A 72,089-nucleotide genomic window follows, 5' to 3' on the forward strand; every position below is an offset into this window, starting at 1 on the left:
ACTGTGTGGCTCTGCATTCCTGGGTGGGTTTCATTTTCATCCTGTCCTTGTCTTTAAGGTGGTAACAGAGCTGCTACCAATTCTAGGCTTTTAACCTACAGTTTGGAAGCCCGCAAAATGATGCTATTCTTCCCAGCAGCTGGAGCTAAAATCCTGTGCCTCACTCTTTTGGGTTGAAAGCAGGTCCTGTCCACCTCCTCTAAAATGATGAAATGGACTTCTGTTTAACCAAGCTGGACTCACTGAGGACCTCCACAGCTAGACGAGAACTATGAAAAACAGAACTGCAGGGGCTAGCAATGAGAAGATTTTTTTTTTTCCCCTCCAGCAACACTGTCTAATGGAAACATAATGCGGGCTGCATATGTGATTTAAAAGGTTTTAGTGGTCACCTTTAAAAAAAAAAAAAAAAGTAAAAAGAAATGGGTGGAATTGATATATGAGTTGTAATTTTTATTTATGTAACTGAGTATATCTAATATTTTCATTTCAGTATCTTGATATAAATACTTGCTAGAGATATTTTACATTTTAGTTAAATTTGGAGTGAATGTTCAAAGTTGGAGATCATATGTTACTCTTTTGGTACATGGAAATTTCAAACTGAGTCTCTCAACGGGCTCTGGCCTCACGTGAACTGTGGAAGTCATTGGTGGCTTCTGGCCTCCATACTGGGTGGTACAGCTCTGGTCTGGAGGGCACTGAAGTGTAGGGTTATCAGAGGACAAGTAAATGCTATTGGTTGGCAAAACAACAGATACACATCGAGCCTTCCTGATTGGTTTCCCTCTTTTCTGTATCTCAGCATTCTGTAAGCAGATCAACAGGATGACCAAGAAGTTAAACAGTCGGTAAACAAGTTCCTGATCCATTGGTCTCCGTTTATTTTTCTAAAACTAAATCATCACAATATTTCTGATCAAAATTCTGACCCAAACTAAAAGCAGTCACAGCTGTACTGTCAGATATGGTGTAGGAATCCCGGTCAGAGTGGGGGTCATTTGTAAATCTCTTTCTAGGAGCATTTGAATATTGTGGGGCCCCTTCTACTGGATTCAGTAAATAGGGTTTGCTGTTGGTCTTCACTGGGGCTGCTCTCAGAGGTGCCAGAAATCTTACATGAGTAGGAAAACTGCACAGGAAGAGTTTTCCTTAAAAGTGCCAATAATGTTTCCAGGTAAGAAAAACCCACTGATATTCTAGGAACAAGCCTCCAAAAGAAGACAATGCCCAGATTTGCAGAGTTTTTCAATTTCCATGGTGCAGATAATACCATTACAGCTAAGCTCCAGCCAACAACCAATATTTTAAAAATTGTGTATAGGTATAAAAATCACCAGGTAGATAAAACTCTCAATGACTAGAAATTTTTTAAAAACCTACATCCTAGCCATCTTTACCTGAATCATTAAAAATTCAGAATGTACAACAAATTCATAATGATGATTTTCTTTATCCAAAAAAGGGATTGGAATTAAAAAAGTAAAGTAAAAACTGACTTTAAGCTATTATTTAATATTCTAATTTTCATAAATTAAGGCAATAAATAATGTCATTCTTGTGTGTGTGTGTGTGTGTGTGTGTGTGTACACTCAATAAACTTGGAGTATTGACAACCATTACATCATTTTAGATGGAGACAGAAATCATGGTTTTAGGCTACAGTTGCCTTATCCTCAGTTTTCTTATATCTGCATGAAGATATATGAAAGAGATGTTCTGCCTTGTAAAATATTCTTTTTCCATGCAAACGTTCCTTTTTTTAACTTAAATATTTCTTTAATCTACCCAAATTTACTTTCATCCTATAATTTGACAATTTAATGTCATATAAACCTTAAAAATATACCATACATTTAAACGAACTATACTTTCAAAAAATCAAACAACCATGAAAATATTTTTTATTTCAAACAATGCACCATAATTGTCTCAAGATTTCACACTTTCATAAGGCTGAGCGTATAATTTTATGATTTTTAATCTTAAATAAGAGTAACAAGAAAATTACATTCATATTAATATATAATGAAAAAATTATTTTAAAAAATACCTGGAAATGGAGAAACAACCTCGGTTTAATGAAGACACAAGCCAAGTTATGTTTTGAAACTATTATGTCCCGATTATCTATAAATTTATTTGGATTTTTATCAAATTAGGAATATGTACATAAAGTGAAATAGTCATAAAATTATTTCTCTCTTAAAAAACTAAATCCCTAAAGGATACATAATAAGCATGATGTTTATTGGCAATGCTGTCAAAATAAAACAAATATCCTTTAGAAATTATAGAAGTTATTTTTTTTTTCAAAAAGAAAAACCAAGGGTTTTTTCCTATGAAATAAAACACTAACCTACAGAGAAAACCAAAACATGACATCGTAACGCCCCCTATTGTTTACAGTGGGGTATGCATCAGAGATCGTTTCAAACCGAATGAAAATAAAGGCACATTTTATAAATCGTGATAACTTTCAGAACAGACACAAAATTTTAAAAAAGAAGAAAGAAAGAAAAAAACCTAGACTCTTGAAAAAAAAAAACACTCTCAAAAAGTTTAAAGATTTGTAACGTGGACTCACATGAAATAGAAAATTCTAAGAATGCCCAAGATAACAGATTAAAATCCAGTTGCGAAAATAACAGTAGACTTATTTAAAGTCAATTTTAAATTGATATGCTTAAATATTTGTTATTGTATTAAAATAATTTCCCTTCTGGGCACCATACCTCCCGCAAACCCTGAAGCTTATTATAAAATGAGCCCCAAGCGCAGTCTCTCCCTAAGGGGATGTTGCAATGAGCAAAGTTGCCACACGATGGCAGTATTTCACCGCACAAATGCAAATCAGCCACCCTGTGAGGGTGGAAATCGCCTTGTGTTAAAGACTGTGCTTAAAACACGAAATAAATAATGAACGTTTTCTATAGTAAAGTAAACAAATAAAATCCTTCCAGGTATTCTCATTTTCCACGTAACTCTGTAGCTAAGAAAGTTGATTCCACACATAATATAGTTTAAATGCAGTACCTACTATATTGTCGCTTCTTAAATAGTCTTAAATTTTCAGCAGGTGAAGGATTTGTGGACTCTTGGAAGAAGGAAAGTTTACTGCACACTGGGTTGTAGAACTGTGTCTCAGGGATGGATTCCAGATCGAGGCCCTCACCCAGTCCCTCCTGAAACCCCTTCCTGGTGGGAGAATCCTCTGAATGAGCCTTCTGGATACCACAGCTGTTTCTGGCATCAACATTTCAAACAGCCCCAGGGTTGGAGGGACTTGATTGTGCATCAGTGGAAAGACCCCCCGAGTGGGGAAATAAGACATTCCAGTTCTCCTGACAGCTGGGCCCAAAGTGTTTTCCCAACAAAATCTTTAATTGTTTTGGATATTGTGGACGATTAAAGAATCAAGTCCACAGAATTCAAAAGAACCAAGAGGTAATGTTTGATTATTGACTGTGATAAAGATAAAAGTAAGTGATGTCGTTTTCCGCAGAGTAGTTAACTACATTTAGTGGAAGTTTTAAAAAACCCACTTTGAAGTCTCCTAGTATAGGTATCAATCATTCATTCATCCATTAATTTATAAAGTGATATTGGTATTAAACTCTCTATTCATTAGCATGTAGTCCAGATCAAAGATGCTGTCTTCCTGTAATCTAAGAATAGCTGCTCCTTGCTCCTCAATGGTGGTACCCTGTGACAAATCATGAAAGAAAAATAGTCTTTTTTTTTTTACAAACACAATGCTATTGGAGGAGCAGTCTCAATGCCACATTCCAAAAATTCACCAGTTGCAACAGACTGGCTTAAAAAACATTTAAGTCCTATCACTCAAAAATGAGTTGAGGGCTGAGGTTGTGGATCAGTGGGAAGAGTGCTCACCTAGCATGAATGAGGCACTGGGTTCTATCCCTAGTACCACATAAAAATAAAATGAAGATATTGTGTCCACATAAAAATTAAAAATAAAAAAAAAAGAGTTGAAAAGCAGTAGGTGTAAAAATCATGTATATAATTAGAATTAAATTACAATTTACAGGACAAGCTTATAATGGCTCAAGAGAATGGTAGTAATATACCTTCCAAGGAAATTAATTTTATATGAAATACTTATGATAAGACATATAACAACTAACTTAGCTCCCTGTCAGTATTAGAGTCAAATCTGTGTTTATCTATATTTGCATGTATGCATGTGCATATACATATTTGAAATTACAAAACAAAGATGAAAGGAAGCATACTGAATTATTCATATTTTTTTTCTATCTTTATCCTGCTTTTTATATTCAAGATCCCAAAATGTAACCTCCCCCCAAAATCAGATGAAGCAACTATAATACAGCAATTTGAACATAATAAAAGACCACTGTGTATACTTGTGAAACAGAGATACATTTTCTTGTTCTATTTTTACCCTAGAATAATTCTTAAAATCAATTTATTTCCATAAGGAAAATATGTGTTAATAATTTTATTTATTAATTTTTGGTACTGAGGATTGAACTCAGGTTCATTTTACCACTGAGCTATATCCCCAACCCTTTTTATTTTTATTTAGGTTTCCTAAATTGCTTAGGGATTCACTAAATTGTTGAGGCTGACCTTGAACTTGAAATACTTCTGCTTCAGCCTCCCAAGCTTCTGGAATTACAGGCATCAACCACCGTGCTGGCAATAATTTCCTTTTATTTAGAGTTAATGAGGAATTTTGAGATACTTAACAATGTTGTTGCACAGATCAGGGATCTATGGAAACATCAGTAAACCTAATTTACAGGTGGGACAACTGAGATGTAAGAAAGCTAATGACAAAGTTTGGCACTGCTGACCTGTTTTAGAGAGAAGAAGGGAAAAGGATCATAAAAATTTTGTACAGGGAAATTTTGTTTTGGGGTAGTTAGAAGCACTTACATTATAAACATTGGAATTCACATCATTTCCTAACATTATATTTATTCAAATATACTGTCATTTTTCACTTATCATTTATTTATAAGGAGAGGTGAAAAAATGAGAAGATACTAGTAAAATTGTACTTTATATTTTCTATTACTTATATATTATAAAAATAGTTATCACTTGCATCTTAAATATTATTTCATGAAACTGAAATATTCCAAACCCTAAATAATTTTTGTATCCACAGCACATTCTCTTCCCCATTAGGTGGCTCTGCTATGAAAATATCTCCCCTTAATTTGAAAATTATGAATGTTTATAGTTTTGAATTATATAGACAGTATTTACAAAATATACATTGATAGTGCACTAGGTGCTAGGCTAAGAAATTTAATTTTTAGTGCTTCTTTTCAGTGTAACATTAAAAAGTAAAAATGAATAAATCAATAAACAACTCAAGTATTTGTTTTAATGTAATGAATATTACTTAACTGTTCTTGGCAACTGTTTCATGTTAGGGAAACAAAGTATTACCCCAATTTATTTCACTATAATAACCACTTTATTATCTATGTCTCCAGTATTAGTGTGTTGTAAATCTCAAATATGCACAATAAAATTTATCAAAAATGGTAACTTTGGCTGCATTTTACATAAAAGCAAATTCAAATTTGACTAAATAAAATGGGAATTTGGGGGGTCTACATAGCAGACAGTCCAAAGTAGAATGAACTGTCTGTTCTTCTCGGTCATTAGCATTGATGTTTTGTTCTGTCCATTCTTCCAGGAACATTTTTAATCTAAAGTGGCTTCCAACCTCATGGTTTTAAGATAATTACAAGTATTGATCAAAACTACTTGTCTTCTTGTTTGTATCCTGCACAAGGATCCACCTCTGCCCAGTGAAATTCCATGGTGTTGGACTAGGCTATGTAGGTTATATGCCCCAAAACTGTCACCAGGGGGGTACGCTGCATTGTGTGGCTGACACCTGAGTTCCCCAACACCAAGGAGAGAAGTAGGATTTTCCTGATTGCTTTGGACCTTTTCTCTCCTACGTGGATTCAGGTACAACTTGGATGAGCCGCATGACTGCTTCATATCCATGGGAAATGCAGGGTTGCGGGTCAGTCAACACAAGTGCCATCCCGCACAGAACAAATATGCCATCTCATCTCAACTACTGAACACTCGTACCCGACACTCATCATCCCAACGCTAAGCCAGTATCTTTTAATGTGTTTATAGTTGACTTCCTTTTGAAATCATCTAAAGGATTTTTAGCACCACAAAAATAAATAAATAAATAAATAATTAGTCCCAACTCTGGAGCCTATCCCTTTTAATGCAGAAGGTACACCTCCCAGTTGACAAAAGGATGTGAAGAAAGCATTTCACTTTCAACATAGTGGCTATGTTTAGTTCTACTCTACATTTGCATTAAAATTAATTTGTATGGAAGTGTTTTTAGATGCAAAATCATTTCTCTATTTGTCCATTCTAGTTGCATTTTCTTCAGTGTCACCTACACTGTGATTTTAGTAGTGTCTATTTGAAGACAGTCTGAACCTGTTTGAGGTAACTGGTTTTTGCTTTGTTTTGTTTGGGTTTTTTTGGTTGTTGTTGTTGTTTTGGGGTTTTGTTTTGTTTTGTTTTGTTTTGTTGGTATCAAGGATTGAATTCAGGGGCCACTGAACCACATCCCCAGCCCTATTTGTACTTTATTTAGAGACAGGGTCTCACTGAGTTGCTTAGCACCTTGCCTTTGCTGAGGCTGGCTTTGAACTTGCAATTCTCCTGTCTCAACCTCCCAAACTGCTAGGATTCTAGGTGGGCACCACCATGCCCAGCTGGTAAACTGGATTTTGAGGAGCGTAATGCACAGGGCTTGAGGCCCAGCTAGTTCAGACATATGCATGCAATGATCTCCGGTCACTGTTTTAAGAACTTTTTTTTTTCATTCCTCTCTTGGATCTAATATTCCTTGGCATTATATGTGCTCAAAAATAGTTAACTGAAAATGTCAAACCTGATAATTACTCCCCACCTGCTTATGAGTGCACTTAGATTATACAGTGATTTTGTTTTATCAATTGTTTTAGGTTTATTTCATTAAGCAAAATTACAATGCTTCACCATTGGGAGAAAAATCATACAAAACGATTTAAAAGAAAGGAGGAAACCTATTCTACCAATTAAAAATTCTACTTTCTTCATTATATTATATCAAAAATCACCCATTTTCAAATCCCCAGTGAAAATCATCTTCAACTTTTTACCTTTTTTTTTTTTTTTTTGTAACTTGTTTTGTATCTTCATGTACTTTCATATCTACTTCTTGGCTTTTTACAAAGTCATTGATACCATCTTATGTGGGATTCAAAAGCGATAAGGAAATTCTCCATGCCATTCAGCTCCTGTCTACACCCACCTTTCATTTTTGCTTCACTGAGATCACACATGACTTTACCACTGCTCAGCAGGAAGCCCTCTGTTGGACAGGTATTCTTAAAGGTGGCTGAGTAGCCCAGTGCCAGGAACTCGGAAGCTTGCCCCAGGTATGTGGTCTAGGCTGCTCTGACCATTGTAGAAATTTGTTCAGGGTCATTTAATCTTTATGCAGGTTAGGTCCTGGACATTTTCTTTCAGTCAAAGCTCCAAAACTGGGGGAAAAAAATAATAGTTTCTATATTATTATTGAAAGAGAAATCAGAGAAGATGTAATAAGAGATGATTCAAAAATAGGCAGAACCATAGCCATCACCCACCTCAGGATATATAAGAAGCAGAGAGGAGGGTGATTCAAGGGCGATTCTGAAAGAAGAGATTTTTGGAAAGAGTAGTCAGAGGGTCTTGGCTCCAGTCCTATCAGCCAGGGGAAAGCATCTTCCTACTCACCTCAAACTGAGCTTCAACCCAACAACCTAGAGAACTTGACATGGGATTTCTGGATTTCTCAGGGTCCCAGAGCCTGTGTCCAATTCTTGGTTGACGATGAGTGAAGGTTAAAAATCCATCAGGAGTCACCTTGAGGTATGAACAATGCATGTGGGCTTGCACGTGGGTGCTATCTGTGGCCACGTGGACCCAGGGAGGCCCCCACATGGCGGGCATGACTTGTTTGCGAAAAGGACCTATCGAGAAAAAACTGGAACTGTTCTAGTATATAAAAGCTAAAGGGGAGTCTACGTGATGAGGAACAGAATAGCCTTCCTTCTCTGTATGGGTAGGCCACCAACAAATACATGATTCCTGTATTACATTTTGTCTTTGACTATTAGGTATTGATTTTTTTTTCTCAAAATTTAAACTAGCTTTCCAGTTATTGAAATTCATAGGTGGTTGGAAAGCCAGGTCTACCTAACAAAGCATACGGCGTGAGGTATAGCTGCCACCTACCCCTCTGCTATTTTCTTCACTCTGCTCCCTCTTCTCCAAGAAGTAACTATTATTTTTTTTGTTTTTGCTTTCTTGAGTGTGTGTGTGTGTGTGTGTGTGTGATGTATGTGTACACACACAACTCTGAAGTGTTCTTGCAGTATTCGATTTAACATAGATATGTCATAGTTTATACAACTAATTCCTTTTTGATCAATAGATACTTGGTGATTTCCAGTTTGGGGTTATTGCAAATAGTGATGAGACTTTAGTTAGAGACTCTGGGAGGAGAAGGAGATGAGTCTGGGAGGTGGGCAGGGAACAAGGCTTGTAAGGCTTTGAAGATCATAAGTTTAGATATTTTTCTCAGGGCTTCCATAGTATTGAAGAGTTTCAAACAGAAGATTGACATGATGTAATTTTGATTTTTTTTTCTAGATGGTGTGAATTTAATGTGAAGTCCAGAAAGGTGTCTGCTGCATGAATTATAAAAGTTGTTCTTTGCTAGAAAGATGATTTCTATATTTGAAGTACATGTTTTGCTTACCCTGAAACCCATGATTTGAAATACTTTTCCAGGACAGCAGACTGATACAGCCCTATAGGGCTATGTAAGTACAAGATACTTCAACAGAGTTCTCTAAGAATAAATGTTCAAAATTTAGATTTTAATACTATTCACACTTAGAATAATGCAAAGATCCCCATAAATGACAATCTATTTAAGAAACAAATTCTGTGGTTACAAAAGCAGAATTGTAAACAGTATTATCATCAAAGGGAATCCTGACTGTCCTTTGGCCTTTCAGAATCTACCAAGTGTTTTTAAAAATGTCATCAGCTCACCAAATGTGTAATCATACTGTACATTAGAGCTAGTAATACAGATTTGTGGCCCGCGTAGCTCCACAGTGACCTTGTGTCCCCAGAGTGACCTCCTCTTATACACACATTCAGTCAACTCCATTGTGCACATGTAGGTGTTCACATTGAAGCATCTGAAATAAAATGATCAATGAGTAGAAGTCTTCTGTTTTAGGAAATGCCAGATTTATTATCAAATAACCAAACTCTGAATTTCGTGGAAGATCTAAGTTCTTTTAAAAGAAAATGTGTGGTCTTCACTGAAAGACGCGTGTTCTTTTATTACTCCACTTATTAGTCAAGAGGATTTTTAAATTTGTTCTTCTCTTGTTTGACATGCCTTTTATTGCCTTTAGAAAATGGGTTAATTCTCTTTCTCTAAATACTGGGGAGGGGGAGTTGTCCTTTATTCATCTAACTATAAATAATTAATCTTACTGGGAACCCTGATACCTGAAGTAAAAAAATTGATGCTAGGGACAACTACTACCAAATATCCATTCAGAGTCTGCCACATGCCAGGAACTGGTCTGTCACTGTACTAAGGGCTAAAACAATGCTGTGGAGGATCTGTTGTTATTATGATTGCAATGGTGTGCAAGCATATTTTGCCAAGTTAAATAACTTTCCCAAGAATCACACAGATGTTCACAAACCAAGATGGGAAGCCAGGTTTGGCCGACAAAGAAGTTCCAAGCTAGCAGTCTATAGTTGTATGTAATACTACCAAAGAACTCTAAGTTCTTTGTTGCTTAACGTGTACATTGAATTAATTTCTAATATTTAAAAGATGGGATGATTGTTTTACAATTGTTTTACAATTGTTTTACAACCTTTCTCTGAAAGGTCAGAAGATTGACCACATTGGGACATGCTCCCCAATGTCTACAAATCTGGGTGACATCCCCTAAGACACAGGATGTGCTCCTGGGTGCTTGCTCCTGCAGCTCTGTGCAGGGCTGAAGCTGGGGCTCGTTGTTCACTCTATCTGTTGCTTTCCTTCGCTCAGCCCCAGCCACTCGGGTATTTTCCCTGTGTGCATTGCCAGGAGAGGCTTTGGCTCTGCTAATGCTTTCATCCACACTCCCTTATTGGAAGGTGACAGACACAGGAATGCCAATGTCCAAAACTGTACCTGGAGCCAAAAACAACGACGTAAGGCAAGCAGTTCTCTGGTTGCACCACCTCCTATACCAGTAAGAAAATAGGCTAGGCCCAATGATGACTTCTCCTCTTTAGCTCCATTCCTTTGAGTTACTATCACATTTTCCTTTGGCAGTTTGCCAGAGTTCAATTCTAAAAGTACATCAAGGTCAAAGCCTTGGCAGTTTTGTATGGGTTCCATTCTGAAGAAGACACACTATGTTGTAAAGCATGTGGGATGACCAGCTCGAGATCATTCAAGTCCCGTCCTGCCTGCAAAATGCCCCTGTTACCTTCTTATCCGCTAAGACCCAGCTGAGGCCTTTTCTTTCTAGGGCTCTCCGGCAGCCATTGGGCATAGTTTTGTTGTCTGTGCATCTGTATGTATCTCCTTAAGTGTAAGAGGGTTCACATGACCAGCTGAATAAGGATGAAAACCAGAAATCCGGTTTATTTTTAGTAGTTCAGTACATCACTATAAACAGAAAACAGAGAATGAGTACATTGTAGGCACATTCATAAGTGGCCTTAAAAGACACTGCAGGAGGAAACTCTTCCCACAAGGAAATATCTTCTTTGGGCTGAGCAACAAGCATGCACATATTCATCTACTTCGTCTGGAACAAATGTACAAAGGTAAGAATATGCTGATTTCTCAGCAGCAGTCAATATCTAGCCTTCTGGTCAGCAGACTAGTAAGAATGGGTTGAAAGATTAGAGACAAAAATAACCACATAGAAGAGTCATGTATCTAGACATATGGAGTGGAGAGATACTGAGATTTTTTAAATCAATATTAATATCCACCAGAAAGCATGCATGGAAAAGGAACTGGACAACCAAGCAGACAAAATTACTTGACCAATTGACATTAGCAAATATCAGCAGCAGCAGCTCCAGACACAGGAGAGGAAGCACATTGGAGGAATGGTCACAGTGGCAGAGTTAAAAGCTCCATGTGGCTATGAGCAGGGACTCCCGCTCCCAGTTCTATGTTATTCTTGCTTCTGAATGGGTAACATGCTCAACAACAGAGCAACTGTGCACTGACAGTTGGAAACAATTATCCACGTGTCTCACACATGTGTGAATGTTTTATTAGCAGAGACACTGGTTGCTTTTGTTCAGGACTTTCAGTTTAAAGGCTTTTTAAAATAGCGAATATGTTTGATAGTTAGATTGTATATTCCATAGAAACAAAGCACAGGTTTGTTTATTATACATGGTAAAAAATAATAACACCTCTCCCAGTCAACAGATGTAAGCTTACTTCCCATTATGAAATAGCTGAATTTGCTAAGCTTGTCCTATAATTCAACTCATTAAATATATTGTTTTCACAAACTTCTTTGGGAAAGATGGCTAGGGAAACCAGAGCAAAATGATGATACATTTGGAAGAATAGAGTGAAATGGAAGAATAGAGTGAAATGATAGTGACCAGAGGCTGTGGGTGGGATGGGAAGATGGAGGGAGCAATAGAATAGGGAGATGCTGTTCAAAGGGTGCAAATTTTCAGTTAGGTAGGAAGAATAAGTTTTGAGATTGATTGGTCATCAGCTTGACTATAGTCAATAAAAAGGCATTGCATTTTTCTAAGAGTAAATTTCAAATGCATCATCACAAAAAAATGCTAAGTGAGATGATAGATATGCTCATTAGTTTGGTTTAAGTATTCCACATTGTATACATAAATCAAAACTTCTCATTGTGTAGCATAAATGCAATACAATTAGGATTTGTCAATTAAAACAATATTAATGGCAAAAATGGTGATATTCTGACTATTGCAATTTCAAGAAGTAATAACTGCTCATTGTCTATGATCCAGGAATCTTATATCTTCTGTCAAAATATTTGAAACTATGGCAGCAAATTTATTAACTTGCACATAGGACAGACTTTCAGATCCTTCACAATTCTTGACATCAGTATGGCAATATTACTTGAGGAAACAAACTGACCACCTGGAGGCAGGAGAATACATAGACTCTTGTCATATTAGAAAGCCCATCAGGATAGTTTTTTGTTTTTGTTTTTTTAAAGGGACAGATGTGTATTCTTGATGTGGTTTTGCCGTTCTTACCTGCGCAGATTCAATCAGCAGGACTTTTAAGGGTTTGTATTACGGAATCCAAAGGCAAGGATTTCATGTAACACAGCATCTGAACAGTGGAAAAAGGTATGAGAGTGAGTTCATGATCATAAAATCCACTGGTTAAATTATAGACCAACTGCACAAAATTAGTTGATTTCATGGAATGCTGGGATAGGTCTGTAGAGCTTCTCAGCCCATTGTCAATTTTATTAAAGAATGAAAGGATGGGATGTCTTTTTTTTTTTTTTTTGGTATGAGTTACAGGCATTGAATCAGAAACCTCAATATGATGTTGTATTCCCCAACAGTAAAAATACATAATTTGAGAACCAGGGGTAGAAGCAAGAATGACTTATTTTCCTTCACTCCAAATGACACCCTGGGTAAATTTGCACAACTCTGGGCTGTGGAGGAATGAATGTTCTGAAATCCAAAAAAGCATGCTCTTACCAAGTGAAACCGCAACGATTCCATTCAATTATAAATTGTAGCTGCCACCAAGGTTTCTAATCCTCCAGGGCTCCCCTTGTCCAAAATCCCAGACAAATGTAAGAATTCCCATACTAGCAGGGATAATTGATCTCAGGAAGCAGAAAAAGGTAGGGATGCTTTCACACAACAGGGGCACGAAACAGAACTTGTGGAACTCAAATTATCCACCTGAACACCTCCTGACTCTTGCCTCATTGGACATTTACATGCAGCGACACAGAAATAAGATGGTAATGATCACCCAGCAGAGAGACTCCCAGGAATAAAGAGTAAGATCAGGACAGCAACCAAGGTTTTCTGAGATGATAGTTGAGCACACAGGTATTTAGGAAGAATTGTGTGAGAGAAAAATGCTGAGTACCACCAGTTGTGGCCTGGTATCAACTGCAATGACTGAAGCTCTACTTCATCCCACATGTTTCTCCTTTCCAAGTTTTCCTCTCAAGAAAAGGGACCCATAAGAGCCACGGAGGTGCTCTTCCCAAACCACTGAGGAACAAGTGGTAGACAGTATCCACCAGGAAATGCAGGACTCCGATCTCTGGCTTTGGCATGGGACTCTACCAACAAAACTGAGCTGAGGCCAAATGAGCACAGCAGGGACTTCTCTGATGGATCACTTTGGCTCCAGATGGGTTTGTCTGAAACTTTCTTCAAACTCTATTAAGCATCATATTGTATCCCACAAATCTGTACGATTTTTGGTGTGTTGGTTAAAAATCGTCATAATAAAAAATTTTATAAATTTATTATGGCAAGACCCTTCTTTTCTTGCCTTACTTCTTTGTATAGATCAGAACTTCATTACAGCCTGAGACTTCTCCCCACCTCCTTCAGCTCCTTCTCACTCATTGCATTAATACCATTCCCCTAATTGATTTTTTATACACCTAAGTCCACCACGGTGTCTGCCTTCTATATTAACTTAGTGTATTAATATCAATACGCACAACAAGAAAAAGACTTTATATTAGGTAAGGCACTACTGATGGTCTCAACCCTTGTCTTTCACGAATAAAATCATCAATTCTATGAATGTACATCACAAATAGAAGCTTAATACCCTGATGTAGCAATTCTGAAGTTCAGTTTTGACAACATTTCATTGTTTTTTGTTTGTTTGTTTGTTTGTTTGTTTTTTGCATCAGGGCAAAGAGTGAAATTTTGTATTGAAGAATTGCCTTGAACTACTATTTTGAACACTGAATTCCTCTGAAAATTACCTTTCCCTGTAAGATTGATAATGTTCTTTATTAATCTGGCCTAAGATTGGAAGGTAAATCAGCACTAATACACAAAATGTATATTACAGGAAAACCTTGGGATGACAGTTCACATTGAAGACCAAGTAACATCAAGCCGCATCATACACTTCCTGGACTATCAGAATTTAAGATCAGAAGGAATACTGCCATTCCCACACAATATTTCAAAAGGTATACTTTTCAAATTTGTTAGAGTCTGTAAACAAGTCTGGATGGCGCCTGGCAAAATGGCAGAGGGAGTGGTTTGTGAAGTAAGGCCAGCGAGTCATTAAATGTGGAGATTCCTTATTGGTTGACTGCTGTATCTAGTTTATGCTAATTAAGATAAGCTGTGTAAAATGTATAAATACCTCTGTTGTCCTACAATAAACGGCTCCTACTCCTGCTGTATCAATCTATATAAGTTGTTCGTCACCCCCCGGTTATTTTGCCCAGCCAGTCAGGCTGCGGCACAAATTTAAACCATAGTTTTATAGTTTCGACTTCAAAGGAAATTTCCATATTTCAAAATTCATTTGTGTGTATAAGTGAGGTACTTCGACCCAAACTTTGATGGGAAGTGAGCAATCGAAAATTCAATGACATGCTAAAAAAGGCATGTGTATAAAGAATCTGACAGGTTCTGCAAGCCCCTCCCATATGCCTGTGAGTTCATATCATGTTTAGCATGTCTATCTGTGGAAGAGCATTTTCAAAGACCAACTACGTAAAATCTTGTTACAGATCAGCATAGACAGGCAAACACTGGAAATCAATTTTGATGAAAGGAGACAAACTCTGAAATTCATTTAAGTGAAATATTCCTTCTAAAACAGATTCCATTCATTAGTAGACCAATTTACCAAGGTTATCTTCAATCACTGTTCCTTTTGAATTACGTCAATAAGTTTTGTTAAAACCTGATGACTTGCATAATGCTCTCCATTTTACCTTTTAGGTCATAATTCTAAAATATCCACTACCTGACCTTTTATCTGTGATGGCATAGAGTATGACAGATTCAAAAACAGAAATCATATGCCATGTCGATTGTTTTTAATTTTGATGTTGACTATCAGTTCTATTGAGAACAATTCTGGGACATCTTTGAATACAACATGGTAGTGACATAACAGTTGTAAGAGGAAAGATTCTATGAGGACTTTCAGAATCATGACATTGTGCTGTCATAATCCAGCTTCTCTAATCTTAAATCACCTGAAGACATCCTTTGTGGCTGGATGGAAGAGGAGTATCTGAAATTGCAAAACATTTTCCACCATATTAGTGCTTTCAATGCCTCTGATGTATAGTTAAGCTTTTAATTATATTGTTGCCTAAATATTTTAGCTGCATTGAAGATAAGCTTAAAATGCAAGAATAACAGCAATCTAGGGGGAAAAAAATGACCATGCAGAAATGACAGGTTTGGGCAGAAAGAGGAATTATTTACAGGTTGTACCCACATTATTGCCTAGTTATACCAAGTGGTAGATCAGGAAAAAAAAAATGTAAATGGGGGATGAAATAGATATAAGATTTATGCTCAACAGAAAGTTTAATAATATAACATAAAATGAACTCATGCTAACATTAATAATCTTTAAAAGATACAATATTAGAATTACAGTGCACTAATAGCGAAGCTTGTAAAATATGCACACTAAAAATAAAGCTTTAAATTAAAAGTAATTAATATTATTTATATTACTCTTCTAGATGGAATTTCAAGACTTATTAAACGTGTAAAACAAATTAGATCAAGATTGTTAACACTCTTTTTGTTATTGTAGAAGATAAATGCTTTGTTGGAATTAAATTAATCTCTAACTTCTTCCTTCCGCATGCTAATTAATAGAACAGGATCATGGATTTGTTAATTAAAATAAGATACCTCAGGGAATTGAAATTAATTTTGATATCCTAATAGATACTTTTATATCAATAAATCTCCCAGATGTTTTGTCAGCATTATATAAATGCGGACAAAGGCATTTTTTTTTTTTTTGCTTGACTTTGGCAAAAGTGAGAGGGAATTATCCATTTTAGACTAATCACAATGCATGAGGTAGATTAATGTAGTTTTTCATTAAGACTAATCTCCATGGATATGTTAGAAATTTCACAATAAGCTTTCAAACACTATATATCTAAGTCATTTGTTCAAATGTGATCCAGTCTAATAGTTACTGAGAGCTATAACCATCTGGCAGATGTTTTCTGGCCTATGTGAAATGAGTTGAGGGGCTCATTTCTGTTTCTATTGAACACATGTCCAGGTCACCAGAAATACCACCACAATTTGCACCCTAATTAGCAATATCAAGCACGTTGTGGGCTGCATGGTAATGGAACATGGGCTACCCTCCAAATTTGGAAATGAGTCTATTCAAACACAAATGGAAATGCGCTTCTGGGGTCAGCATCCAGAAAGCTTGCATTTCTGTGTAGTGTAAATTTCAAAACCAAAAGAGAATTTTTTATTTTTGCTCAAGGTATTCACGTGCCACTTTCTTTGAAAATATGTTTTTGGTCGTATTGTAAAATATAACATGGATCAAAGAGTGTTGTCAGCATGGTACTGGACATTTTGAGAAAAACAGACCCCTCCGATCATTTGAAAAAAAAACCACAGTGCTTCTCCAATAAAATTATTTGTATACATACATATCTGTATGCAATGTCAGAGACTTCACAGAATGTCCTTACCCTGGCACATGTAAAACTGATGTGAAATATAATCCATTTTTTTCACTGTGATTCTTCAGGTAGTATCAGTTGACTTTTTTTTTTCATTGTAATATCAGGTCCAATAAAATTACATTGTAAGAATTTTTAAATGAAAAGACTTAAAAACTCTATGTCACTTCTTCTATATTCTAGCTGGAATGGTATACACACACACACTGCACACGTGCGCGCACACACACACACACACACACACACACCAAGAATTCCAGATGCTTTAATTAGCCAGTGTTTTGTTTGTTTGTTTGTTTGTTTTGTTTTTTCTTATATCAGGCTGTATGTGTGAGTCTTTGGTCACATAAGCCAATCCTTTAACAGAAATCACAAGGATTTTTTTTTTTTTTTTTAGGAATCCTTTTTGTTTGTTTACAAATACCAAAAAGCTACATATAATGTACTCTAGAAAAAAAATAATAATTGCAGAAGTATGAAAATGAAACTCAGGAGAGAATAAGATTTTCTTTGAATAGCAAATTTACATAATATTTAAATATTAAATGTGAATATTTAATATTTGTGCTATGGTCTGAGTATGAAAATTCATATGGCAAAGCCCTAGTCTTTAAGGTGATAGCATTTAACCAGTGGAGATTTGGGGGTCATTAAATCAGGAGAAGGAGCCCCCATGAATGAGATTTGTCCCTTTTAAAAGAAGACTGACACCTCACCCCTTTCACCACGTAAAGAACAAAGAGAAGGTGCCATTTGTAAACCAGAAGTAAGAACCCATCATACATCAAATCTTCCATGCCCTGATCTTGTATTTCTTGGTCTCCAAATGGGTGAGACTAAATTTCTATTATTGTATGCTACTGAGTTTATAGTGTTTTTTTTTTATTTATTTTATTTTTTTTATAGAAACCCAATCAGACTAAGACAGTGGATATGTCACGCTTGGGTAAAAATCCAATCACGGAAACTAACTAACATACATTTGGAACGAAACGTAAACAGAATTCCTGTTCTTTCAATGCTCTGTAAGAGAAATACAGAAGGAAATAGGCAAATACAGTATAGTGTAATACAAGCCATGATCGGGAAGAACGAGTTGGATTGGTAACCTCTAAGAGGGAGCTGAGAGTCTCGGGACCCAGAGCTGCTGGACAGCCATGGGTGTATTTAATTTGATTCTAAGTCCTGTGTCCAGCACCATAACTGGCCCATAGAAAGGAACATAGTAGAGTTTTAGGATTGATGAAAATACAAATTATCATAAAATTATCATTGTGGATGTTGACGGTGAGGGCAATGTGGATGTGGGTAGTTGTGCACATGTATGCATAAAATTTATACACTGTTGGAAATTGTGTGTGTGTGTGTGTGTGTGTGTGTGTGTGTTACAAAAGATAGAACCCAGGCACTCTATCACTGAGCTACACCCTCAGCCCTTTTCTTTTCTTTTTTAATTTATTTACTTATTTATTTATTTATTTTTGATACCAGAGATTGAACTAAGGGACATTCAAAATCTGAGTCACATCCCCAGCTCTATTTTGTATTTTATTTAGAGACAGAGTCTCACTGAGTCGCTTAGCACCTCGCTTTTGCTAATGCTGGCTTTGAACTCGCAATCCTCCTGTCTCAGCCTTCCCAACAGCTGGGATTACAGGTGTGCACCACTGTGCCCAGCTCCTTTTCATTTTATTTTGAGTCAAGGTCTCCTAAGTTTCCCAGGCTGGCCTCAATCTTGAAATCCCCCTGCCTCAGCCTCCCAAATAGCTGGGATTGCCAGTATGTACCACCTCACCCCGTCTATCAGAATTTGGGGGGAAAATCAGCTTGGGTAATTATGTCAACCGATCAATAAAAGATTTTATATATATAAAAAAAAAAAAAAAACAGATCACATGTATTCTGTAATATTTTGAATTCTAGAGTTGAGCAAGATCAGAGCCAGGGCATTGATAAGATCGTTCAGGGCTAGAGTACACATGATAAAATTCAAAAGAGCAAGGAGGCCTCCTAGATAACACCAGAATGAAAAGCAAAGAAAGCCATCGGAGTCATTAAAGCAAAACCAGGAGGAAATAACGTTAAATAAGCCAAAGAAGGAAAGTTTTGAAGCAAAGGAGGTCAGCAGTTAAGCGCCCAGAGAGGTCAAGTGAATAAGGATTTCAAAGCATATTTAGTGCTGGCAACCCAGCGCCATACGTTGCCTTGGAAACAGCAGTTTCCAAGACGTGACAGCTTTAGAACTGGGGAGTGGAGGCAGATTGCTCCTGTCTAGGTGGTGAATGGAGGGTGCGGGGGGCGGAAGCAAAGAAGGCAAATATTGACGTATATTTGAGGAAGCTTCTGTTCAGTGAAGAGACAAAGGGCCTGGCATTGAAACTGACAGCCGAATAATGGAGAGAAATATTCCTTCACGTTTTCTTTCATGTGATAGTGAAGTTCCTACACAGAGTGTTTCCCATAGATTTTCACCAAACAGTACCATGAATTACTAGGAATAGTTTGTGGAATCACTGTCTTCCCAGGTTCATCGGCCCAAATGACTTGTTTAACATGCTTGAAGGTAAAGAGATGGGGCAGGGAGCCCTGAGAGTCCCCAACAACTCTGCAAAGCTATCATTTGCTTTTTATATTTATTTTTTAGTTCTAGGTGGACACAATATCTTTATTTTGTTTTTACGTGGTGCTGGGAATCGAACCCAGTGCCTCACGCATGCTAGGTGAGCACGCTACCACTTGAGCCACATCCCCAGCCCCTGCTTTTTCTATTTTAATAAGCCTTCTGGGGAGCAACTGGGAAGGACCAGTGTGACATTTCACAAATTCTTCCTGATCACAAAGAAGATAAAATGTGAGGGGGAAAATTAAACATATAATATATAAGCCCTGACTCCATTTCCTTATGGATAAATGCTTGCAGCCGAATTCTATACTACCACATTTTCATTTTTTCCCTTGCTGCTGTTTTATTTATTTATTTTTTATTGTTTCTACTTTCCTTAACTAATTGGCTTCCTTCTTTGAATTCTCTTGTTCACTAATATATATAATTATAAGTAAACTAAAGCAGTAAAAAAATGAATTAAAGTCTTTTTTGCCATATAGAGTGATTTTTAAAACTGCAACTCTGAAGTATAGTTTTATTGTTGTGTTTACATAAACTAGTAGACAATCTGATCTTTTTTCTTTCTCTAGCAGGATAACAGAAGGGAAGGGTGTGGTGGGTTTCTGTGAGATCTCCTAGGGTCTCCTACTTTGTTAATCACAGTTTAAGTAAACAAAAGAAATCAACTGTTATAAGTGATTTTTCTCCTCAACTCTCTCCTCAGCATCCTGGTAGCAGAGTCACCAGGCTTTCTGTGTAAACACAGCTTTACCTGATACAGAGGGCTCCTAGACTCAGTCATACAAATGGGGAGATTGCGATTGCTTATTAACTCCGTTCATCCCTCAACACTCTGTTCTTGATAAATATAAGAGGGCCATCAACAGGAGAGGTCTAACAGAGTGGACAAGTGTCAGGTCCCAAGAAGCAACATGAATCCTCTTGGCATTTCAGATCACATGGTTAGTCATAAGCCGCCTGGCGCTAAGCTTTTTTTTCACATTTTGTTCCTCTCCTAACTTGTGGTATTTTATGACTCATAATTACCTTCAGCAGAATCCCAGTCAACAGACATGATTGGAATCAAATTTTATAGACAACATACACAGCATTTATAAAATGGAGAAAAAAAATGACTCAACTTGTGAGTTTGCTGTAATTCACTAATTAAATGAAGCATCCACCTATCTGATCCCCTAATACAACATCTAACGCACAGGAATTTTCTTCTTTCCTCTTTTCATCCTTCAAACACTTCTTTTCTCAAGTGGAACAAGGACTCCAGAGGTGCCTGCAAGTGTTTTTTGAAGCAAAAGGTCTTTATTTAAAGTCATTGCTCCAGGGGCTGTGGTTGTAGCTCAGTGGTACAGCACTTGCCTAGCATGTGTGAGGCACTGGGTTCGATTCTCAGAACCGCATATAAATAAATAAAAATAAAGTTCTAAATATAAACAAGTAAGGTTGAAAGGAAAATTTTGTTGTGTTCTTTAATCAGGGAGATAGAGGATGGATGGATGGATGGATGGAGAGGTAGGTAGGTAGATAGATAGATAGATAGATAGATACATAGATACATAGATAGATAGATAGATAGATATCCATCCTAAGTAAGGGCTGGAGAAAAAGCAATTCAAAGAAATTCTACGTTAGACTTTTATGGGGTTACTTCTCCACCTTTTGAGTTCTATCAGGATGTCCCTTTGATGTAATGAAATTTAAATTCAAAGTAGTATCACTTTCCTGGCCAGTATGGCATTGTAACTAAAAGATGTCCTGCACAGGGCCAGGCCAGATTCTTCACTCTGAACATTTGCTCAGACCCAGGACATCACTTAGCTGGGTACACCATATACAGTGTTCCCTATCTCAGAGGAGGTCGCTCACATTTTACACATGGCAGGTTTGTATAGTGATTACTATTTTTCTGAAAGGTGAACAATTCTAGTTCTAACAAAATCAGAAAAGGGTTCCCTTTTGCATAAAGATCGATTCCTTCCCTTCTCCACCTATCCTTACCGTGCTTTCTTCCTAGAGAGGCTGACTTCTTTCCTTTGTGAAAGAGAACCTCACGTTCTCCAGCTTCCCAATGGACTTTAGCCAATGGGGAGGTGAGAGACCGGAAGATGGAAGGAGAATGCGGTGGTCAGAGTAGCTCTCCTCATCCTACCCTCTCCAGGAAACCAAAGTCTGTGACTCTCTCTCTCTCTCTCTCTCTCTGGGTCACTTCTGTCATCCACCTGCTTGTTTCTGTGAGACTGAGTAGTGGACTCAGGCGATTCATCTTAGATCTCATGTCCATGTATCTATAAATAATCCCTTTGTAGTTAAAACTTCCTGTTCTGTCTTGAAGTGTCTCTTGGTTTCTCTTGGTTCCTCTCAGTCCCCTAATTCCTGGAGGTCCCTCCGTGTGTCACACCCAGGCACTGTAGGTCTCGCCCATCCCTGTGCTCATGCACCCCATCCAGGCCCTAGATTCCACTCCTGCACACCTCCTATTAGGAAAAAAAAAAAAAAAAAGGAAATAAAGAGACAACCTGGAAAATGTGTGGGGAGTCAGACCCTTCTACAAAATCTATCACGTGCGATTGTGCTCTTCTTCAATCAGGGCAGACAAAAACTCTTGCACATTCCCTTATCTGTGAAAAACACCACTCCACGTTGCAAAAGAACAAAGACACTCATTTGAAGTTTGTTTCGAGCAATGAATATTCAAACCATAAATGCCAAATTATATAAAAGTTTTAAAGTAAGAGTGTCATATCTCCAACTCTCACCTCTGAGTCCATTGTCTTTTTAACAGTTGGTGTTTTGGGTTTGTTTGCCTTTGGGTGGGTATCAGAAGATATTTTTAAAACATTCTAAAAGTCTTCAAATATTGAAATATTATAAATATCTGAAAATATAAGATTCTTCTAAGATATACTTCAGATTCCTGATTTGTTAAATAGTGTTGACTCTCAACAATATTAGATGAGCTATTTAATGAAATCACATTTCCTTTTGCCACGATTTACATATTTACACACAATTGCTTTTGTGTTTTCAGGGCTTCTACGATGTACCTTCCATTGTTTGTCTAAAGCCAGGTCCTCTGGGCTCCACCCATAGGTTGATTACAAAAACAGAAGACCAACAGACACATTTATAATATTATGGTATACAGTTCTGCAGAATGAAATCATGTGTAGGAAAAAAAAAAAAAGTAACCTTTAGCTACCAAATCTGTGCTAAAGGGAAACTATTCCCAGCCTCAATGTCTAATTAATTCTCTTGCCAGACAATCAATTGCTCAAAATATTATCACAATAGTGTGCTTGTCTTTCCATCTTGACCTATATGTGCAGCTATGTATAATTTTAAAGGGGAGAGAATTAAAAATAGCCTTATACCAGTCCATAAATTATACACAAATATAGCATCATTTATGTCAAAATTTCAAAGAATTTATTAATCCTAGGAAAAGCTGATAATGAGAATGAAATAATGGTTTCGGGAGGTAACCTTGGTAACAGTTTGGCTTGGTTTCCATGGTAACAAAGAGTACAGCTGAGAGGCTCAAAGAATCACAATTTCCTTTGATTGGTAGATTCTCAAAAATGATGATTTGGAAAGTGACAGGGGATTTGAAAAAAGAAAAAGATTTCCCTTATGAGGAATGAGACATTAAGTGTAATAATAGCACATTGATGGTTGGACACAGACAGGCCTTTGAAATTTAATGAAACCCCCCTTTGCTCCTTCATAAAAAATTGGATAGAATATCTCAATTTATAACAGCATGAATCTGTAGACTAAATTTCCTTCTCCTGATTAACTAGCCACTGTATACTAGATGACTTATAATGTCCTCATAAAATTAGCTTAAAATTCTATTCAATGACATAAATTGTGAATAAATCCACAATAAAATATTTTTGCTGTCTCTGTATTGTTGTGTGGAGCTTAATAGGAAAAAAAGGTAAAATAAAAAATATAGTGAGAAGGGAATTAAGAAATCTAGAAAATCAGGACATATCTCTGTAGCTAGTAGTTGCATGAGTTCATATCATTTTACTTGCTCCGGGCTTTTCTTTTCACAAAGTAACTCTCAGTACTTACTATCAAAAACAAAACAATCTGAATAATTACCTAAGCTGCTTAGCTGCTCATTGGAAAATACCAGATAGATTTTTCTTGCTTTACCCACTATAAGTAGAAATTGTAAGTTGAAAATGCATCTAACCTACAGAACCTCGTAGCTTAGCAACATGACAAACAGTAGAGTATCAGTTCTTGAGCCTCGTGATTGCATGGCAACGGGGAGCAGCTTCTTGCTGCTACTACTAGCCAGTATCAAGAGAGCATGATACCACCACGTCACCAGCCTGGAAAAAAATCATGTTGGATCATAGCTAGAAAATTTATTGATAATGCCTATTATGTTTGCACCATAATAAAATAAAACTAAAAAATTGAACCCCTATAAGTCAGGAAAATCTATAACACATTATTTTAAATTGTTTGAATTGTAGGATTTTAAAACATTTTTTTATCAATGTGAAACACAAATTTGGAGAGATGCACAGACAGGCTATGAAAACCCTGGATGAAACTGTAGATATTGAGCTCCTGTCTACAATGTCAGAATCTCATAAAAAGAATAACAACAACAACAAACTTTATTTAGATCTCCCTATGAGGAAGGTATGTAAAGGAAAGAAAGATTGAACAATCTTTTGCAGAGTCAATGCTTTACATCTAGAAGGCAAAGCACTGAGTGACAAACAATTGTAAAATCCACACAAACTCTCTGAGAGGAGGATATGGATTGATGGACTAAAGGCCATGGGTCCAGGCATCTTAAAATAGTCTCCTGCACACAACTAATGGAATAAAAAAAGGGGGGGGGGGAGGTTAGTGAAAGAATAAATGTATGCATGGATCAAAAGTTTATGTGCTTCAAAAAGAAGTGCTATGGAAGAATTCACCGTTTGTCATATGCTAGTCAATTTCTTGAAATCCAGGGATAAGGAAAGATTTCTGCAGTCATATAAGCAAAAGACTCATGAGACAGAAGGCCTACTGTATTCAGATATATACACAAATACTGAAGGTAATAGGAGAATCTACAGCAAGGTACAGGAAACTGAAATTGTAACCCTGGAATGTTATACCCAGTCAATGTGTCCAGCAAGTGCAATGGTAGCAATGTTTGTAGGTATGACTGCCTAAATTAAGAAAATAAGAATTGATGAAAACTTCTAGAAAACACAATATCATGGCAACCCATGACATGGCAAAACTATGATTAAAGGTTGAATGTTAATTATTAAGATTTTATATACAGAACTAGAACAAATGTTGTTAATATACATGGTTATAGAAAAATGAATTTAGAGTTTATTATATAAACATGATGAGGGCTAGATAACTATAGCTCACTGGCAAAACACTAACCTAGAATGTGCAAGGCCATGAGTTCCACCCACAATGCTGAATTTAAAAATAAATAAATAAATAAATAAATAAATTCAATATATAAGTAATTCTGTACGAATAGATATAAGATCTATAATTTATATTTCAAGAGAGGATAAGAAATAAGAAGGAAGAATAATAAAATCTCTATTTATCCAATAGGATAAAACATTTTAAAAGTAAAAAAATCACAAATAATATATGAAATGAGATTATAGAAATAAACCCATATAAGTCAAAAATTGAAATGAATATAGAATAGCTTAGTGAAATATTAATTTTATCAGATTAGATGATGTGTTAGTACAGTTTTTGTTACTATAATAAAAATACCCGTGGCTGAAACCATAGAAAGAGAAAAGGTTTGTTTGGCTCACAGTATTGACCTCAGTTCAGTCAGGAGAGGACCTGGTAGCAGAGTAATCTGCTATCACTATGACATCTGAAAGAAAGACATCCTGTTGCAAAACAAATCCAAAGAAGCTTGGGATTCAAGGAAGGTTTTTCATCAACAATCTTGTTATAAGAACTAACTCAGGGTCCCCTTGAAACTTAATATTCGTTCCAATGCCAGCACCCCCCTCCCCCAGTGACCTAAACTCCTCCTACTAGGCCTCACCTCTTGGATCTCATTCCTTTATTAACTTTGACACATTGAGGACCAACTTTCAGTGAGTAACTCTTTACTGAGTGCTAGCTCTAGGGCAGACACTGCTTGGATGGCTAGGATGTGTCAAGGAGTAATAAAGAAAGACTAAGACCCCGACTGCAAAGAACTTGTGTCTTGCCAGGAGAAACCGACAATATGTAATAAACACAATTAAAAAAAATAGACAAATGGTGTTTTGGAAATGGCAGTGCCTAATAAATGAAAGAAAAATTAGGAAGGATTAGAAGGACCAGGGGAACCCCAGAAAGAGAATAGTGTGGGAGTGATAAGTAGGGTGCTTGGGCCAGACCTCATTTAAATGGTGGTATGAAGACATTAATCTGCTCCTATCTCACACAGCAGCATTCCAAAAAGAGATAACAGAGCAAAGGTCCAGTGTAGAAGAATCCCAGGAATGTTCCAGAAATAGAAAGGAGGCTGATATGACTGTTGTGGAGGAAAGAGAGGGAGCAGTGTGGGACATGATCCAGTAACCAGATATTAGGAAACACAGGAGAGTGAAGTGATCTGACTTACATTTGCAAATGGCAATTTTTGCCGTTCCCCATGAGAATCTAGTGTAAAGGGCAGGGATAGGATCAGGAGCGGCATCTATGAGCTAGGGCAATAATCAGGCATGAGATTATCATGGCTGCATTAGGAGGGCAGCAATGAAGGTGGTGTAGTCTCCTTGGATTCCTGATCTAATTTTGAAGCAAGAGCCAAAGGCTGTCATGTGTGATCAACAGTGCGTGAGAGGAAGAAACCTGAGAAAAATGACTAAGGAATTTTCAAGAGAAGAAAATGAAAAACTCTACAAAGCATAAAAATGCATCATGTCATGCAAAATAGAACTTGAACATGGTTTTTACAGAAACTAGAGACTTAAGAATTGTTTTGTAAATCAAGTAATCCACAGTGACGTTTGAGAAATTAACATATTTTAAATGTGTTTACATGCATCTTTGGGGGAATATATTACACTTTATACAACAAGCCAACTACAGGCTCATGCTTTCTCTCAGCCACGCTGCTCAGTCAGCCTGAAAGACTGTTCTTCCTTTTCTCCACCTTGCAAATAGATTTCCTCCCTTTCAAAAATAGCGTGCAAAATTCCACATTCTAATCATCCTCCATGCTCCAGTACTAGCAGGAGTCATTAATGTCCTCATCTTTACACGATACATACTTTATGGGACATTTTACACACTATGCTTCACCTTGGATGTGTTTACCTAGCTGTTTGTCTCACCTGGACTGTCCTTCCCCTTTCTTTTTTCTCTTCTCAGCCTGAGAACACAGTACAGTGCTTGGCAAATGGGAGAGAGCCAATGGATGCTTTTGAATTGACATTGAGTGGATACCTCTAAACAGGAATAGGTCCAGGTGACACATCAGAAAATTCATCTCAGTTGTGGGTGTCAATAAGTAGAGTGGGAATACAAATCCAGAGTTAATTATACATATCTTTGTATCTATAGTTAGGTACAAATCTAAGGTTAAGTTTTTGCCATGCCCATATGGTCACATTTGATTTCTGCAAAGAACACTTTAATAAGGTGCTATTAAAAAGTTGTAACAGCAAAGTGAAGGAGGGGAGGGAGGGTGCACCGGGTGCAGGAAAGATGGTGGAATGAGATGGACGTCATTACCCTAGGTAAGTGTATGACTGCTCATATGTTGCAACTCTACATGGTATACAAGGAGAGAAATGTAAAGTTGAAATGTAAAGAAAAAAATAAAACTGCTGCAGTTGGGTACAATGAACCAAAATGCATTCTGGGGTCATATATACCTAATTAAAATAATTTTTTAAAAAATTGTAACAGCCCATATTTCTAGCCACCTTAAAGGCATAGTGGTGTGTGTGTGTGTGTGTGTGTGTGCGAGAGAGAGAGAGAGAGAGAGAGAGAGAGAGAGAGAGAGAAAGAGAAAGAGAAAGACATTTGCTAGTAAGTAAAATAATTAAGGGTGGAAAATTAAGTCATAGCCAACACTGCTTGTGGCATCTCCAGCATCAGTGTGCAGTGATCACTTCGTGAAAGCAGGTAAGGCATCAGTACCTGTATTAGAGAAGGTACCTCCACTAGATAACAGCAAGAAGAAAAAGAACATGCACAGATAGCAATGGCTAACCTTGCTTTTCCACCAGACTTGAGCTTCCCATTCAGTAAGTATCATTCTCCAGAGTATATAGGATTCCTTCCACTGTTTTAACCTCTGCTTACCAAAGCACGACCTTGAACGTGGCAGCGTTTTCTCAAAAGACTTAGCCTGTCGACCCCAACCCAAATAAACCTCCGCTGCGCTCTTCAACAGGAATCAATTCGAAAGTGTTTTGCCTATATGTTTAAGGTATATTTATCTCAACAATTCTCTCAGTTCCTTGGGAACTGTGCGCTTGGGGATCCCAGCTCAGGGAAGCTTATTTCAATGCTGGACTTGTGAAGAAAATGTGCTGCAGCAAACGACAGGAGCGCGCAGGCTGCCAGGGAACTGCGGCTGCCGTCCAGGGAGGCAGCCTTGTGCAGGGCTGCGCGGGAGGTTGCAGCTGCTGACCGGCTGGGTGCAGTGTTTTGGTGACATCTGAAAAGGCAGACAGATGTTGGAAGGACAAAGTGACCACACTGAGCAAGGCACAAGGTAAATCTAATTTAAATAACGGTAGAAATAGAGAGCTTTTCACAATGATAAAGCAGTTCCTGTTGGGGAGTACAGGAGTCTCTGAAGATTGTGAAACGTGCTCTCATCTCAGCTCTGTCTTTCCATCCACCAGCTACCGATTCTCTCTCTCTCTCTCTCTCTTTTCTTTCAACCTTGCCTTTATCTACTAAACACACACATTAGCCTATACCCTGAAAAATGGGTAGACAAATAATTGCTGATTGGTCTCATGTCTGCAGAGTACAGTTTCCTGCTAGTAATTTCTGTCTCTTCCTCTGTAACATATCCTCCAATGTTTGCTTAAGCCAGGAACTCTCAGAATACTCCCATTTCATTTGGACTCTTTACAGGAAAAGAACCTTAGGAACTATTGAATGTTGGAATTGGGCACAACAGACCTGGTGGACACCCCATGACAAAGATGCTATAGAGACTGATCATTTCAAAGAAAACTATTCAACTTAGTCTTCTTAAAGAAAATATATAGCTGAAAATTTGAAAAGAACTTCTATGCACCAGCTAAAATTTTACTCCTGCTATGGGCCTAAAAATCTAAAGTATGGAATACATTTTTCTGTAAAGTCTTCATACACAAAAGTTCAAAATAAGAGTATTTTCCAACTGGTGAAGAGGGACCCTCTGGAGAGATTTGCTTCATAACTATGTCTCCCTTGGTTTCAGATAAACTCTACTGTGTATGTAGGATCCTTTTCCTTTATTCCTGGTTCTTTGGATCAGTGCTTTTTTTTTTTTTTTTTTTTTTTTTTAATGTAGGCCGAAAAAAAGATAATGTGAAATCTCTTTCTTAACCAAAAAGGGTGATCCCTCTCCCAGTCCTCAAGCACAGATATCTCAAGAGCTATTCCTTCCCTGCTTTAAAGAAACAGGAAGGTTTAACTGTGAGACAATAAATTGCTAATTCAAATGGCACATTATTGATTCTAGTTATATTTTCTTTTCAGAGAGGGGATGAGTTCTGTCATTTCACTTTTAGTTAGAAAGTGACTCACAATTTTTTAAAAATTAAGTAGAATACTGATCCCTGTGCTTTGCCGCTCCACTTGAGCACAATTTCCCAGAGTGAGAGCAAGGCCTTTGCAACTCAGAGTTCTAGGGATATACTGGAAAGCTAATAAATGTTGACTGAATGAACAAATGAATGAAGCATTATATCAAATGAGCAGGTTTGAATAAGATAGTAAAAAAAATGCCCTTTGATATAACTCAGTTGGTAGAGTGCTGGCCTCACATGCATAAGGCCATAAATTCAATCCCCAGCACAGAGAGAGAGAAAGAGAGAGAGAGAGAAATGCACTTTGATACAAAGTTTATTCCCCAGGGCGAATAAATAGTTAATGGAGCTGGTAGCAGTAGCTCAAGCCTGTAATCCCAACTGCTGCTCAGGAGGCTGAGACAGGAGGATCATGAGTTCAAAGCAAGGCATTAAGCAATTCTGCGGGACCCTGTCTCTAAATAAAATACAAAATAGGGCTGGGGATGCGGCTCACTGGTGGAGTGTCCATGAGCTTAATCCCTGGTACTCTCCCCCCAAAAAAGTTAATGGAATAAAAGAAGTTACATTTCCCCAGAGGAAAACCACATCTGTTTACATTAAAGGATTGGATTTTTCATATTTAATAGAGTAGTGCTATTTTTCCCATATTTGCTTTTCTTACTTCCTGTGTTTATTTACTCATAACTTATCTCATTCACAAAGAATTTTACTACAGGAAAGTGTAAATCCAGGGGCCAGACTTATGCATAGAGATGCATGTCTTAGGTGTTGCATGAAGGAAAATTATTGATGGACTCTTATTTTAGTAGACCATGCCTTTGATATCTCTGAATGAAAGACACCTGAAATATAGTTCATTTGCATACCATGCTCCACCTCCAGCGGTCACTTTCATAACTGGCTATTCATAAAAATTTGTTATTAATTTGGTGTGATAGGACACATGAAAGCAATAATACACACATAGGTGTTTGTATTACTCAGATTAATGCAGCAAGATCTCTGGATGCTGCCTTTCATATATTAATATTTAGGAGCCTTCCAATTAATTCCCCATTACACTGACCAAGCCTGTACCAGAGGAGGATGTGGAAATGAGAGCTCTCATCCAGTGCTCTTGGTAATGTAAGTTGGGACAAGTACATTGACGATCAACTCAGTGGTTTTTACTAGAGGTGAAGAACTTCATATCCCATAAACCGGAAATTTCGATCTTCCACTTAGAGCTCCAGAACACAAGTCCTCATGTGCATGAGAACCATGGCTTCCACCATGGAAACTACATCACTGTCCACAAAGGACAATGACACAGCTTGTGTTCATTAGTTTCATAAAATGGAATAACCGCAGTGTTTTAATGGAATTGTATACATTGAGATGAATTTTTTAAAAAACATAATTTTAAGTGAATAAAATGTGCTTCAGATGCCATTTAAAATAACATTTATATAAATTAAGAAACAAATTTCTGGGCTGGAGTTGTGACTCAGCGGTAGAGCGCTCTCCTAGCACATTCCAGGCCCTGGGTTCAATCCTGAGCACCACATAAAAATAAATAAATAAACAAAATAAAGGTATTGTGTACAACTAAAAAATAAATATAAAAAAAGAGAAACAAATTTCTCTCACTTCATACATTTTTGCATATGTACCTATGTATATGTTTAAATAAATATGTATTTATGTTGTGTGTGTAATTTTTAGGAATACATAAAATCAGAGGCAGAAAAACCATAAACCTAGTGAAGTATTCCTAAAACTGGCTCATCTGGTCCTTGTTCTGCCCCCACCTGTAGGCTTACATCCTGCTCCATTTTCCCAGATGCTACACAGAGCATATCAGTGTTTTTGTTTTGTTTGTTTTGTTAACAGGTAGCATTGCTTTTCTATTACTATACAGATTTAAACAAATTGCAATCGTTCCCCTGCAACTGAAAGAGACTATTTAGATAAGCCTCTCTGCCATGAAAATGTAAAGTCAAATATCTAACCATTAAACAATTGGTAAAGTTCTGAACAATGGTGCCTATTGAATGGAAAACCCTCCAGAAACAGTTATGATATGTGCTGGAAAACTGCCATAAGCAGTGGATAATTTTCTAAGAATTATGTTGCAATTTTTTCTCCACTTTGTTGATAAGGACTGAGGCTGGGGGATAATAGAGGCTTTTCTTTCAGGAGGGGACAGGACAGGAACACAGAGCTCTTTAGGTAGAGGCCGAGGCTCACCCAGAAGAGTAGCCGGATGGACAGTAAGGAGTTTCCTGGGAAGGGTCAAGGCCTTTGATCTTAAGTTTTCTGAGATTCATTTTCAGGTTTTTCTTTTTTAAAACTGCAATACCATTCTGTGAGTTTCGGGTTTGGATTTTATCCGTTGACATGCCCACCTTGTGTTGGCTACTTCGTGGAAATCAAGTGGGGACCAGAAAAACAGCACTTTGGTGGTGAAGTGAAACAGATGCCTCTTGAAAAGATTTACCATGGCCCAGCATGGTGGCATTAGCCCATAATCCCAGGAGCTTGGGAGGATGAGGCAGGAGAATCACAAGTTCAAAGCCAGCAACTTGGGAAGGCTCTAAGCAATTTAGTGAGACCCTGTCTCAAAATAAAAAATAAAACAATAAAAAGGGCTGGGGATGATGCTCAGTAGTTAAGCACCCTGGGTTCAATCCCTAGGACCCCTCCCCCCCACGCAGGGGGAAAAGAAAAAGAAAAGTCACAGTACAGAGCTGAGTGAATGATGTGGCCTTCTTGAGAATTAATGGTGGCCCTGGTTCTTTGTGGGCTACAGGTGTTAGATGAGGAGCACCAGTAGCAGGAAAGTAAAGTGGTTGGCAGCACCAATCTGAGCAGGAGCACAGGCAAGCCTGGCTCAGGGTTGCTAGGCTGCCTGAGAGGACAGTGTCAGGACACATGAAACAGCTGAGGGTTTCAGCAGGGAGGTTTTTAGGTCCTCCTTCAGAAAGACTAAGGAACAGAAAGGACTAGAGAGAAGGCAGTCACAGATAGGTGAAGTATAGGCCTTTAAAAGGAAATAGACAAACTTTCCAAGGTGGCATATACCTGTAATCCCTGCCACTCAGGAGGCTTGAGGCATAAGGATCACAAGTCAGAGCCACGCTGGGCAATTAAGAGAGACCTTGTCTCAAAACGTAGGAAGAAAGAAAAAAGGACTGTGGACATAGCTCAGTGGTGGAGCGCTTGCCTAGCATGCAGGAGACCCTGGTTTCAACCCCCAGGGAAGGAAGAAAGTTGATACTGTCTGGCAAGACAGGGGCAGAATGCAACAGAGAAGTAAGTAGTCAGTAGCCTTTCCAGGTGAAGTGGCCTGAAAAGTCCCCGTTGTAGATTAAATATTGAAAGATCCCTTCAATCATTTATATGGGTATATTCAAATAAAGTGATGATTCACCTTGTATGGGTCACATGTGTTCAACTTACTTGGATTTTTATTTTTATTTTGAAGTTAGTGCTCTGCAGAAAACCAGAATTAACTAGTCAATTATAACCAGAGGTGATAAAGCTCCTTGTGTGAGAGTATAATTAATATCTTTGGATGAAATTTTTGCCAAAGCCCATGCAAATATTAAGAAATTTAAGACACGTATAGTTTCATTTAGAAACGCAAATCATATTATACATCTTTTGCAAAATGACAAATAAGACAGACTTTTCAACCTGAAACATCAAAAAGTAGGAAAAAAAAAATAAAAACTTCTCTTTGCCAAAAAAGATCGAAAACTTTGACAATCTATGTCCTTTGAGGACTATGTTGAATTTTTTTATTACTACACCTTAAGAAGCCATTTAACTATTTTTAAAAGCAGAAAGTGTTGCTGGTAATGCAATAGAGCCTGCAGGTTGGACCTCCTTGAACTGAGCCACCTAGGGCAGTTGACATGGTGGGCAACATCCACAAGGTCACCTGGGCAGTGGTACTTAGAAATGCGAGCTATGTAGCCAAGCAAGGTTAGGGCATCTTTCCCAGTACACAGTGCATTCAATATCTGTATGTTTTGATTGATTTACTTTGTGAAGTTATTGAAGGTTTATATTTCCTAATGTTTCTAATTAAGCAAATTTAATTTTAATATGAAAAATAAAAGTTTACTTGTGTGCATAAAATTGAAAATACATTCTCTTCTTGTTTTCTTTCTTTTGGGGGAGGTAAGGAATGGGGGACAAATCCTGAGAGAAAAATAAAAATAATGATGTACAAATCATTTTTTAACTTTATTTTATTTATTTATTTATTTATTTATTTATTTATTTATTTATTTATTTTTATGTGGTGCTGAGGCTCAAACCCAGTGCCACACATGTGCTTGGCAAGCGCTCTACCACTGAGCCACAATGTTCAAATCATTTTTAACATATCAAGAATTGCATTTACAATTTTGAAAATCATGAAAATGTCTTTGGATAAAATTATTGCCTGAGAGGACAGTTTCAGGACACATTAAACAGCTGAGAATTTCAGCAGGGAGGTTTTTAGGTCCTCCTTCAAAAAGACTAAGGGACAGAAAGGACTAGAGAGAAGGGAGTCACACGTAGGTGACGTCTAGACCTTTAAAAAGTGTTTTACTATCATGTCTGGCACAGGAGACTTCTGGCAATAAAAAAACATAATCTTGCTGATGTAAAAGTGAACCGAAATGTGAACATTTCAAAACATACACAACAACTAAGTGGAAATTAGACTCTTAAGATAAATGTCATATGCCTTCCTGTCTGACTTTTATTAATTTTAAGTATTTTCTTCAGATACCTAGTTGTATGATGGTTTCTGAGTAGTGATCACCTTTGGTGACAGATTCGTCTCCCCCTGTCGTCCAAACAGATAAAATCAAGCAGCTCCCTTCCCGTTATTTGTAAGCTGACAGGAGGGAGACAGACACCGTCTGAAGTTTTATGCATGCTGTTTTCTCTCCTTGCTGCAACAAGGAAAGCCTTTCATTTTAACCTGGCTGTTTTTGAAGAAGTGACTCAGATACCTTCATGGCCTCTAAAGGTAAGAGTAAATATAGCCAGCTAATAAATTATCCTTCCAAATGACTAAAAACACAGTTATTGAGGTGTTATACTCAGCAAGACTGATACATTGTGGGCTGCTATTTGTTGCTTTTGAGTTTCTCATTTTAAAATTTTTTACTTAAAGGAGTACGCAGCATTAACACACACACACACACACACACACACACACACACATGCACACACTTTATCTCATAGAATGTAAAAATTCAAATGTAAAATAACATGTTTGCTTTCATGAATTTAAACAGCAAATTTAGAAAAAGAAGAAAGCTTCATACCAAAAATTGAGAACGAGAATATTGAATGTCAAACCTAAGGAAAAGATGAAGTTCTGAATTTAAAGGGATCTGAAGAAAACTTTTTGCATCTTAGTGAGAAGGCTTTGAAGTACAATTCAATAATTTTTAATTTCCCATTTGTTATGCAAACTGTGTGATAAAGTATTTATACGAAGAACACAAGACTATGCAGTATTCAGGGAAGAAAATTAAGAATGTGTAATTGCTAGACTTTAAATTTGATTAACCACAAATGAATATTTCTTTGGTTTATGAATTAAAAATTTTCACAATTTCTTTGATAGTAAGTTAATTTAAAAGAATCTAAAATATTTAATTTAAGCAAGTGAATTAATTAGGGACTTTGGAGACAAGGGTCTGGTAAATTTTTTATTATATCCTTAAAACTATAGAAATGCTGTTAGTGTTGTCTTAAGTTCTCAAAATATGTGGGATTTTCCCCCTCAAGGGAAATAAGCTGCAATTTCCTAGAAAGCACTTGTGTAATTGTATAAAAATGAAACTGTAACATGCCTTTGTTCCATTGTCAGAACAAACATTTAAACTCAAGGCTAAAAGGCTTTAGCATAAAGAGTTATGATTTGTATAATTGGTGGAAACTTTTAAACCTATTTAAAATAGGATAAGTCCAAAAGTTTATAATATCCTAAATTAAATTAATGAACTATTAAAATATCCATACTTCCTTTCTGAAAGCACAGTTCAGACAGTATTTAATATTAAACAAATAATTTATTCTTTCCATTTTTATTCACTGTTTAATATAGGCCAGTCCCTGAGAAAAAAGAGGGAAAACTTACAGGCCAATTTTAAAATACATACAAGAAACAGCAAAATGTGAATTTCAATACATACATACTTCATTGCCTATATTTAAAAACAAACAAAAACCTTGATCAGAATTTTCTTTCATTTAATAATAACACTAACACTTATTCCAAAACTCTTCATCACTTTATAAAATGAGAGTTACAGCAACTCGGTAGCCTGTAAGGTAAAGAGTTCCAGAATACGTAAAATATTTATAAGCTAGTTATACATTTTTAAAAGAGTAGATAGAAATTCAAAGCCAGATAGAAATTCAAAGGATTTCCTTCTTCATCTGGTGGTCTGGGTCTTTGAAGAAACTTGTGACTAGAAAGCAATGCTATGATCAAAATGTGATTAATCTAACCCCCCGAAAGCAGTGATGTTCTGTAATGATAAGGACTTAAGACTAAACTTAGAGGCAAAACTTTGAGGGGAAAAAGAACCCCCCTTCTGCAGTTTACTGGTAAAATTTAACACATGGTGTGGGTATAACACTGTAATAGGCCCAATAGTTCTTCAAAGAATTGAAGTAACAATAAAGCTATATTTTCAGTTAGAAATATTGTTTGACTAGATGATAATATGACTAGATTATCATCATCATAGATCTAAAACCTTTTTGAGGATTTTTCTTCAATTTTATGTGAAGACACTACTTGAAACTTCATAATGGTTTCTGGCCCATGAACCTATCTTGTTGGTTAGCATCCCCCAGGGCATACAGGTGAGGTGGACATTTCATAAGCAGGTCCATCTGCACTACTAAAGCAGAGGGCAGTCTGAACTGGAGGACATCATGAGGTCTGGAAACCCTGGTTCAGTATAAATAAGTACATTTAAGAACAAGTTGTCCTCAAATTGAGAACAAGTTTGAGAAAAGAACAAGTTTCCCTGGTGAAGAGAAACTATCTCCAGAGGTTATTGCCATGTAAACTGATATCTCAGAGAATGAAGCAAGTGATCTCAGGATGATGATGTCTCTCAACAGTCTGAGACAGAAACACAGCAATATTCCATTCCTGAATAAAGACTTTGGGCACTGAATCCTCTGGGTTCCAAGTGCACCAATGCTGTGAGTTTAAAGACCTGAGAACTTGGTGAGGAACGTACAGTCATTTGCCCAACACTTAATAACCTACTGCACTTTGTTACAGCGATTTACAAGATAAAATTGGGGCAATTTGACCATCTGTTTTAAAAAAAGAGGGGGGGAGTGAGAGAGAACCTAATAATCTTATTCTAGATATTGTGTTAGAAATTAATCTTATGTACTTTTTATTTTATTGATGGGGCTGCGGGGGGGGGGGGTGTGTACCAGGAATTAAACTCAGGGACACTCAACCGCTGAGCTATATCCCCAGCCCTAGTTTGATTTTATTTAGAGATAGGGTCTCACTGAGTTGCTTAGCGCCTCACATTGCTGAGGCTGGCTTTGAACTCACGATCCTCCTGTCTCAACCTCCCAAGCCGCTGGGATTACAGGCCTGCACCACTGTGCCTGGCCTTATGTACTTTTTAAATTGCAAGATAGCATATGGCCATTAAAATCCATAAAGAGCACCCTGTTGTTTTGTTGTTTCTTAATAAAGGTGCATGCCTGTAACCAGCAGCAAGAGAAAGATGTGCAACATTTCTGGCACCCCCTGAAATTCCTGTTTAGAATCATAACCCTGCGTTCCCATGTCCATTCCAAAAATGAACCTCTACTTTGAATTTTATCATGGTGAACTAGTTTTCTCTACATCATGTTTTTGCCTCTGTGTTTTTTGAAAATTAATGACAGTGCTTTTGGCACTAATACTGGAAAAGGATGTCGATTGCCTTTTAATATTTCCCAGATGCTGTTGCTATATTGGCACTTACCTCACCTCCCAATTCTGAACTAGTGTTACATAGTCTTCCAGTAGGACTCACACTTGGGATCCCATTTCAGGGCCCCTTCCTGAGAGCAAGAGAAGTTCGAAAGCTTGTCTTTTCTGTTCGTCCAAGATCTAAGAGAAGTTCAGGATGGGATTTCTGGGAGAAGCAAATAGAGTATCATCAGCTCTATTTCAATGGGGTCAAATGACACATTTTTCCATTTGGTCATAATAGTTGAGCATCTCCTGTAAAGGTTCTAAATGTCAAAGACCTGTACAAACTTAGCCATCCTACGTTAAGAATAATAAGCCCAATTTCTTCCCACAGCCTTCACATTCAATAAATAAATGGATCATCTGGCAATTGTCCTTCATTAACATTATATGTACACCCAATGCTAATGAGCCTGTCATTGCTAGAATCAAATTATGTCAGTATCCAAAAGGTCATTCCTCGAGTGTCTTTATTTCCTCATCATTTTTTAATACCCATCCAGTTGCTCATTCAGGGTATACTTGAGTTTTCTTAGTGATAGGAAATGTATTATCTTCAAAGGAAATAATGCATTTTTTAAGATTTATTATTATTATAATTGAGATGCAATAGAAAAAAAATATGCCTCTTGTATTAGTCAACTTTTCATTGCTGTGACAAAAATATTCAACTAGAACAACTTAGGGGAGGAAAAGTTTATTTTGGCTTGTGGTTTCAGATTTAGAAAGGGGACCAACTTTGTGGCTCTGGGCCCAAGACGAGGTGCACATCATGGTGGAAGAATATAATGGAGGAAAGCTGCTCAGCTCCTGGCATCATCAGGAAGTGGAAGTGGGGATTTCAGGGACTACAGGAAAGATGACCCATCTCCTACAGCCACAACCCACCTCCTACAGCCACACCCCACCAGCCTACAGTTACCACCCTGTTAGTCCATTCACACTAGGAAGGACTGATTGATTTATAGCTGCCATAATCCAATCAGCTTACCTCCAAACATTCCTGCATTCGCATAGGAGCTTTGGGGTGACACATTGCATCCAAACCTTAACACCTCCCATAAACACACTTTCATGAGTTCGTTGTCATTTTTTAATTAACAGCATTATGATGTATTTTTACTGATATATATGTTACTTCAATATTAATATGTGCATAATGAGATATACTTCTTCAAAAATTTGCGTAGGTATTGTAAATTTCTCTTTTGTATAAATCCAGAACCAGTTTCCTTGTCCCTTCCATTCATGTGTCTTTAGAACAGTCAGAATCACATGCACCTGTTGCATAATGAAATTGCAGCCAACTAGATGAACAAATAGGACAGTGGTCCCATGATATTATTGCCTACTGATGTCTCAGCCACCTTCGTTTGTGAAGTATACTTTATGGTGTTCACACAATGAAATTGCCTTATGACACATTTCTCAGAACATCAATCCATTGTTGAGCAATGCTTGACTGTACTTTGTTTACATAATAGCCTCTATCATTTCTGAAAATAAGTCTTTGTTAGTCATGCTCCACACCTACACCCAATCTAAAACAACACAATGCACTAGCTAAATCTACTTGAAAAATTCTGATTCTTTGTGGAAAAAGATGAGAAGTGAAAACTCTTTTAGTCTTTGAAAAAAGACTCACTATCCAATGACAGAGACACCCAAATGGTAGTTACATGAGAAGAAAAAGAGCAACTACTAGGAGCAAGTCTATCATTTATACTTTAAAATTTAAAAAAAAAAAAAAGACTTTTGTATGCATCATGTTCAGGAGTTGTACATAATATTTTGAAGAATAATGTATAGTAAATACATTAATAGTATACACTATAGTAATACATAAATAACATCCCTCCATATTTGAAGTTCCAAATCTGAAATTCCCTTTTCTCTGACTTAGGGGTCAAGTGTTAGTGGCAAAAGTGGTGTAAATTAAAGAAAGGCCACTAAAACCAGAGCTAGAAGAGATTATCTGAGCTAAGAAGTAATGTATTTTAAGATGGAGCAAATGAGTTGACCTTAAGATTAAATATGTGTTGAGACTTTCATTCTCTTGCAGATGCACATATCCCAAAAAGCAGAGGGCTGCTTCGTTTTCTTCCTGGAGCTCCAGACCCAGAGCAAAACCCTAATCCAGGGAACCAAGAATGGCAGCCAGGTCTCACTCCACCAAGTAGCTTCTTGCCAACAGTCTGCCTCCCTCCTGGTCTAGAATATTTAAGCCAGGTATTTACATCTTTCTGTTTCTATGAATGTTCTCCCCTTAAAATTAATACAAACTTGATTTCTTGCTTTTTAACCAAGTTTGAAAGATCTCAACCAACAATTTGCTAATGTGAGAAAGACATTATAAAGCATGAAATTATAAAATATTAATTTTAAAGTTATTTTGGAAGACATTTGTTTTATTGCTGCTTCTATGCTCCTTATTTACTTGACAGAGTGATGACACTAAGTATTTTTGATAGAGCTATTTAGCACATTTATCTACCTTCTGTTCATTGCTCAAGGTGTTGGGGAATTTACCCTCAAGGAATTGTCTCATATGCTTAAGTCACTTACCGCCATTTAATTAAAGAATATTTATTGAGTATGTGCCATACTCAAGGCATATAAAAAGCATGAAACCTAGTCCCTCTCACCCAAACATTCTGCAATATTTTACAACAGGCAAAACAAACAAAATGTTGATAAATAGCGTATGCCTGTGTACAAAATCAAGGTGACACAAACTTGTAAAATATTCAGGGATACCAAGGAGAGAAATGTTATACTTCAAAGAATATGGGGGCTTCTGCAAAGAAGTGAGAATTCAACCTCCTCAACTGAATCTCCAAAAGAAGATGAATATCCGAGGGAAAACAAGTCATCAAATTAACATTATCATCTTCTGATACTGTGCATCTCTAGACCAATGGCTCAAAAGATCATATTACTATTAGGTACAGTCACTGTTCTGGTCATTGGAAAGAAAGTAGTGATTCGAACCTTATAATAACTCAGTCTGAAAAGAACATCATCCAAATTACATAGCAAAAAAAAAAGCAATTGCTCTGTGTATGTATATGTGTATGCATGTGTGTGTGTGTGTGTGTGTGTGTGTGTATAACTGCTTTTGCATTTTATCCTATCAAAGATTAGAATCACACTAATATTGAGATGTCAGCACATCTGCTGCAATCTTCAGCTTGTCTGGCATTCTTTCAACTATAAAGTCTCTCTCTTTTATCAAAATCAAATCTCTGTGTTAATTCCCTTAAGGTACAAGAGATGTCTGTTATGCCCGATAGGGTTTAAGCTGCATGCAGCATATGTTCCTGGGAAAATGTTTATAATTGCAGATGCCTTCTCCAGAAACCCATTGGCAGACAAATGTTCTTGAGAGACTGGAGAGCTCAGGGAGACGTGTAAAAGGGCTGGAAAAGCCAACCTACCATCTTCCATCTGCAGAAAGGATCAGCTGTAATAGCTGACTAGAGTTGATTAACTGCTGCAAGCTGTTTGGGAATGTTGTCAGACAAGGTTTTGCCAAGTATAAAAGTGATATACCAGTGCCAGAGGGCTGAGGTTTGATGATCACATATGGTCATCGCATATCCTTCTTCCACCCATGAATGATGACACACGCGGGGCCAGATGCTTGACACAAATACAATTTTTTTTTTTTTTATCATTCAATGAATAGACATATGAACTCTTTGGCTTCAGTCTAAAAGGTAGAACATTTCCTAAAAATAGATTTTTGCTAAACTTTTTTCAGAAAACAAAATATACCACAAAATTGTTGAACCGTTTACATGGAAAGGGAATGATAACCTACTTTATACTAAAAGACATGTATCCACTTTAGACCAGCACACATACAAAAATAAATAAGCATTTCAAAGGTGTTCCATCATGGATCTGGAAGACACATGAAAACAAATGAATTTTTAGGTGCTAATTTTGAGCTAAAAAATCCATAAGTATTAAACAAGATCATGAACATTTGGTGATATTACATTTTCAATAAATAAATGAAGTCTATAGTAAAAATCCTTATATATATTAAAAAGTTAAATGATTATTAATTTTATTTTATTATCTATGAATCAAAATTATGACTATTGAGAGTATCATTTTCAAAAACAAAGATAAACATACATATATACTTACATAAGGCATCAGTTAAATCTAAGAACAAAACTAATGAAAGCTTTGTAGATTGGATTTGCATTCATAATAGTCAATGGCATTTTATTCTGTGGTGTGAAAGGACAATTAATTATCACAATTTACTCACCTATATTTAAGACTAGTAAATTAAAGGCACACGTAATTTGCAATTTATTTTTGAAATACATATATGAAATGAAATCAATGATACCTGTAAACTTGATTTAAAATATTTTAAAAAGAATTGCATCTGAAGCTGAATATCCACGGCTGTGATTGTGTTTTCATTTCTACAGCTCTCATACTTAAGGAATAATTTCCTTGCCCTGACACCTGAATATATAATTCAATCTGTTTAAAGTTTGCAACACTTTCTATTTCACCAACCAATAGAAAAGGATGGAAAGGGCCCATTTGGACCTTGGTTTATAAATGCCTCAGGGCTACTTAAAGGAAACTACAAGAACAACCAAGTCAAGATGCTCAAATCCACGAGGCCTGTCCACAGAGAGAAATCAAATCCAATCTTATTACAGAGGATGAGGTAAGTATGAGAGTGAGGAAAACACAGAGGAAGGGCATGCAAGCTTTAGAGTGTCCCTTAAGAATTCTTTCCTCTTGTCCCTTGGTCTAGTGATGGCAGTAAAATGAAAGTCAAAGGCACATCCAAACTGGTGGCCCCTTATGTACCCTGTGATCTTGGGAAATTTCCTGAATACTTTTTCCTCATGCACTAAATTAGCAATATCTATCTGAGTTTTTGTGAAGATTATATCAGAGATTGGGTTAAAATATGTAGCACAGTCACTAACCCCATTGTAGCCAATCAGTAACAACTACTACATCAGAGAGGTACAACTTCCCTTTTCATTGTGAGGTCGCTCTCAATTGATAGTTTCAGATTTTCAAGACTAAAATTCAACTCATGGCAACAACATTCAGAGTTTCTAAACTCAAGCACCTTAGACCTGACCCCACAGATCTCAATCACTAAGCTACTTCTGCACAAATCCACTGCTAAATAATCACTTAGACCTTTTTGACACCTTTTATTTACCACAACTCTTCATTTTCCCAGATGTAATGCAACACACTACAAAAGACTTTTCAAAGTTTTTAAGAAACTGTCTGCCACAATTGTTGATACGGTTTTGGAATAAAATTATTTTGAGAAAAATATTTTGGGAACCTCAAAAAATAGTTCACATGTAGTCTTTTATCAATAATCAGATTTTAAAAGAGGAAATGGTATAGATTTTATTCCCAACTCAGGATATACAAATGAAGGGATAATGCAGCTTCAAATTTTCTGGGTATGTGGTATTCAATCGAGAACCAAGTTTTATCAGTCATTGGCTTGGTTCAACAATTCCTGGAGTGTTTATTAATGTGATGCAGGAATAAAGAGCAGAAAATTTGGAGGTGAAATAGAGAGTGAAACATTAGAAAATAAAATGATCATCAGTATTTTCAGTGTTCATAATTTTGCTTAGTGAATTTCCACCCTTATTTTATTTTATTTTATTTGTGTATATACTGGGCATTGAACCCAAGGGTGCTTTGCCACCAAGTCACATCATCCCCAGCCCTTTTTTCACTTTATTTTGAGACAGATCTTGCCAAATTGCTTAGGGACTCACCAAGTTGCTGAGGCTGGCCTTAAATTTTCAGTCCTCCTGCTTCAGCCTCCCAAACCACTGGGATTACAGTCATGGGCCACTTCACTCACCTCTTCTTATTTCTCTTAAAAAATCATTTTGCACTACATACTTTTTAATGTCATTTCTTACCTGTCTTGGATAGCTTATGTGTGAAAATTGATCTCATTGTAATTATGTTACAAATTTATGTCACTATTCAGTAGCAAATTTCTTATTCTGCTTAATAGATATTTTGTTGGGATCTACTGGTTTCTTTCTTTTTTTTTTCTTTTGTAGCCCAAAGGTAAGTGAATGAGAGATGTTCATAGTATAAATTCTTTTAAAATTTAATTCCATCACTAAGAGGAAGGAGCTGTGACTGAGGAATAGGGTTTGAAGGGAGAGGCTAGTCATTCAAATCATCATTGTCACTTTATTTCTTTGAGTTTTAAAACATCTTAGGTCTTATTATTCAGAGATTAATAGAAATTTTTTCAAAGGTTGTCTTCTTTCCTCTTTCTTCTTTCTTTCTTTCTTTCTTTCTTTCTTTTGTTTTTGTTTTGTTTTATTTATTGTGACAGAGAAAGCAAAATTAACCACTGTTGCTCTTCCTATTCTTGGCAATTCTTTCCTTCAGTTTTAAAGGTTCCTGTAAAATTTTTGTGTGAATATAAAACATTTTATCCTCTTCTTAATTATGAAATGTGAGCTGTTTTCAACCATTCTAATAGAAAACATGACAATCATCTGTTTTGTGTATTATAGTAAGCAGATTAATAGTAATCTCTCTGGACATTTTCAAAGCATTGTGATGTACTTCTTTTTGTTTCCTTTCTGTCATCTTTTCACAGTTAGACCTGATAATTATACACCAGCAGGTGGAGCTTCTCGGAAGTAAGTGTATTACCTTCTACATTTATTAAAACTGTTGAAAATATTTTAGTTCTCAGAAGTTTCTTCACATCTAAATATGTTCAACTGAGCTGGGGATGTATCTCAGAGGTAGAATGCTGGGGTAGCACATGTGAGGCTTGCCTAGACCTGGGTTAGCTCCTCAGCACCACATAAAAATAAGCAAATAAAATAAAGATATTTTGTGCATCTACAACTATAATAATAATAATAATAATAATAATAATAATAATTTGTACCATAGAGTTAAATATATACATATATATATATATATATATATATATATATATATATATGAATTATATCAAAATGAGCACTTGGTCTTTTATTTAATAAAAGCAGCAAGTAAAAGAATTAGTATGATTTAAATACAAATAGAAAACTCTAAGTCTTTGGTGCTATTACTATCCAAAATCTAACATTACATTTCATGTTAAATAAAAAAATGTATTTTAGCATTCCCAAAGATGTTAGTCATTTACATTTCTTAACAGGTTCAGAAATGGAAATCAAGGTTGAGACTAAATAACAAAAATCTACTAAAATTATAATACACCACGGTTTTATCGGTTCCTCAGTGATTCACCAAACAGGAAAATTATTTCTCAGGACACAAATACAAGAGGATGACTAACTGATTTCAAATTACTTAAGTGTTTTCTGTTCTAAATAGTCTATGTTATTCCTAAAATGTTTCAAAATTGAGATACATTATTAAATGGAATACAGTTGTAGATGTATTACCAGATAGAGATTTAGACACAATCATCACTATTACTATAAGTTGTCCCAAACTTGCATAACAATGATGAAGCTATTATTTGAAAAGTAGATTCTGGATAGCATTGGTTCTTTAGCAGACAAGTGCACGAGTAGTAATAGTTCGGTAATTAATTACATAGCTTTGTTCTCAGATTTTACCTCGATAAATAGATAAGACCTCAAATTTTAGAGCATAGAAATAGATTTGTATAAAGAATAATAACCTCTACTTATTTTAAAGGGTTGATACTGACCTAAACATTATTTTATAAAATAAAATATTTTTTTTCTCTATTAGTGATACTTGGCACTGAGACTTCTAACAAATATGAGATTAAAAATGGCTTGGGACAAAGAATTTACTTTGCAGTGGAAGAAAGCATTTGCTTCAATCGTACTTTCTGTTCTACTCTGCGATCCTGCACCCTGAGAATCACAGATAACTCAGGTCGAGAGGTGATCACAGTAAACAGGCCCTTGAGGTGTAATAGCTGCTGGTGCCCTTGCTACCTGCAAGAGGTTAGTCTCTGGATTTTTTTTTTTTCAAGGTTAGTCATTGTTTCTTTAAGTGATATGATATTTTTCTGGAGCTATGGAACAATTAACCTTTCCAGTGTTAAATTAGTATGTTGCTCTTTAGGATCAGAAGAGCTTGAGGATTTGGGGAGTCACTAAATTTTTCCCTTTCCAACCAAAGACAGGTGGCCTCCATGATGTTAAATGGTTAGGACAGCTCATGCACATGAGATGTACCTCTTGGACTTCTGTACTAGATATATTGTTGTGACATCTACACACTTCACCCTGGGCAGATGCACCCTCGTCTTCTGCAAGAGTAGTGAAGTTCAGGAGGTGCTAATGATGCTATTAGTCTAGAGGCAATGATTCAGTCATTTAATCATAAAATACAATAGCTTTTTATCATTATTTTATTGACCTATAGCAATAACTTTTACTGACATATTAATTTAACTTAACACCAAACTTTTTCCTTACTTTATTGACTTTCATATGACATTTCTATGAGCTAGTGAAGGAGTTTCACTCTGCACTTTTTGCAGTTAAGGACACTGGGGTTCACAGAATGGAGGCGCTTGTTCATGATCACACACCAAGGGAATGCTATATGTTGAGCTTGATCTAAGTGTCCTGATCCAGTCCCCGGATTCTCTGTTGAAGTCCTGTATCCTAAGTATTGTTCTAAGTGTTACCAAAAGCTCTGTCCTTGGTCTAAGGCCGATCCAACAACAAGGACACAGTTTTGAGAGAAAGGAAAAAAAGTTTTATTACTTTGCTAACAAAGGAGAATCCACAGGGGACTGCTGTTCCAGAGGTTGTGGTTCTCCCCACTAGGAGGATCAGGAGGTTTTTAAAGAGGTGATTCAAGGGCTCCATTCCACATGTTCTCTGTGTTAATTTGGGAGACAGTCATTTCTGAGATCTTCTGGTGCCATCCCCAAAGTCTGAATTAATTTGTTCCTATAGTGGTTGTGTGCTCACGGACACATAACTCTTCCTAGGGTGGGAAAGAAAGGTAATTCTGTTTCCCCTGAGAGTAGGGAGGGGGAGAGAAAATGGAGGGAAAAGAAAGAAACATGTCCATTTTTAAAATCAGTCACAGTAGTAGAGCAGCAAATACTATATTCCAATCATAAAGTGGAACACTGTTACATAAGTACAAGGGCAATAAATATTCAAACAGAAGACAGTTACTTGGGGAAGTTTCTAACAACATCTATTGAAGTTATTTCTCTGACTATTTATGAGAAAGTACCTGGCTAAACCATAAGATGTCTCATACACGGAGCCCAAGAATTTGCATCTTTTTTTGTGTGTGTGTGTGGTGCTGGGGATTAAACCCAGGGCCTTATGCACATGAGGTAAGCACTCTACCAACTGAGCTATATCCCCAGCCCTGAGAATTTGCATCTTTTATGAGGATTTTTAAGGTTAATATGCCCCAAGATGTTGTAGTCTGCATAATAATAAATATGTGTCCATGAAATTTACTGATAATTGATATTTTATAACATAGTAGCATAGTGGAACATAAATTAAGATAAAATGTATCTTGATACCCATTAATATTTATTAACTTGGTTAAAAGTCCAACCAATTATTTAAAAATTGATCTCAGAACAAATATATCATCCTTAGCAATCCTATTAAATTCACCTCTTTGTATCTAAGAACACTATAGATGTGCACATAAAACCAAGAATTCAGTAAGGAAAGTCTAAAGGATATTGGATGATGGAGAACTGATTTAGCTTCAAAGCCAAAAAAATATATTGAAATTTGTAACCAACCCTTACTTATCATCATACAGAGGAATTTGATTTGACTTCCATAGATATGAAAGGGTAATGGAGTCAAATTACACTTTGGAAGGCCTGAACCATACTGTTTGTTTAATAACTATAACTCTGTAAAAGGAATTTTCTTTTAATCAAGCACAAAGAGGCTGGAAAAACTTGTGAACATTTAATGATTGGTAAAGGAGGCTTCAAATAGACATGTGTTGTGGCAACAACTGAGAGGAAGTCAGTGGTGAGTCACCACAAGGTGAATGGCTGTGCTTGACCAGCTGCCTGAGATGAAAGGTATGAAGCCAGTGGGCCAGGTCAGACATTATATTGCAGGGGAGGGGACACTGGTTGACATCTTTAGAAGCATATATTTAGAAATATTTGTAGAATACAAAAAAATGATATCATAACAGCATATACTGTTTAGAGTTAAATTTGCAATAGAATGTAATTACAATATAATAACCTTTAAAAATCTCATCTTATCTTTATCTTTTCTGACAGTTAGAAATCCAAGTCCCTCCTGGTACAGTAGTTGGTTATGTTGCTCAGAAGTGGGATCCCTTTCAACCCAAATTCACAATACAAAATGCAAACAAAGAAGATATTTTGAAAATTGTTGGTCCTTGCGCAACATGTGGCTGTTTTGGAGATGTGGATTTTGAGGTATGATTGACATAATGAATAATTTTTTTTACTTAGGTCTTGATTTTTTGCAATATTATTATTTTTAAAAATATTCAAATCATGAAATATCCATGAAATAAATTTAGAAAATAACATATTAGTGAAATCTAATAAATCAATATGTTCCACACCAACAATAACTTAAAGTTGCAGATGCTAGTTTAACAATTAAAAAAAATACTATAAATATGCCATCCTGACCATGACATCTGCAAGCATTTTTTAATTTTTTAAATTTTAATAAAAAATTAATAATGATGATCATTATTAAATATATTAAAAAATATATTTTTTTTTTGCTTTGAAGCTAAAGCTAAAGTACACTTTTCCTAAAAGGGTACTTAGCTATTATATCTCTTTTCTTAAAATAGTAAGTGCCTTATTATTTTTGATCTAAGTTTTTGAACACCAAGCTTTCTGTATATAAAGTTACATTTTTTTAAATAGTCAAATTTTCTCATTTTGAAAGAGAGTGGTACATCCTAATTTGGGTGAATTAGATTTATACAGAATTGCAAGCATACATGGTATAAAGCAAATGTGTACAGTTCAGATCACCTAAATTATGTTTCTTCTCTTTTGTAGACCTGATTATTGCATAACCCAGTTTAGATATCATTTCAGAAATGCATTCCATTAAAATATTTAAAAGCTATGATTGTAAGAGTTGCTAAATTTCATTATAAAGTAATCCACTCTCAGTTTTTTATAATTGAATGTTAAAAGAGATAATTATAAATTCAGTTAGTAACAAAATGAAATATCTTTACAGATTCCTCTAGACATATATCTGTAGGCAGAGGACACAGCTTAATTTCAAGTGTATATTTATTTTTTTATTCATTTTTTCAGTTTTCAGACTTCCAGGAACATTATTCATACATTGCAAAATTTGCAAAGTGAGATGGGCTAGTTCCACCCATTTTGAAAGGATTTGGTGTGGCTTTTTAAATGGTTAATATAACTGAGGAGAAGTAAAACATAAGCTTTAGTATTGATGGTATAGAAATGTCCTAGGTAACATTCATTCTTTTCTGTCTTCTACCACTACATGAAAAGCAAAAGACCATATTAAATAACTTTCAGTGTCCAAATGGGAAACAGGGAAAAGAAATGTATAGTTGATAAAGTTGAATTGTAGACTCTTTCTAGCTGACAAGGTAGTCTTTAGTGTCAGATTATGATTTCCTTTAATATACATTAGCTTAGAGTGTTTTGTAAAGTTAAAATATGACTTAGGGTTGGTTAAAAAGGAATGACAGCAAATATCTGAGTATAGTGTAAAGTAATTTAATAATATGTAGTAATGTTTTAATAATTATAAAATCAACTATAAAAATGTTTAAATTCACAAATTTTCTGTAGAAATTATTTTAATTCTTTCTAAAGCTTTCTCAAACATTTTTGTGTATATATATATATATATATATATACATTAATAAATATGTATTTTTTTAGTGATGTATTCAGGCTTAAAATCTGGACCATGGGTAAAGGAATTACCTTCCTATAATTGAACTGCTGCCATCTTGTGGTTTCCTGGACTTAATTATTTATTGCTATTATATTCTCCATCTGCATACGAAAAGGAAAAAAAAATGATGTTGGATTAGAAAACTGTCAGAGAAGCATGATTTCTGAAGAATAAATTAGAAAATTACATTTACAATCTTGTGCTTATATAAAAGGAATGAATAACATGAAATGATCTTTGGAGATGATGAATAAAATAATTCATATCTCTCACGAAGTAAGCATCCTGGGAAATGTGCAACCATCTCTTTTTGCTTTCAAATATGATAGCTCTTGTCTTTTCAAAGGTGAAAACCATGAATGAAAAGCTTACCATTGGGAAGATTTCAAAGTACTGGTCAGGATTTGTAAATGATGTCTTCACAAATGCGGACAACTTTGGCATCCACGTTCCTGCAGACCTAGATGTGACAGTCAAAGCTGCCATGATCGGTGCTTGTTTTCTCTTTGTAAGTGTGGTCTTGGGGGTTTGAGGGATTTTTCTTCTCCTCACCTGTTCATTACCACAGAGCTAATCCCAGTTTACACAGTTTTGACCTACAGGATGTGTTTTGTACAGGAAGTCTATTTTAGGACTAATGTTCATACATTTAAATTTAATAGCCTTCATTTCTACCATGCGGCCCCACTCCAGCTGCCTAATGGCCCTCAGGGATTTATGCCCTGTGACATCGTTCTCGTCTTTTTCTCATAAACTGAGTTTCCTTCCCTTCCAATGCCAATTTTGATTTTTTTTTTTTTTTTTTTACTTATTTTCACTTTAACTGACAATATGTAAATATAGATGTCACATGGTTTATCCTGAGTAAGGATCAGCGCAATTCCATTGCTTAGCTCTTAGCTAGGTGCTGTTCAGAATGAGAAAAGTGCAGGGTTTTTTTTTAATTCTTTATATTTGCTGAATATGGACACATGAGATCCAGAGCTTCCAATTGCCGTCATAACAAAGATATGCCCTTATTCTTACTTTCCAAATTATAACATTCTTGAAAACATTTTTGGATGTGTGGAGACTGGTGGCCTAATAAGTCAAGTAGCACCTGGGCTAAAATGCTTGGTTATCTAATGATCCTAACCCCCCCTTGAACATCTCCCTCTACCACTTCACTACCACTTTCCATGCTCACAAAAACTCACAAAATTTTCCAACAAACCAACATTCTTCTCCATATTTTCCTGTTCCTCAGTTTTAGGATCCTAAATCTTTTGGGTTCTGTTAATGTACACAGCTGATGCCGCAGTCTTTTGCTGGGCACAAATCACGAGTCTCCACACAGCTTGTAGATTCAAACAGCAATTCTTTATTCCCGAACTCACACCGGCCGTCTACAAACACGTTCTGGGGGAATCCATGTTCTCTGCCCAAATCCACACTCTGCCCTGATCCACTCTCTCCCAAATCCACTCCGCATGGGCTTCTGTCTCCCAAAATATACTGTCTGACCCTAAGCACTCAAGAGGAACTCAGCAGCAGGATACGCCCTATTCCAAAAGAGGAACACCCTAATCTCCTATTATACTAAACCGCCCTATTCTAAAGGGGAAACACCCTACTCTCCTATTATGCTAAACTGCCCTATTCTAAAGGGGGAACACCCTAAACACGGATCCTGCCCTGGTCCTTGAGCAAGGTCACCTTTCAGAAGTCCTTCCACTAGACAGCATGGGAGTAAGCTGGCAAGGAATTTGTCATACCTACTTGGCTGATGGCTCCCAGCAGACAGTCCTATGCACTGAGTCTTCCCAGAACACTTGGAAAGTACATGAACTAAGAAGAATACTTTAGTGACATCACTGCTAGACACTCAGAGCTTATCACAGAAATAGATGGATAGAGATAGGGACAGAGAGATTGGGACAGAGAGGGACAGAGAGTCTAATGGAGATACATATTCACTGGAAATAACTAATAGCTGACATTCACTTCTTTTTTGTAAGATTATAATATTATAAAACATTCACACTTTTTTTGGCCAATGTAGGTTTCAAAACAATTTCTCATGCGATTTTCCAAGATAAATTATTTGCTCAGATTCATAATTCCAAAATAAATTCATAATTATTTGCTCAGATTATGAATTCATAAATTCATAATCTCCTACACTGACCTAGAATACCTAAAGTTGAAGTCTGCTGTCTTGATCAAATTTCGACTGAGACACAGGGCTGATTTAAATGAGATTTCCAAGTTATTTATATTCTCAAAATTCAACATATAAGTGTCATGAAGTTCAAAACTTTTCAATTTTCCTCCTACTGATAAATCACATGTTGCTGGAACACCACTGGGAAATATAATTGCTTTATATAATCAAAGCTTACAAGTCAGACTCTTGATCCTAATTGTTGCCTTTTGTAAATTCACTCATACCCAGTTTATTTATTTGTAGGATTTTATGTTCTTTGAACATTCACTAGCTGGATTGTAACAAGCAAGATGATGAAAACAATAAAATATGCAGAATATATTTCAGTGAGTAAAAGGCAATTTGAATGATCTCTTTCCCTTTGAAGATGTCTATATTTGACGCTATCTAATTCATTTTCATTTTATTCTAGATATCCCTTGGGCCCTGGATTTCATTTCTGAATGGTTTGAGTATTTTCTCTCTTTTTTGTAACAAAATGTTAATTATTATATTTATTAAAACATAATTTAATGAGGCAATTATCCAGCTGTGAATGCATGACAGCTAAATACACAATTACTGGCCTGAGCACAAGGTTGCTTTGAGAGATTACCATTCTTTCTTTTTATCCTTTTGAAGTTATTGCAATGGTAAGCATGAAAGATGAGAACTAAGGCTTTCAGAATCACTGATGAAAATTCAATGTTTAGAGAATACTTTGAAGTTTTTTCTGGTACTAAGGGTAGTTACTAATCAAAAGGACTGAATGTCTAAAAGTACTTTTTTTCAAAAGTAGTCCCTTTTGACTTTGTTTGCTAATGTTCTTATTGTAGTGAGCTATTTTTACTTTATATTGGAAAAGTTACAGGTTGAATAAATAATATGCTTACAGATGAGGAGGAAAAAGATGGTATCAATCAATTCTAAGGGCAAGAGACACAGTTATATTGCAGAAGGAAGCTCATATTTACAAACCAAAGCCTATGTAAATATCTACTCCTGCCAGAGTTTTAAATAATCCTAAAAATAGATTTCTAAATTAGCAGAGGCAGTATTTTCTAACAGGAATTTTATCTACTTGCAAGGAAATTTCAGCCAATTGTGGGGTCTGAATCTTTGAAAATGAAAAATGAACAACTCTAGCCTTTTAAAAGAAGTAAACAAATAAAAGCCAAACCTATGAGGCAAATGTAGAAATTAGAGAGCAAAGTATATTCCATTTATCAATACCTTCCACTTCTTAATTCTGTGGAATTTTCCCAGTTATTTACCTACACTGTCCACAATTTCCAAAGCCCACCCAAGAGGAAAATTCTTTTTTATGAATGACAACAATTCTTCTCCCCTTTTTGAAATGAGGGAACAGATTTTTTTTTTTTTTTTAAGCAAGGCTCTACATTAGAATTACACAACTACCCAAATTTCCATGCGCGTGTGAAAATGTTTGGAGAACTGTTGTTCCCCAGTTAGAACAGGGAACAAATTCCAAGCATCTCTTACTAAGAGGATTGTTTGATTGGAAGCAGTCATCTCCTAAAAATATATGTGGCAGGTTTTTTGGTTTTTTTTCCTAAATGGTCCATAACTATCCATTTTGTTCCATGTTCTGAGTTAAGGCCCTTACGTTGTATAAAATGGAAAGGAACAGAGAGCCTCTTCCTTGTTTTCTGGTTTAATTTCCTATAGCATTCTTTTTGGGAGGTCGGTGGGGGGTGTACCACAGATTGAACTCAGGGCCACTGGACCACTGAGCCACATTCCCAGCCCTTTTTATATTTTATTTAGAAACAGGATTTTGCTGAGTTGTTTAGAGTCTTGGGATGCTCTCAGTCTGGCTTTGAACTCAGGATCCTCCCACCTTAGCCTCGCAAGTCGGTGGGATCACTGGAATGCACCACAGACCTGACTCCCAGAGCATCCTTTGTTCTCCCTTTACATCTTCACTCCTTTCATGAAGCACCCGCTCTTGGCATGCAGAAACCATAAATTACCTCTCCACCAACCACAAAAGATCTTTACCTGGAGCATAATAGTATGGATACTAATCAAAAAAGTAACCAGGTTTCAGAAACACACAGCGTTTCTCCCAGTCATATCATCCCTGCTTTCAGTGTGACTGGAGTCAGTGCCACCTGCATGTGGGAGCAACACAGATATGGAAGGGAACCCAAGATCCATTTGCAATGATGATCACCTTCAGTCTGGCACTGCTGTTCACTGGCTGGGCAGCCTTCAACCTGTAGTCCTCTGGAATCTTCTCTGGTTCTCATGTTACCTTGCAGAGTTGTGGAAAGGGCAGCTCAGACTATTTCAAAGAAAGTGTGTCATTTATGATCCTTTATAACAAGCTAAGGGAAACAGCATTTTAAATCTGATGCATATTTACTAATAAAATGGACAACAATCGTTGCTATGGTTTGAATGTTGGCTCCCTCCAAAACCCATGTTAAATTTAATTGCTGTTGTAACCATAACAAGAGGTTGTGAGGGCTCCAGTTTCATGAGTGGATTTAATGCTTAATAAAACGACTTTCAAGTGCAGGATAATTTCCTCCAGCCCCTTCCTGTCTTCTGCAATGAGAGAAACAGCCACCCTCCTCTCCAGGCAGCACCATCTTGGAAGCTGAGACCAGCCCCTTTCCAGGTACCTCCTTGGGACTTGATGGTGAACTTCCCAGGCTCAGAAATTGAGAGAAATAAACTCCTGGTCTTTATAAATCACCCAGCCTCAAGTATTCTGCTATAGCAGCAAAAATGGACTGAGAGCATTGCTAACCTTTCCAAGGACTTAGTACATGACAGGTACCATGCTCTGTGAGTTTCTGGTGGGATGTAAAATTGAAATGCAGTGAAGGAAACTGGACAATGTCAAACTGTGTCCACCTCTGTGCCCTGCACCCCTGCTCTGTGTTGCACATTTTCTTCTTAAAGATGATTCTGCTGTCCTATCTTCTGCTTGTCCTTAATTTTTTATTTTTGTGATTGATATCATAACCTTCACGGCTAAGACTTTCTCTGTGGAAAGAATGGGGAAAGGAAAACACTATTTGTAAATGTTCCATTTTAATATGACGAACTGCTTTAAAGTTTAAAAAATATATATATTCAAATAAACCTTAAAGGAACTATTAGAAAGAACTATTCAACACACACACATCTAATGGAGTCTCACTGAAGATAAAACTCCTTAGAGCATAGGACTCATTTTCAAGCTGACTCAATTTGATGAAATCCTCGTGAAGTACATTGTTCCCAGGTTGGCACATTACAAAAAACTAAGTCCTATGGGGCCTCTCCTTCCTCATTAAAGGCTAAAATGTGTCAGGAGCTGCCCTGGATGCAGAAGCCTTTAAGTCCTGATGCACAGGGTTCTGAACAATTATTGCACCCCGCAATAACTTAGGCTTTACCTCTGCTTGGATAATGAGGTGTGGCTCCAGGAGTAGGCGTCACCCGGTGGGATTGAGTTACACTCACCTGTTCCTTTGGAATCCTACCCCTTTGCCCTTTTGGGGATAGAATATTCCATGGAACAACCCCCCCCTAATAAGACCCCAGTTTTGAGGCCTGCTCTCTCTCTTTCCTGCCTGCCTTGCCTCCTTTGTGGGAGCTGGGTCAGAGGATGTTCTGTGATGGACAGAACCCAAAGAAAAATGTATTTCTCTGTCTCTGTGTGATTATTTCGTGCCAGCCCAGTTCACCTGGAGTGACCCTGACTGGTATCTTTCTATCTCTTCAGTGTTCTGTTTTTTTTCCCTTTTTCACTAAACAAGACCCTTGCAAAACCCTTTGAAGTTCAGTGAAACGCTGCTGTAGAATTAGATGGATCCTCTGTGAATACCTTTCTCGGTTCTTACCTTGGCCCCTGGATTTAATAAATATTTGTTGAGTATTTCCTACATCCCAAAAATATAGTCTTTGCTGGGGCTGGGATTGTGGCTCAGTTGTAGAGCACTTGCCTAGCATGTGTGAGGCACTGGGTTCAATCCTCAGCACCACATAAAAAAATAAATAAATAAACAAGGGTATTGTATCCATCTATGATTAAAAATAAATAAATAAAAATATAGTCTTTGCTCTTATGGCATGGATAGTTAAGTACAGGAGATAGCTGTTAAAGAAAATGAAGTTTATATACACAATGGAATGTTACTCAGCCATAAAGAAGAATGAAATTATGGCATTTGCTGGTAAATGGATGGAAATGGAGACTATCATGCTAAGTGAAATAGGCCAGTCCCCAAAAAACCAAAGGCCAAATCTTCCCTCTGAGATGCTAACACACAATAAGGGGTGGAGGTAATAGAAGTTCATTGGATTAGACAAAAGGGAATGAATGGAAGGGAGGGGAATGAGAATAGAAAAGAGTAGAACGAGTCAGACATTACTTTCCTATGTTCTCATATGAACCAGTGTAGCTCCACATCATGTACAACCACAAGAATGGGACCTTAATTAGAATAAGTAATAATCCATGTGTGTATAATTAAAAATACACTATGTCATGTATATCTTTAAAAAAAATTTAAAAAGTAAAGATTAAAACAATTTTAAAAGTTAGGTTGGTGAGATGTCAGGAGAAGCTGCTGATGTTCCAAGGTAGGTTGCTTTAGTAGGTTAGGTGACAGGTAGGGTAGCTTCAGTGGGGCAATCACAGAAAGAGGAAATGAGCAGACTCAAAGACTATTGTAGAAGGTGAAATCATTACTTCAAGCTGGGTTGAAAAGGGAGCTGGGGACTGGGGATATAGCTCAGTTGGTAGAGTGATTGCCTCTCATGAACAAGGCCCTGAGTTCAATCCTTAGCCCCACAGAAAAAGAAAAAAAATAAATAAAGACACAGAACAGCAAGCATTCAATACCCATTTAGGGCAAGAGGATTACAACCCTCAAAGAGCAGAGTAGGAACACAAGATGCCACTTCCTGACAGAGAGAGTCTTACCAGAGTATCGGGGTTTAAAGGAAAGCATATCAGCTCAGTTTTGGATGCACTAAATTTCTAAGGCTCTAAAGTCTTTCAAAAGATGTCCAGTAGGAAAAGATGGAAATTTTTCTGCTAGTGTATTTCTAAAAAGAGCTCAGTTTATGAGAACTGTTTGGACCCACAGAGACCTGAATAATTCTTAGTTTATTTCAAGGAAGTCCTTAAAAGTATTTTCAAAAATACTTCAACAACGAATTCATTCATTCATTCATTCATTCATTCATTCATATCTATTGATTGAATTTTTTTGTGTGGCACTGTAGATGGAACCCAAAACCTCACACATGTCACCAGTTGCTCTACTGCTGAGCTATAAGCTCCAGACCACTGTTTATTTATTTTTAATTGACAAAAAATTTTCATTTATTTATCATCTACCACATGATGTTTCGAAATACAACACTGTAGAATTGCTAAATTGAGCTAATTAACCTATGAATTTTCTTGCCTCATGTTTTGTGGTGAGGACACTTAAAATTTACTGTTTTAGCAATTTTTAGTATTATTAATTCCAGGCACAATAATGTGCAATAGATCTAAATTTATTTCCATCCATTTACTTGATATTTATGGAATTACTTCTAAATATTAGACTCTGTCTTAGATACTAGGTTATTAATGTTCAATGGTATGTTGTCCCCAACATTCTTTCAACAAATCTTTGTGGAGTGCAGGCAGCGTGTTACACATCAGGTCATTACTAAGTGATCACAATAAACAAGGGCATTAAAGTACTTGTTCTCATGGGGCTTACATATAATAATAAATGACAAGAGAAAATAATATAATGCAACTGAAGATGATCATAAATACTGATAAAGAGTCTACCACTAATATCTAAAACAATAAACTGAGTTTTAGATATTGTAAGAAGAGAGTTTAGGGGAAAGAATAGGCTCATAAGTTATAGTGTGGACTTCAGCAGACTTCAGCTACAGAATCATGTTTACCAGGGTAAGATGTAGCTAATTGTCTTTCAAAAATATGATCATTGCACTGAAGCTGGTGCTGGTTATCTGATTTTCAGGAATTTCATGCCAGGGATGTTACTGAGGGGGAAGATCAGAAATGTGTATTCTTTGGTAATGAATCTCTGATTGACTAAGTTTTGATGATTAGTCATTGAGTCAATGAGTTAACAAGTAACCAATTTTCTACCAGAAGGTAAAGAATTTTATATTCCCAAACCCATGAAGAAAAGTAATTCGGAATAAAGAACTAGAAACAGAGGTTGCCGTTCCATTTGTGCATAGATCAGACAAAAAAGTAGCAAACCCCAAGGATATTGGTGAAAAGAGAATCCCAGGCATCTGGCAAAGCAAGTGTGAAGACTGAGTCCAGAACACGCAGCAGGATGGAGACACATGGAGCCTACAGGACCTGAGTACAAGTGAGGCAAGAGGGAGAGCGCTACCTGCTGCAGGAAGAACATTGTCCAGGGCTGGGTCCACAGAATCCTGCAAGGGAAAGCATGTGAGAAAAACTGGCACTTGGCTAGATACAGGACCTAAAGGATACTAAGAACTGGAAGATAAAGTCCAAGTTTCTGCTCAGTCCTACCATCTCCTTTGGGAAACAGAAGATTAGCCATGCTGCTAATCAAAACAGATGCGACCACAGGCTGCAAAGACAGGTGCAAAGCAGGTGCAGTTTGACAGGTGCTATGATAACAAGAGCAGAACAGGAAGCATTCAATATTATTTAGGACAAGAGGATTACAGCCCTTTAGAGGGCAGAGTAGCAACACAAGATCTGAATATCTGTCCCCCTGGCCAATTGAGGTCAAAGCCAGGAATTGAATGTGTGGGAGACTATTCCATCTCAAGTGCATAACGCAGGGCACAGAAATGAGAAACACAATAGTTAGCACTGAGAATGCAGAGGCCCCATGAGATTGAAATGTGCCTAATGGGGTCACACTCTTCACTTGGACCAGGAGACCTGGCTTCTTACTCCATGTATCTCAGGTAGCTGTCAATTATACTGCTATATTGTGGTTCAAGCAGTATCTGCTTCTCCTGGATTGGTGCTCTTTGCTCTACTTGATCACAGCAGTCTCTGCAGGCTTTGGGAGTTATTTCGACCTGATTTGAAACTCTAAAATTGAGTCCTAGTGAATGAACAGGTATAGAAGAGAAAAAATCTGAAGGAAAGAAACTAAAACTTATTAGATAAATAGCCTCTATTTCCCTACAAGGAAGAGTTTTTGATAGATGATCTGAAGGAGCAGTTTATGACTCAGACAACATACATAGCCACTCACTAAAACTCTGCTTTACATTTACCAGTAAATAGATGGAACTGGGAATCATCATGTTAAGTGAAATAAACCAGAGTCAGAAAGCCAAGGGGTGGATGTTTTCTCTGCTATGTGGAAGCAAGAGCAAAATAAGGAAAAAAAAAAAAAAAAAAGGAAAAAAGTAGGGGATCCTGTGAAAATAGAAGATAAACCACTAGAGTAGAGGAAAGGGATTAAGAGAGAGGAAGGAGGGATGGGAATAGGGAGAATCTGACCTAACTTTACAATGTACACATGTGAATATACCACTGTGAATCTGACCTTCATGCATATTCATGAGGCACTAATTTTATTAAAACCACAAATAAATAGAATAAATTAGAGAATGGTGGAGAGAGGGAGAGAAAGGGAAGTACTGGGGACTGCATTGGAGCAAATTAAATTACATGCTTATCTAATTAACAACTTTTTAAACTCCCTGTAGGGAAAGACAATCCCTGGGACAGGTTACCCTAATATTATGCATAACTGAAATGAGCTAAGAAAAAAAAATATGATATTGTAGGAATACCTGGAATCAAGAAATACTTAATTACTAAATTAAATATTTCTAATTTTTAAAATTTGCCTCATTTAAGCTTCAATTTATGATTTATGCACATAGGTTTTTAGATTTATCGTGTTATTATAAAAATGAGAATAAACAAAGAAAATGACATAAGTTTTGAAGACTTTCACAACTTATGCCTATTTATGTAGTTCAAAGTGGTTTCTTTTGTTATTGTTGTTGTTAATTTTTGGTACCAGGAATTGAACTCAGGGGCACTGAGCCCCATCCCCAGTCTGTATCTTAGAGACAGTCTCACTGAGTTGCTTAGCATCTCACCATTGCTAAGTCTGACTTTGAACTTGCATTATCCTTTCTTATTTATTTATTTATTTATTTATATATTTTTGCATTACAATTCTTAATACACCATTATATCATAATTTATCATATCTCTGATTATATATAAGGTATGTTGACACCAAATTCACATCTTCATACATGTATTTTGTATAGTGAAGAAGGGGAATAGCATGGATGGTGCAATTTTCCTTTCTCAGCCTCTGGAGCCACTGGGATTCTAGGCGTGTGCCACCACACCTGGCTGCCCAGACCCTACTTCCTAGAGAATCACCAATCTCTACTCCTCAGATCCAAACTGGCCTCTGGATCCAACCCTTGCCTATCTTCACTGACTGCCTTGTCTTTAATTCTGGCTTCAGTTTCTTTCTTTCTTTTTAATAAAATTTTTTATAGCTTTATTTTATTACTTTATTATATGTGGTGGTGAGGTTTGAACCCAGGGCCTCACAGGTGCTAGGCAAGTGCTCTACCACTGAGCCACAACCCAGCCCTGGCTTCAGTTTCTTTAATTGCTAAAGTTAGGAGGGAATACAATTATTATTTATAGTATTATAACTTCTGAATTTAAACCTTTGTTTTTCCTTTCTATAAATTTTAACTTTTATCCTTTCTAATTATATTTGTTTTGGAATCTGTGGCTTTATTCAGAAAGAAAAAAACTTTTCTAATAAAAATTTTATTAAAAAATGCAAATGAATTTTGTGTGGTTCTTATTCTATGACCTTTTTTTGGCCATTAAAACAAGTGAGTCAGGTATAGTGGCGCAACCCTGTAATCCCAGTGATTCCATACCTGAGGCAGGAGGATCACAAGTTCAAAGCCAGCCTCCTCAAAAGTGAGGCACTAAGCAACTCAGTGAGACCCTGTCTCTAAATAAAATACAAAATAGGGCTGGGGATGTGGCTTAGTGGTGGAGTGCCCCTGAGGTCAAAAAAAAAAAAAAAAAAACCAATGATATGAATCTTAGTTCCTTCTGTTAAGGTGTTTGATGTTATAGATTTAAATAATTTACATAATTTTAGAAATTTATATTTTAAGGAGAAAATAAGTTGATAAATATCTTATTAAGGAAAAATTCAGTTAGTGAATTTTGCTGACACAGATAACTATTTTATGACTATCTGCCAAGTATTATTGTCATTATCATAATAATAAGGAAACACTTGAATCAAAGTGTGAAATATGATATATCAAGAACTATGTAATGTTTTGAACAACCTACAATAAAAATTAATTAAAAAAATAATAATAATAATAAGGAAAATGTCTTTTCTGGGAATTTGCCATTTAATTTTAAATACCTGTTTTTTAAGTATTAGTTACAATGGAAATCTAAGAGATTTCAAATAAAGTATTCAGTGTTTTATCAGAAACAAAAATAAAATAATCTGGAACTATTTGTTTCATAAATATATAAGGATCATCATAAGACACTGGGTTAGACTTTTATCCATTTCTCACCTAATTTAGTGTAACACACAAAGTAATCATTAAAAGCCCAAAGGTGTAAATGAAGAAACCAAGTCCCAGAAAGATGAAATTTTACAGAGCTTTTTACTTTTACCCGCCTTCTAGGCTGAGAATGTGAGTGATCAAGAAGTGACAAGAGACGAACATTACAATACACCGAGTGAAAATCTGGAAGCCTAGGGAATAGATACCTTTATATGCCTTGAGTCCTGAATAAATAATATTCTCATCCATATTATGCTCAGTTCCTTTTGGGGAAAACAGAATATCTTAAAAATCTTTCATCCACTGTGTGGCATATTTATGGTGTCATTTTTGTGAATATCTTTGTAGTTACTTTTCCATATAGTAAATGAAACACCTAACTGGTAAACCTGAAAACTTCTCTCTGAGAAAACGTTTCAATTTCATCGGAGCAAACTTTAAAAAATATTGGTCAAATATAAGAGATTTGGAAATGACTTCCTAGTGCCAGTAAGTAATAAAGGCTATTTTAGTCCACCATTTTATTTTCTTTTCAGAATTAACTTTGGTAAAGCCCAACAAATCAATAAATGTAATTTTACTATTTTAACATCTGCATCATATCTTCAAGTACTTTACATTAACACACAACAGATTTTTAAGTATGTTGGAGGGTAGCAGTTTTAAATAACAAGAAAAAGTGAGAATTTAAACAGTTGTTACTTTATTGAATTAGCAAGTTGTTATGTAGACGTAACCTAAATATTTTACACAACTTTTCTGCTGCAGATGGCAGCAACACTTCACATTGTGGTGGGTTTGTTTAGCTACATCAAAAAAAATTGTGTACATACAAATTTCTACTGAGTATTCACTTTGTTCTTATTGTAATCTGGGGAAAAGCATGCCCCTTTGTGTGCAGGAGGGTCCAATTTGAGGTTAATTTTTCTAATCAACTGAAAAGCAAATCATTGCTGCATGGTACATGCAATAAAAGTTTCACTATTTTTATAGAGCAGACTAATGCCATTTTAATCAATTAAGTGAATTTATGTGTTCCTATTTTACCATGGAAAACGACCATCACCTGCTTAGCAAACAGTTAAACAAAAGCAACCATAAAAATCAAAAGAAAAACTGAAAGCAGATTCCCAAACTGATTTTCTATTTGTCACTTAAGAACTAAACAATGAGGCTGGAGATATAGCTTACCTGGTAGAGTACTTTGCCTTGTATGCACAGGGCCCTGGGTTTAATCCCCAGTACCACAAAAGAACTAAGCAATCTTTATAGAAAATCTAATAAATCTCTTTACTTTGGACATTTATATGCTGTAATCTTGATCACCTTCAGAGGAAATTTATAGTGATGCCCAATGACATGGATTCAAATCCTTCCCACCTTGGTGATTCCTAGTCACAAAGCAGGGGTAGGTAGGTCTGACCATGAGTAAAAATAAGCTTTGAAGATAATGAAGTGATAAGAACATGAAACCATAATAAATATTCTAAATTGGGCTGTGGACTCAAAAGAAGGGAAAGCAATATAAAATGCAGTGAAATGAATGTTTAAATCAGAAGCAAAGATATTTTCTTAAATACCAATGTCTGAGTCTCATTTCATGTTAATTAAGTCAAAACATGTAGACCTAACTCCTGGTTCATTGTACACATTTTTCATTTTGCGAGGAGGTCTGTTTTTTTGTTTGTATTTAATCTGCCTAGTAAATTTAATGCACAAGCAGTATCACAAGTAACTTCCTATCTAAAACTGGCTTTTTTTTTTTTTAAGTTCAAATCTCACATTTGGCATTCTGAAACTTTAGAATCAGTAAGCCTAATTCCTGAATAAATCTGGTTTATAACATAGACTTTCCATCAGCTTGAGTGCTTTAAAATATAGTCAGGTCTCTCTGGGATCCCAGTGTAGATCACCAGTTTACTCTTTTGAATTCATGTCTCAAAAGTATTGCATGATTATAAAGTAGCAATAATAATAGTGCTATCATATTGTATTGCTAGAATTCTTTTTCAAAGCACTTCCAAACTTACAGCCTCATAAGAAAAAAAGGGTTTTAATTGAGCATAACATTGGAAATGACCTGGTATGGTCTCTATATATTTATGACTTAGAAAATGAGAAATAGAGCCCACACAATAGCCCACGCCTGAGGTTGAGACAGGAAAATTGTGAGTTCAAAGCCAGCTTCATCAATGACAAGGTGCTAAGCAACTCAGTGAGACCCTGTTTCTAAATAAAATACAAAATAGGACTGGGAATGTGGTTCAGTTGTTGAGTAACTCTGAGTTCAATCCTGGTACCAAAAAAAAAAAAAGAGGAAGAGAGAGAGAGAAGTAGAAAAATTTAATGACTTTTTTCTACTTTGCATCCACAGATCTTTTTACGGTCCCAGAATATTTGTAAGATTATACAACACATTTAAAATTTTTGAGGATGGCAAATTGGTTTATAATTCATCCATAGAATGGAATTACCTTTCTTACAATCGGATTGATAGATGTAGGTATGACATAGACAAAGAACCAGACTAACGCCTCTTGTTTATAACACAGCAGGTAAAGGAAAGGCAAGTTACTTTGCATAAGTGTGCACTACCATGAATAACTCATAAAATAAAAATTAATTAAGTGCAGGGTGAGTATGAAAGAGAGGGGAAAAAGAAAAGTGAAAAAGGATGGATTTTTAAATTTGCTATAGTAGAAGCACAGATACGCAAATCATCTGAACACTATATTAATTTTCTTTCTAAGTATGTTTAAAAGAATGACAACCAGAATATAGGTCTACTCTACATGCCAAACTCTATTTTAAGACTACTAGCTTTCTCAGATTTGTCCTACCTAGAGTCCCCCCATGTTGAAAAACCAGCCTCTACCTCAGAAAAGCCTGTCCAAGGAAGGGACATGACCTTAGTCTTTGGAAAAACCCACAAAGCACTCCTAAGCACATTCCCACCCTGCTAAGTTATTTATCTACAAATAACAGGAGAGATCTGCTGAGCCAGGTGTCCCTGACTCAGTAAGGCTAGGTGGGAATCCATAGCAGCCCCCTAGCAGCCACCAATCATCATGAGACAGGGAAATACCTGGGATGCCAGATGACTCTCCCAGTGGTTTATGGTGGTTGATAACAAGTTGGGAAACCATGTAGTTCAGCACATACACCCCTCTTGGATTAAACCAATCAGTTCAAATGAATACCCCTTTTGTACTGACCAATCACCCCTACCCAACTTGTTTCTGCCAATGAATGTGCTAATCATGTTTTAGAGTTGTTATTTGATTTTCCCGCGGTGTGTGATGATTTGCTATGATGTATGTGAAGTCCCTGCCCTCTCCAAAGAATGTATAAAACTGCTGCAAACCCTGGGCTTGGGGCCTCTCAGCATCACCAGTTTCTGTGTGTGCGTGTGGAGGACCGAGCTAGCTCGCAATAAACACCTCTTTGCTGCTTACATCAATCTTGGGTCTCTGGTGGTCTTTGGGGGTCCCGAATTTGAGCTTAACATATGAGGGCTCGTCCGGGATCCCCCTAATAAGCCTACTCAGACACCCCAATCGAGAGGTGATAAAAACCCGGCCGGTAAGTAAAGGCATTGCCGATGTGTAAGAAAATGTACTCTGGATGCATGCAGTTATGGTTTTGTGTTGTGAGGTCGGCAAAAGGTCCAGGTGGATGCACCAAAGGGCAGCCGATGGGGTTTGTGGGAGACGTCCCCAGCCCCTTTCTGGGTTCTGAGTGGATTGCCTGTAGTAAAGTATTTTGTGAAGTATTTGGTAAAGAATTTTGTAGCTGACGGATCCGCGGTCTGCCTAAGCCTTTAGTTTCTGTGTAGCAATCCACGACGAGCTGCGAATTCTGTGGCCGTGCTGTGAATTTTGTGTTATGTGTGTTTGTTTCTATTGTCCTGTCTGTCTCCACCCCAACACCCTGGCAAGAGAACTAACCTCTCAATCTGGGGTCGTCAGACCCAATCTGAGGGGGATACTCCCCCAATCCGTTTATCTGAAGGGAAGGCCCCAGTTGGCGTGGGGCCAGCACCCACTTTCATTTTTTTGACAATCTGAAGAGGGAATCTGTGTCTTTATGTGTCTTTTGGCTGTGTCTGTGTTAAGTGTGATGGCATTGTTTTACTTTGGACAGACGCAGAGTCCCAAGTCCAATCTGCCTTAGAGGTGTGGAGGTAACTTTAGCTAAATTTTAGCCTAAATTGTCCCTAGTATGCTTCTCCTGTAAGGGACCAAAAGTCAATAGAACCGCCAACTTTTCTGTTCTCACCTTTTACACCCCTTTTAGCTGTGTTTTAAAGAACTTTGATAAACTTTACTCCCCTTTGTCAAGCGAGATTAGGGAAGCAGTGTTTCCTTTTCTTCCCGTAGTTGGTTTGAGTGCACCCACTGCAGAGGGAAATGCCTGCTGGGGATCTAAAAGCTTTGATATCTCGCTTTAACTTTTCTTAAAACCCTGTCCTCATTATTAAATTGGCATTAATTGGCTTCAAGAGCAGGAACCGAGTTTTCAGTCACAAATTTTGGCACCCCAGAGGGGACTCCTCTAGAGTCCCCACTTTGCCTTCTTAGGGAAGCCTAGCACTCGAGACAACTGCAAGCAGAGGATGAACTTTTTGGGAGCTGACTACTGAAAGGTTAGGAGATATGGAGAGTACCTGGTGCCTGGGGTTGGACCAAACCAGAGGAACTAATCCTGTAAGTAAAAGGACTGAGGGACTCCCAGCAGCTGCCAAAGCGATTTTGCTTTGGGGAACTCCCTCTTCCCTACCTGCACTTTAAGGATTACACCACCTCTGTCTACTTAAAAAAGGGACAATGAATGCAGTAATGTGTTGATATTATGGATTGTTTCTTGGGGATGATCTTGGCTGAATGTGTATCTAAAAGATGATTTTTTATTGTAACAATCTGGTATCTGAATGTGTTTTTGAAGCATTGCACAATCTTGTGTCCCGTCCGGCAGGACACATCAACGTGGGCAGCGAACCTAGATGGGGAGGAATGAAGGGACAAGAGACATGAAAAGTGACAGCAAAACAGGGGTCTGATCAAGCTGCAAATTTTTATTGTTCACTCAGGGGTATTTATTTGCTGGGGATGGGGAAGCTCTCTAATCAGCAATTGCTGGATGTGGGTGGTAAAACTGCCAGCTGCAAGATGTCTGATGATCCTGATAAAGATGTCTGATGATCCAGATAACCGCAGGATGTTCCAGGGAGATAGGTAGCTGCAGGATGCCTCCCGGGCAGGATGTCTCCCAGGGGGCTGTCAGGCTAATCTTTGAAGGAGAATTTCCTTCTAGTCCCCGACGATCTTGCAGTTAAAAGTTGGGTTTAGGTAATTATTCAGTTTATGATTTCTGATAATTCATGCCAGAGAACTTAAATACTTAGGATAGAAAATTAAAAGAACTCTACTTTCAAGTTGGCAAGTAACTCCCAATCATTTAGTTTTATTTTTTCATCAATTTCTGAACTGGGTAGCCTGAGAATATTTCACTAGGTGTACCAGTACATTAAATTGGGCAAGGATAGTAAATTATGATATGATATCTGTTCCCCTCAGTGTGTAAGATTTAGGAAAAGAAAGTGTTGGATTGGGATATTGGTCTGGCTTATTGAAATGACATTGAATAGCAACAGTCTTGGAAATTTTTAAAGCTTAATTTTGGATATACATGGTAGTGTGTGGTTCTCTTTTAAAATTTTTTTCAGGTGATTTAATGTAACTTAATACTACTTTAGGAACTTCAGAACAAAGAAAGTAGCTAAATGATCCTGAAGGAACTTCTTCTGATGGTGGCTTTTATATTATCAAGAAAGATCCTATTTTCAGTTTTGTGTGAGCACGTTTTTCTAGTGTAGGAAAATGTAAAGGTATAAAATTTTTAAAATTGTATCTTAAACTTGTATCATAATTTTCAACATCCAAACCTGGAAATTATGACTTATGGTTAAAATGCCTTAGGCATTTTGAGCATTCTGAGCATTCTTAGGCTCAGAATTCCAGTTTTCCCAGTTCCTTCCAGACCTCAGCCAGGACTTAAGTTGATATGCAAATAGAAGAAACCTGGAGCTCAGTAGGAGACAGATCTGAGGCCCAAGGGAAAAAAAAAAGAGTAAAAGTGTCTTTTTTACCTGAACTCAAACTAGACCAAACCAAAAAGTAAATTGTATGGTATTTACTAATTACTGGCCAGTCATCTTTTTTAGGACTCTTGCTTTTTCTTAGATTCTGTATTTTTTTTTTTTTTTTTTGAGCTCATGATTTTGATCCTACAGACAAGTTAATGTTTTCTGATCAGTTCTATTTTTGATCAACTGTGGAGTTTTTAAACATTGCAATGGAGATTTCACCTGAAAAAACAGCTACAAGGCCTTGTGTATGTGTGCACACTTGTGTTATGTGTTGTATGTCGGTATGTCTGTATGTGTGTATGTCCATATATCATGCAGTTATATGACAATTGGTAGATATATGAGGAGCACTCATAAAAAATTTAAAAAAATGGATCCAAATATCTTTGATTCACGTGATTCAAATGGTTCAATTTAAATTGGGTAAACAGATAAAAGTAAAGATGTCTTTAAAATTAAGCTTATAAGTTTTTCTAGGTGTTCAAAAAACCCTAATAAAATGTTGATGTCTATAAAATAATCTGCCTAAATTGAAAAATTTACAAGTATTGTTTCAAAATGTGAACAGAAGGAGGTTAACAGATGGAAAAGAGAAACTAAAAGGTTCTAGATATGGATTTAATAGAGAGAAAATGTGTTTCTAGATAAGAAAGTCTATATGATTAAGTTAATAAAAGGGTTTAAGTAAGTGATAAAAAGGTCTGTGTAAATTGGTTATATGTGTAAGTTTTTTGAGCAAGTAATCTTAAAAGAAATTAAAAATTATACAACTATGGTTAAACAACAACTGTTATTTTTCAATATTGTAATGTTATTTCTTTAAAAGCTAAACTTGGTTAATATAAAATCATCAATGTAATTGTGGTGCTATTAATGTGTTCATATCTTCCAGGTATACAAGTCTGTAAGGTAGAAGCTTCAAAAGAGCATTATATCAAGCTGGTGTTCTAAAATTGTATGGTAATTTTAGGCTTAAAAGAAAAACATATTGGAGATTTATTTATATCATTTGTGTTCTATAATTGGACTTGTTATCAATAAAATATGCAAAGTTCTATGTTACTTTTTACACTGAGATACAATTTAAATGTATTTTTTAAGTTAATGAGAGCCTAATCTATGTAAAGGTTTTATTGCAAAACAAAAAATACTTTGCTACTTTTCCACAAAAGTAGAAATTCATGTTTTAGATGTGATATTATATTGTGTTAGCTAATATTCATGTGAACTTGAGCAACAATTTATGTAGGCTTTGTAAAATGATGTCTAAAAAGGAAAGATCAGTTTCAGAACTACAGTACTTAAGATTTGTGAAGAACCCCACCTTATCTGAGATAAGGCTCTGTGTCCCATCTCACAACTATGAAAGAAATAGACCAGATTTCAGTACATTTAAGGTTGTGTCCAAAAGTTAGTTTTTGTTAAGATTACTAGGATCTCAAACAGGGGATATAATGTATAACTCTGCCAAAATTCTAGGTAGCTATTACATGAACTAAATATGTTTTTAGTCTTGTTAATTTTATTTTGTAGTTTTCTTATAAATGTTCTAAAGATTGCCTGTTAATGTTTTGCAGAGGTACTGATTTAAGAACACACAACCTGGGTTAATTTAAGATAAGGAGTTATCACCTACAGAAGAGAGAGATAGACATTAAAGCCCAGTGCTCTTAATATAAGGCTGTTGAAATTTATTTGCTGGATGTTTAAGATTAAGTTTTAAAATTAAAGTTAAATTAAAAGGGCCAAGAAAACCAATATTTGGCTCTTGCCCTCTGAGTCGGTCTGAATCAGGGAATAGGGGACTTCTCCAAAGAGCTTTGCAACTCTGGGCCACATAACCTCCTGATCAGGGAGATTAATGAGACCACTAGAGAACAAAAAGCCAATCAGTGCATTTGCTGTGAAGAGGAGGGTCATCAGAGAGAGGAGACATTCCTGATGCTTCCAAGGGAAGCCACATGGTCAAGCAAGGCCTGGACCCATCCTAGCGCAAATGGCACTAGCAGAACTGAGAAGCTGCTCTAAGTTCCCCCAGGACTCCCAGGGAAACTCAGCTGACTGTTAACAATAGATAGAAACAAAGTCAGTTTGACTTGCTTCATCTTAAACACTTAGCAAAGACAGTCACAGCCAAAACACAGCTATTCCTGGGCATTTTATATAATAATAATAATAATAGTTAAATGTAACTTCCAAAAATAAGTAAACTAGAGGCTGCAAAAGAGATTCTCAGACAAAAATGCCTGAAAACTATTAAAAGGAACTGCCAGAGTAGTTTTTAGTTTGAGGCCTACAGATATTCCTAACCTACACAGGTAGGCTTAGTGTTTGCTAGTATGAGTATCCAGCCCTAAGTAACAGAATCAAATGTTTCTCTATTAGACACAGAGGTCATATTAGTAAAAGGATTTTGCAAGATCAGATGACATTAAATTATTAAACTGTGTCTTAAGGGGAAGGACATCTGTAACCCTAAAAGTTAAATGTTATGTTTACAGTCCTGGTAACTGGGGATGTTAAAGCCTGGTGAGGGAACTTATGTACAGTGACATGCTCCAGCTGCTGCAACACTTATTCAGTACTCATGGTTTTTGTTTCTCTCATAGAAGCACCCATCCCCAGATGACAACCTGTTTTTCCCCCAACCAGACCTCAAATGGAACTGACTTCTAAAAGGGAACTCATGTCCCCCATGTCGTCGTCCTCCACGTCATCCATCGTCCCCCATGTTACCGAGCCCCCTCATGTTCGACACCCCTTTTCAGCTCTGAAGCAGCCAGAACGAGCCATCGCCCCTTCTCACCCCTTCTCCTTACAGCAATAAAGTTTCTAAAATTAGGGGAAATAAAGCCAGAAATGGATAGGCAGTGTAGATAGGTAAATCGAGTCAGGTTGGATCTAGAAGGCCAATTTTAAGTGAGTTTGGGAAGTTGAAGACTGTCCCGTACTGTTTACCAAGATGTAGAGCCTACCCAAATAGGCCCCCAACTGAGGAAACCATGACTGGTTCCCAAGTTTCCAGACAAAGGGTGGAATGAAAAACCAGCCTCTACCTCAGAGCAAAGCCTGTCCAAGGAAGGGACATGACCTTAGTCCTTGGAAAAACCCACAGAGCACTCCTAGGCACATTCCCACCCCGCTAAATTGTTTATCTACAAATAACAGGAGATATCTGCTGCGCCAGGTGTTCCTGACTCAGTCAGGCTACGTGGGGATCCATAGCAGCCCCCTAGCAGCCACCAATCAGCATGAGACAGGGAAATACCTGGGATGCCAGATGACCCTCCCAGTGGTTTATGGCGGTTGATAACAAGTTGGGAAATATGTAGTTCAGCACATACACCCCTCTTGGCTTAAACCAATCAGTTCAAATGAATACCCCTTTTGTACTGACCAATCACCCCTACCCAACTTCTTCCCACCAATGAATGTGCTAATCATTTTTTAGAGATGTTATTTGATTTTCCTGCGGTGTGTGATGATTTGCTATGATGTATGTGAAGTCCCTGCCCTCTCCAAAGAATGTATAAAACTGCTGCAAACCCTGGGCTCGGGGCCTCTCAGTGTCACCAGTAGCTGTGTGTGTGCATGCGGAGGACCGAGCTAGCTCGCAATAAACACCTCTTTGCTGCTTACATCGATCTTGGGTCTCTTGTGGTCTTTGGGGGTCCCGAATTTGAGCTTAACAATGTCAGTCATTACCTCTTAACAAAACATAAGTGTTACTGAAAGCTTGTGCCTTGTACCTGATGCCAATCTAATAACGAGGACACAGTTTTGAGAAAAAGAAAAAAGAAGGTTTATTGCTTTGCTAGCCAAAGAGAAACTCAATAACTGAGCCACATCCCCAGACCTATTTTGTATTCAATTTAGAGACAGGGTCTCACTGAGTTGCTTAGTGCCTGGCTTTCACTGAGGGACTCCTGTCCCAAAGGCTGAGATTCTGCTCATCTGCAGAAATGGGCTTTTATAGAGATTCTTCAGAGAAAGTGAGAGAAAGTGAGATTAGGGAGAAGAGATCAGAAAGGAGAAGATGGTGGAGGGCGGGGGGTGGGGAGAAGATCAGGGAGGCAATCAGGAAGAAGTAGTTTAGGGAAAAAAGATCAGGGAGAAGTTTAAGGGAAAAAAATTAGGAAAAATAAAAAAAAAAATGTAAGTTTCAAAGCCACAAGGGATATAGTCAAAGCATTAAGTGAACTCCTGTTACATAAAGACAAGTCCATCCTGGCTTTCCCTAAAGCATTTGCATTTCTGTAGAGAAAGAGAAAATGTGGCTTGCTCTATTGTTCTGTCCACTAGTTCTTCTGGTGTACACATTGAGACATCTGGGAATCAGCAATGATCTTGTGACAATGATTTAGCAAGCCAGTACACCAAGAGTGGAAAGAAGGAATGTGGGTGTTTGATGACATGGTTTTATTACTTAAGACATTCCTATGCAGGTTGGCTATGACCTTGTTGTAGGAACAGAGGAGGCAAGACATCTAAGTTTTATTTGGCTTCAGTCAGGTTCAGCGAGCACAGTTTTTGCTGTAATCAATCAATCAATCCCCAGAACCCTGCGTTCAGGTAGTTTCAGAATTTTATACCCAGCATGTAAGGGGAGGGGCTCATAAGTTCATATAAAAGCAGTTTTCTTCTTTCACTGTTCTGGGGAAGTTAACCCTTCAAGGACAACACATGAGAAGGGGAGAGCTTCTTCTCCCCTTTCTTTCTTCCCCCTGCCAGTTGTTACCATGGAGCCCAATTGGTAACTTATCTTCACTGTGATGAGTCCTTGCTTCCCTGAATGCTGAAGTATAACACCAGAGAAGCACGAGGCAAGTGTAGAGTTATAAGTGGAAGGCCTTATTAAAGGATAGCAGAAAAGACTTTCCCTGAAGGAAGAAGGGGATTGGAAGGGTGGAATCCGTGGAAAGGGGAGGTTTTCCCTCTTTATATCTAAGGTCTTTCGTCCTCCCACATTCCTGTCCTTTATTTCTCTCTAACCTGCAGGTGATGG

General features: G+C 36.8%; 1 protein-coding gene across 1 annotated transcript; it reads left to right on the plus strand.

Annotated features, from left to right (window-relative positions):
- Positions 1 to 8,017: 8,017 nt before the first annotated feature.
- On the plus strand, positions 8,018 to 51,648 carry Plscr5 (phospholipid scramblase family member 5). Its single transcript, XM_076867060.1, has 9 exons — positions 8,018 to 8,076; positions 10,166 to 10,352; positions 10,785 to 10,935; positions 39,281 to 39,447; positions 43,868 to 43,910; positions 44,989 to 45,209; positions 47,504 to 47,665; positions 49,507 to 49,668; positions 51,610 to 51,648. Exons 1-9 carry the CDS (start codon positions 8,018 to 8,020, stop codon positions 51,646 to 51,648), a joined length of 1,191 nt encoding a protein of 396 aa, XP_076723175.1.
- The last annotated feature ends 20,441 nt before the right edge of the window (positions 51,649 to 72,089 follow it).

The sequence above is a fragment of the Callospermophilus lateralis genome, chromosome 10 (genome assembly GCF_048772815.1).
Source record: "Callospermophilus lateralis isolate mCalLat2 chromosome 10, mCalLat2.hap1, whole genome shotgun sequence".
NCBI classification, from domain to species: Eukaryota; Metazoa; Chordata; class Mammalia; order Rodentia; family Sciuridae; genus Callospermophilus; species Callospermophilus lateralis.

Excerpts from the sequence above, each read along its gene's own strand:
- Plscr5 (XM_076867060.1), top strand. The coding sequence starts at position 8,018 with ATGGCGGGCATGACTTGTTTGCGAAAAGGACCTATCGAGAAAAAACTG. Across the intron at positions 10,353-10,784 it reads TTGCACCACCTCCTATACCA|AAAACAGAGAATGAGTACAT; the intron begins GTAAGAAAATAG and ends CACTATAAACAG. Across the intron at positions 49,669-51,609 it reads TCGGTGCTTGTTTTCTCTTT|GATTTTATGTTCTTTGAACA; the intron begins GTAAGTGTGGTC and ends ATTTATTTGTAG.